Raw genomic sequence first — 60948 nt, 5'->3', positions numbered from 1 at the left:
AACCTGGCCCAACTGGCGCCATGCACAGGAAGGCTCCAGGGAAATAAACAGCTCCATTATGTTTTTAACCCAAAAATGTTAAGAACTGGTGACAGGTGTGACGAATTATCTGACAACAGTGGCTTAGCCACCTAACATGTATTTATTTAAAATAATTATTGCAGAAAATAACTGCAGTCAGAGCTGCCGTCAATAAGATGTCTAGGGGAGGAAGTAGAATGTGTGAGGATGTAGTGCAAGTGTCCGTATGATGTTGAGAAAGATGAGTAAAAGTTTAAGAATGAGAGAAGGTGCCTGCGGGAGAACAATCAACCAAAGTGCCTTCTAAAGCAGAAATGTGTCTAACCCAGAGAGAGGGGCAGAGAGAGAGAGAGAAAAGAGAGAGAGAGAGAGAGAGATAGAGAGAGAGAGAGAGAGAGAGAGAAACAACCCTTTATAGCCTAAATCATCAATCCAAAGAGTGGTTAAGAACACGGATGCAGCATATCTTTGTTTTGGCTAAATAGTTTTTGTTAGTTTAGGCCTTTATCGGCCCACATCGGAAACAGTGCATTTAGAGAAAAAAACATGGACGAAAGGGTCATGCGATGCAAGTTTGGATGTATCAAGTGTTTTTTTTCAATAGTTTTGCTCTCTCTTTTGTCTGTTTCTCTTTCTGTTCCCCTCTCTCTCCCTCTCCCTCTCCCGTGACCACTATTGCAACATTAATACCCCATCTTGAACGGCTCCACCAAGTGAAAGACAGGTACAGAACAGGGAGTACTAATCAAAACCAATGGCACTCTCCTGTTCTGCCAAAATAGTCTCAAGGTAAGGCAACTGTTCGAGCCATAATCTGGCTGGGAACTAAAAAAATACAGTATGGCTTGAGGATATTGACACAACAAATACAGGAAAAGGGAAGGCGAGGTGGCCCACCCTTGAACCGAGTGCTATGAGGATTGCATAAAACAGCAATAGATCATTACAATAAATCTGCACGTGGGAATGGAGCAGTGAATTGCAAGACAGTGCCAGTACTGATGTAGGATATCAAGGAACTGATGGGAAGTGGTTAATATGCTATACAACAAATGCTGTATCAAAAGGTCCATGCATGTGTAAGCTTACACACCAGCAGAAAAAGCTATGTGTAGGAGACAGATATGATTGACAGCAGATTGTTTTACTGATTTCTTTTTTTTTATTTGCCATTTTGCCATTGCCACTGAACATTACATTTGTACGTCAGTGGTATGTCAGAGAAGTCACTGGTTGAAACTAAATGTGTAAAACTGCTAAAATAAAGGTAGGGTTCATGACAATGTAATAGCTTTATGGAAAGATTACTGATTTTCTGGGTGAGTGTGTGTGTGTGTGTGTGTGGATTGGCTTCTTAAATCAGTTTTATTCATGTAATATAATAGATATGTTATTATTGTTATTGTTTTGTGTTACTGTTATAGCTGTTTTGTTGTGAGGTTTATTCTAGCAAAAAATCTAACAAAAAACTGTAATATTATTTAATAATTTAATGTGTTATCATTGCAATGTATAAATACACAAATCCATACATACTGATACAATATCTCCAATCAGAATACAATGTTTAGTGTTAAGTGTTACAAAGTTGAATTTACATGGTGTACTCAAGAACTGGACAGAAACACCAGTGCCCCCTCCTGGACCCTTTTGGTCAGTGATTCCATTTGGGAGTGATCAATTAAAATCCTAGATCACATAAATTAAAGGGGAACTATGCAGGTTTTTTAGCTTAATTTACCTTAACTTAACAGCTTTGGAGTCATTAGAATGGTTATATGACTTTTTTCGGGTTGAATGGTGGCCGTCTTGCTTTCCCCTAGTGACTGAGGTAGAGTGAGGTTCGTCCCTTAGCTGAGTGCAGTATTATACCCTACGTGCTAATCAAGGGAACCTCATTTAGCTGTGAGGGTGATTCCCACCTGAGTACACTCAGTAATGGAGGGGGAGTGGGTAGGGACTAGTTTCAGAGAGGCCCTAGGTGTGCTTTCAGCTGCCCTAAAGGATGGAGCACACATTTGAAGGTGCCTCCTTCCTCAGAACCGTGATGGGAACAGACCAGCGTCGGACTGGCCGAAAATCCGTGGGCCGGAACACATCGTACCCGGCCGCCTCCACCGTGGTCCTTCTCTGGGCACGGTGCAGAAGGATGCGGTAGGTGCCCGTGATGGGGTTGCGCGCGTCCGTCCCCAGGCAGTTATTTAGCAGCTGCGCCCGCCCGATGCCCATCTCCTCCATCGCTACCTTCACCTCGCTCTCCTCCGCGCTCAGTGCCCTCGCGGGGTCAGCCAGGTGAGCGGGCGTGAGGCAGACCGGAGAGTACGGCTGTGTATACTCCACACCCTTCAGCCACGCGCTGGACATCATCTGGGCCATAGAGAAGCGCTCGGCCGCGACGCTCCTCAGCAAGCCGCGGATGATGTGCTGGCAGCCTTCGGGGACGTACGAGGGGATCATGTAGGAGCCCTGCAAGATGCAGTGCTTCAGGCGGCCCAGGTTAGTAGCACAGAACGGCAGGGTGGCGGTTACCATGAAGTACAGCAGAACGCCCAGGGCCCACATGTCTACGTAGCGGCCATTGTAGGACTTGTCCCTGAAGAGCTCCGGGGCTGAGTAGGGCGGCGAGCCGCAGAAGGTTTTCAGGATAGCGTTGGGCTGGCTCGCAGTGCTGAAGCCAAAGTCCCCCACTTTGATGCAGTGGCTGGTGGAGTAGAAGATGTTCTCCGCCTTCAGGTCCCTGTGCACAATGTTGCTGTCATGCTGTGGGACAGGACACAAAGAAAGGATGGTGTTAAGGAAGGAAGGACGGAAGGAAGGAGAAAGATGAAGGGAATTTATAGAGCCAAAGTTTGCCAAATAATGGTATGGAAATAATAACTGAATCAAAATAGTCTGAAGATAAAAGGAAAGCCTTCTGGAAAAGGACAGTGGAGTCAAATTAAAACTATCAACATGTATCTTGATATTTAGGCTACAGGCAGAGGGCCCGTACAATTATTACTAGGCTGCATGACTTTTAGTATGCATATATATATATACGAATATATATATTATGCACTAAAAATAAGTTTTAGAAACCAGGGACTGTGTTCACATAGCATTTCATCTAAGCATTAAGAGTACTCTTAGAACTAAAAGTTTTCTCTTAAAACCTATTCACAAAGCTGCTGAGACCAGCGGAAGGAAAACCAGCTTGGATGTCAATTCTGTGTGCTTACCATGTGCTTAACTGCAGCCAGGATCTGTGAGAAGACCATCTTGCTCTCCAAATCAGGGAGACGCCCCCTAGTGACGATGCGGGAGAAGAGCTCTCCTCCACCTGCATACTCCATCACCAGGTAGAGCCGGTGCAGGGTCTCCACCACCTCATACAGACGCACTATGTTGGGATGAGACAGTTTCTCCATGCACGACACCTCGGAGGAGAACATCCGCTGCGACCGCTTGTCCAGGCGTGTTTTGTCCAGTACTTTGATAGCTACCCTCTCTTGGTGCCATAAAAGAATGTGCAGCACAAAGATGAGAGAACGCAAAGAGGAGTCACAGTAACCAGAGTGAGAAGAGGAGAATGAAAGTGAGGAGAAAGGAGAAAGAATGAACAATTAGAATTGAAATAAGAAGTTCATGTGTAACTAGGGTTACATGAACATCTTACACATATTACACGTTACGCATACACAACATTGCAATTACAAAATTAATTAACTACAGCAAAATACATGAATGAATAATACAATATATAATACATGCAATATTTACTAATAGAACCTAAAGACACTTATCTAACATGACATGTAAGACATGACCTCATGGATGAAGCAAGTCATTCCCTTCTTCACCTTGCTTTCCTGTCTGGGTCTACAGGGCCATTGCCTGGTGAGCTCTCTGGGGATTAGCAGCTGCTCAGTAGCCAGTCGGCTCCTGCCCTCCAGGCTCTGACCCAGTTAGGAGGCCCACAGACTTACTGAGCAGTGTGCGAGACAAGAGCCACGTGTGTGTGTGTGTGTGTGTGTGTGTGCTGCTGACGACGTAAGACAGGAGGGGAGACCTGCTTCAACTCACTAGCATGTCCTCCCAGAGCACAGCGTAGCGTAACATGCCCGGGGAAGACCTCTGGGATGTGCCATGTGTCTGATGTACACAGGGCATGCAGTCCTTTCAGGAGGCTAGCCATTGGTGACTTCAATAGAAATTGATATTTTTGTTATATTAAGCTATGGTTTTCAGTTAAATAAGATGGTGATTGCAACATACAGTCAATTTCTTGTATTATGCCCGTTGCATAACTGAATATATTGTTGAATGTTACATTCATGTAGATTACAAATATGTAAGAAATGTAAGAAAATATGTAAATTACAACAGTATTTGAAGAAATATGTAAGAACTCTGTGTAAAAAGCAAAGTACCGGTATGCCATTTAATTAGACAAAAAGTACACAAGCCATCCCTGGTGCAAGAGCACCTTACCTTTTGTCAGGTCGTGCACCCCCATCTTGACCTTGGAGAAGTTCCCGCTGCCAATCTCCCCTCGTAACTCATAGAATCCCACCCTGCGGCCGAACGCCAAGTCGTTCATCACCTTGTCCATGTGGGACAGGTTGTTAACAGCCTGGGTGAAAGATGTCTGCTTAGGCTGCACCTCTGTGGCCTCATGGACACTTTCGGAGGCCTCATGTTTCCCATCAATCTTTGCGCTCTTCTCTGCCTCGGTCGCTTTGACTTCAGCCGTCCAGGCAATGTGGGGGGTGGGCTCTTTCGGGCGAGAGGGCATTGTGTGTCTGTTGGCTCTTGCGTCCTATAGCCTAGAGAGCTGACTGTGACTCCAAATTCCGCTTTAATGTTCACAAAGACATATAAATGCACCTAAGAAACGTCTGGTTGTGGTTTCTCCTCAAAATGTTTTCTCTCCGTCCAAGAGTGAACAGGGCTCATCTGCCATTTCTTCAGTGGAGTATTAAAGAGTGTAGAGTTGCTCCTGCACTTGCCCCGACACAGATAGCCCACACAGTTCCAGAAATTAAAGGAAGTAGAACCAGTATCATTAGTGCAGTCAGAGATCCTTATCTGACAGTTAAAAGTGATCCAAGACACTCTTCTAACGCTGGGTTTGTCTCCTTTGCCGTCTATGCCAGTTTGTCAGTCTGGGTCTGCCAAGATTTTTCTGTCCCACAATTCCTCCACAGATGCGGACGGTTGTGCCTCTCTGATAGGGATGGATGTTTCCCCCCTTAGTCTAGTGCCAGTTGATCTGTCAGTATCTGCCAGGTATTCTTCTGTCCACTGGTCTTGCTCTGTCCTTCTGTTCCTCTACAGCCTGTTGCAACTTAGCGACAGGGACTTCAAGTCAAGTTCCTCTCCCTCACACTCACACGCGCGCAACTACACTCCCTGTCTCTGTGAGTCTTCCTCTTACACCCTGGCGCTCAGAGTGACTTTACTCTTGTCCACGTGCCGCGCTGTGGTCTCAGAGCGCACTAATCCTCCAGACGGGACTGATGCTCTGCCCTGCCCTGCCAGACAGGAGGCTTTGAGATGACTGCCTGCTGCAGCTGCACTTTCTCCAGAGGTATCTGTACGCTCTTTGGCCACTCACTGGCCTCTAGGTGAAGGACAGACTAATGACATAAGCCTTGTCTTTCAAAATAGTCTGGGTCATTGCAGAAAAGATTAAATAAAATAAAAAAACAATTACACAATGAGGATTAATCATGTGTATAAGATTGTTCTTTGTTGGAAGTTTACATTAGTGTAAGTGAAGGCATTAGTACTGTGCTTCAAACACAGTTATGTCATCGTATTATATATACTGTGATAGTTGTGGGTCTTTCAAGAGGGGTCTAAAGGCATATCTGTTCAACATGCACTTAGTTTATTAAGCCTTTCTCATGCATTATGGTTTGTATATTATAGTATTCATTTATTTTCATTAGGTTATTGATTGAATTGACATTATTGTTCATTATTGCTATTCTCCTTAATGTAATCTTACCAACTTTTTAAATTGTTTGAAACTGTTAAATTTAACTTTGTATTGTTGTTATTTGTATGTCGCTTTAGACAACAGGGTTTGCTAAATACCATAACTATAACCATATACTGTATAACTATAACACACAAGTCCATTATCCTATAATTACATTAACTTCTGTGAACACAGCAATGACTCGTTCACTTACCACTATGATTGTGTTATAATGATAATCATAATCATATTCGTAAACACTTGTGTACCTTATTCAACACTGTACACACTTGTTTATGCCTCCAATGCCATAATCAAGTTTGCAGATGACACCACAGTGGTGGGCCTGATCAAACAGCATATAGGGATGAGGTTCAGCACCTAGCTATGTGGTGCAAAAACAATAACCTGGCATTCAATACCCAGAAGACCAAGGAGATCATTGTGGATTTCAGGAGAGCCAAGAACAGGGCACATATCCCTCTCCACATCAGCGGTGCTGAGGTGGAACGTGTGTCTAGCTTTAAGTTCCTTGGGGTACACATCAATGAAAATCTTTCTTGGTCTCTCAACTCCTCCTGTCTGGTGAAGAAGGCGCATCAGCGCCTTCACTTTCTACGAACCCTGAAGAAAGCACACCTATGTCCTAGGATTCTAACAGACTTCTACTGTTGTACCATTGAGAGCATACTCATAGCTTCTTTCCAGAGGCTGTAACACTGCTGAACAAAACTACACCTCCTGTCTAGCATTTGCACTTTAGCTGTTACTAGTTTACCTGTTTATGTTTTACTACTGCACTGTTTACCTGTTTACATTGACTGTATTGCACTGTCACTGTAAACTGTTTACCTGTTTACATTTACTCCTACACTGTCTCACCTATGACCTTGCACTGCTAACACCCCATACCGTACATTATATATGTGTATATGACCCAGGTCAAGATGAAGGACAAGAGGGACAGGTACTGTGAACCAGACACTTACAAGCCAGACCAGACTAAACAAATGCGTAGACGGACAGTGGTCTCATTAGTTCATAAGTAACACACACACACACACACACACATGCAGACAGTGGTCTCATAAGTAACACACACACACACACACACACACACACACACACATGCAGACTGTGATCTGTCTGATCAGTCTGGCCTGGTAGTGATAACGTGAGCAGCATTTACTCATCCAGCTGATTCATATATAATCCTCTGAGCAGCACACCTGAGTGAGTGTGTGTGTGTGTGTGTATGTGTGTGTGTGTGTGTGTGTATAAGTGTGCTGTGTGTGTGTGTGTGTGTGTGAGAGAGAGAGAGATAAAGAGAGAGAGAGAGACAGAGACTGAAAGGATGTATCAAGTACAATTGTTCAGGGGTTGGCTATTATGTGCTAACAGAAAATAATAAAATAAAAGGTCTAGTTTGTGTCAAATAATTTTGGGGTGCCATTAGTTGCACTGTAAATAACATTGCTTCGTGATGAATGATAATTTCTTAGGAAGACTACTTTAAGTCCCGATTAGCTGTGAGTTGTTTGTGATTGAAACCCCTTCCTTCTGGTATCAGTGTATTCAGCGCATGAGTTTGTGTGATGTGCTCCTGAAGGTGTAACCCAACTTCAATCAATGAAGTAAGCCAAGGTGAAAATGGGTGAGGATGAAGGGTAGACTTCAAAGAACTGTCAGTTTCTGCAGTAGAATTCACATATTAAAAAGTGTAAATCCCTCAAGATGTTGACAGTCAGAAGCTTGCCAACTCCTTTGCTCAGTTTTCAGAGCTGGAGAGAATTTCTCTTTGCCTGGCCATGGCCTCATCACAATTCTATGTAACAATAAATAAAAAAATGTTTTTGTCGTGTTTTTCTTCCCTGCTCAACGTATTGTGAAAGAACACACTTGGATCCCAAACTGAAAAGCAAACGAGTCGGATCACGCAGGGTTCCTGCTGTCTGCAAATAAGCTGTCCTGTTCAGAGATGGTTTATTATGTTTTCGAAAATGTATTGGGTTTGGTTTCGGTAAGTACAAATTTGATGTGGAATGACTCCGCATGTTGAGACCACAACATGCTCTGAATACGGTCCAAGTTGGGTGTGTTTCCTCATCCTAGAAACCACAGCAAAATTGGACTATGGTCAAATCAAGCAGTACCATAATAAAAAGTAAGCATGTACGAGACAAAATGATAAGGTGTGGTAGAATGCTTGTGTGTGTGTGTGTGTGTGTGTGTGGGATGTGTGTGTGTGTGTGGGGGCATCAGTGAGTTTCTTCACCTCTTTCTTTTTCTTTCTCTGTTGTTTCACTCCGAGGAGTCTTTATCAGCAACCTGTAATGTGAGTGCTTATCTGTAATTATGACAGCTAAATTGCTGTTATATCAGTGTGGCCTCTGAGGCTTATCCCCTCCTGATTCTCCAGAGTGTGTGGATGGGGCAGTGGCCTGGCCCTTGAGCCTGTGGCTGCTGGGACTCCATTTGGTCACAGCGCTGAATAAACACATGGGTGATTGCGTGACCAAACCCACCCACCCCCCACCCCTGAACCCATCTCGAGGTGGTGCAGGCCCCTTGCTGATCTTGTTTACACGGCCGGGACCATTTTTGTTTTAAGTGGAGGTGCTAAACACCTATCCCCCTGAGATAAAAGATGATTAATGCCTTTCAGTGAGTGGTGCTTATGGGTCTCAAAGCTCTTTAAGCACTTAATTAGGCAGATCTCAGGCACATGTATCAGTTTAGATCCCCCAGCACCAAAGGGGAACAAGGTGAAAACTCCAAGGTGAAAACTCCAGGAGCTTTCCAGAGGGACTGCCTTTGATGTGGCCCTCCGCCTTAAACACCGTCCCCGAGGTGGCTTTTCAAGCATGGAAATTTGATTAGGTCCTGTCCTTTTTCTTGCTCCTCTCCCCTGAAACTCCACACCATCAGCCAGTGACAACTGCAGTCAGAACAACAGGCCAATATAAATATCCCTGGCCAGTGACACACAGGGGTCAGAGTGGATCCACAGAGTCAGGAGAGGCTACTGCAGAGAAGAGAGGTAGCACTATGGATATGCCAACCCTGTGTCTCTTCATTATTCTCTACACTCTCCGTCAAGTTTGTAAGTACTGGGTCTTTTCAAGCTTTCCTTTATTTAATCATTTATATACTTAGCATTTATTTTTCTGGAGAATATTAGCATAAGATCCCCAAAATGTTTCACTGCAGTCCTCTGTCAAACATAGTGATGCCTGTTTAACTAGGATAGGGCGCTCAAGCCAAGGTTGAATGGAGTGCCTGAGCATAATTATTGTCAATACAAAATATTAGCAAATGAAACAGTGGTGAATCTACTGTTACATATATAATATTATTACAACTTTTATTACTATTTTTAAAAAATGGATCTGATTATTTTATTATTTTATTATATATATACTGTATATATTATATATATAAAAATAGGCCTTAATGTTGGTCTATTTGTTTACATTAGTGTTCTGTTTTGAAGAATCAGTCCTGTTTGGCACACACAGATTTGCTGCCATGTTGTAATGCAGTTGTAGTGTAGCGTTGTAGTGCAGAAGTGCCCTAATTGCCTGCTGCTGTTGTTCTTGTCGCCCCCTCAGTAGGTGCTGTGTTAGCTGAGCATATGGAGCCCAGGAACCTGTTCACAGAGAGGGCCTGCTGCAGGCGCCAGAGCCATCTTGTTTACATCGGCCAAGGTAAGAGGCTGGCCTTAGTCTTTGGAAGCCCCATTCGTGGCCTTAGTCTGTGGTGCCCTCACAAGAGAATCTCACAAGAATCTTCACATGACACTGACACACATGTTCTACCAAGAACCTGGTGTGGCCATATCATGTGGCCTTACATCTTTGAAGGAACATTATTATATTTCATCCATTCTAATGATGCTCTATGTCAGTACTATTTTCTTGAACACACCATTTCTATGACTTTCTATGTTTAATGTGGTTAGTGGAGAGCTGATCATAGAAGTTAAAACCTTAAAAATATTGCCGATATGATGAATAAAATTACTCCCGGTAGAAACAGCTGTTTTGTTTTTTTACAGATATTTCAGGAAGTCCAGTTAATGTTGACGTGGGCAAATGCAGAAGCCATTGCGGGGGACCTATAAAAGCTTCACCATCACATGACACAGCCACACGTGTTAATCCCAGGCATTCCTCAATGCTGGATTACCTCAGGAACAAAAAGGTAAGGCACTCTGGAACTGCTCCAGCAATAACATCAACAACCACAAGAGGACGCTGTTGTACATGGTCTTATGGTCAAGCCTGGAATAGTCAATATTGGAAAGCTTTGTGTAGCTGTAGATTACATATAGAAATACAGGTAATATAGAATCTACAATATAGTATATTAATATAATAAAGTAATATAGAAATCATAGTTTTACTCCTGGATAACATTGTTGACTATTCAGGGCCAATAAATATAAGCTAACCTCAATCTTTGTGCTTGTTCAGCTTTATCAGGTTAAATCAAATGAGGATACGTCTCCACATACTAAAGATGCCTCCAGCAAAGTTCCCTCATGTGGAGCAGATTTAACGTGTGAACCAACCGGCCTGAGAGTGGACAAGGTGATGCTTTTTGATGGCCTCCGAGAGGTTGAGACCATCGAGGAATGCCACTGCGAGACAAAACTGTCCCAGTGTATGCGGGTTCCCGCACTAAAGACCTTCAACTTCGAAACACCCTATGAGACTGTCGTTGATGTGGGGAAGTGTGCAGGCTCCAAGGCTGAACGAGGTGTGTTTTGTGAAACCTATCATAAATTTACGCAAATAAAACGAAACAAATATATATATGATTTTTCCACTACCCTATGAAATTGACATGTCAAATAATGATTGTTGAAGCATAACAAGAAAAGGTTCATAATATAAACGGATAGGCGGTGAGATATAGGCCTATTTCAGCCCATGCCATTTTAAACGTGGGCCCTATATTTCGTGACATTAACATCAATGCTTCCATTTTCCTACAGAGGGCTTCTCCTGTGTCCCCACTAAATTTGACGCTGCGCTGGTGGAGAACCCAAACAAAGTTGAGCTGGTGCAGACCGTAGAGACCTGTGAGATGAAGGAAGGGTGCTACAGAATCCCATACATTGAGTACCACTATGAGCTGGCCTATGACCCCGATGGAGTCAAGAGTGAGAAACTCAAGGTAAACTACTCGGACTTCTCCATCTAACTGATCTGGATTAAGTAGTGAGGGATCAATTGCAGATTGAGGCTGACATTCAGGTTTTGGTGGGGAAAGCCCTGAAATGACTATACCTGCTCTGAATTCACATGTTTAATTAACATTTTCACCAATGACCCGGGATCAGGAAATGGGAGTTTGTCATTGGCGTGAGGTGACAGACATAGCTAATAAGTCATCTACATTTGTCAGTCTTCTCACCTGGGCCCAGGATAATCCATTTCCTCCAAATTCAACTCACTTGGTGGGGGTGCTGGGGATGATGGAGTTCTTTACTTATCCAGATTTGTCACTGCAGGACATCAATAAGCACAACTTGTACATAGCTGAAATAAATGATATATGCCAGTGTTATTTTACAGGAAATAAAAATAGCATTAATGCGGTATAGTAGTAATTATAGGAGAGACATTTTTCATTGAGGAAGTTCAAATAGTGTAAAATTCTGAAACAGTCCAAATATCTGTTATACATCAAATACATCTTTTGCATCTTTTGTCATTCAATACTCCTAGACTTACCAACTTACTAATACTAAGACTTACTAATAATGAATGCTTACTAGACTTACCATAATAATGAATGACATTCTTGAGGTGAAATATTGCTTATGCATATTGCTTCTCCGTTCTCGCAGGCATTTTGTCAGTTGTTCACATTGAGGCCCTGAAAATGTAGACAAATGCTACAAACAAATAAGGAAAATGTATTTACTGTGCTACAATTATCTAGTTTCTTGTAGCTACAGAGGCATTTAATGTTACATTATTGCACATAAAGTGTACTTACAAAAGTAGTAGCATTGATAAATAATTGTGGCCATTACCATTGTTCCTATCTATCTAAAATGTACTTTTATTTTTATTTTTAAACAAATTGTGCCACTACACTAACCAAACTCACTCCTGTGGGTAAAACTTTTAGTTTGTTTAGTTTGTCACTGTCTAACACCCCTCTCCCAAAACGTGTGAAGAACAGAGTGCCCAAATGGTGCCTGCAGGTGTCAAATCAAAGCACTTAATATGCTTAACGGCCTGCCCCCTACCCCATCCCCAGTTTCAAAGGTGCGGGGGTGGATGTTTGCAAGTGGCAGTGAGCTGATGGCCGAATCTCTTGTCTTGCTAATGTTCCACAGGAAATTGATGTGGGCAGGTGTCTGGGGAGCTGTGCCACAGGAAACCGATGTCTTCTCAGGTAAGCGCCAGCACAGCTGGGACAACTGCAACCCCCTCCACCACACCACACCACACTCTCCACCACACCATACCACACCACACTCTCCAGCACTCCTCCTTCTCCACTCCTCCTTCACCCATCCCAGAACTGTTTGCTTTGACACCTCAGAACCCTGGCCAGTATCAAGAGGAATCTGAGGAATCATGTCTGGTTTAATTTCCAACTAACACTGCTGATCTCCACAAATATTCTAATTAATTTCATTTAGATTCAGCATTCTTAAAAGCTTTTGTGATCAGCATAGGTTTAATTCTACACTGACTCTGTGCTCGTGTATTGATCTTCATGTATAGTGAAGCATAAGAAGAACAGCATGGGAAAGGCATGGAGCTGACAGGGTTCTGAGTATTATGGTCCAACACATCTGATCCCAAAAGCTGATCTAACAGCACATCTGATGCCAAAAACTCATAAATGTGTCCAGAAATGGGGTCTAACATTTAATTGTTTGATTTTTATTATCTGTAGTAGTATGAAGGTTTGTATGTCCTTCTAAAACTCAACTGAATTTCCTTAAGCCATAAGCAAAACAAAGGCCAAAAACCATTTGTAGACATTGAAGCAGGTCATTATTATTTGCTAACTTATGTAACCTATTTGTATCCACATTGAAGCAAGTCATTATTATTTGCTAACTTATGTAACCTATTTGTATCCACATTGAAGCAGGTCAGTATTATTTGCTAACTTATCTATTTTTATCCACATTGTAGGAGTGCTGCTAACCCAGAAGAGTGTTTGCTGTGGGCAGAAGGTCCAGGGAATGCATGTGTTCCTCAAGGTTATGAGAGCAACACATTCCTGAACCAGCACGGCCAACTCCGCACTGTTCTCTCCATAACGTCCTGCTTATGCCAATCCTAAACATGGTGACCCTGCTACCACACACACACACGCACACACATACAGCTCAATCTTGATCTCGGTCTCTGTAGTGAGTGAGTGATCCCTGGGCCAGAGCCATTTGCACTACTCAGTGTTGCATACATCCTTGTAATATATGTAAAATATGTATTAATTAATTTTGTAAATAAAATGTATGTGAGCCTTCTTAGTGTGTGGTTTGGGTTATTAATGTTCATCCTGTACAACATTAGGAAGATCAGACATTATCTGACACAAGATGCCACACAATTTCTTGTTCAGGCCATGGTCATTTCCAAACTGGACTACTGCAATTCATCGTTAGCTGGCCTGCCTGCTTATGTAGCCATTATAGTTGATTCAGAATGCTGCAGCATGACTGGTCTTTAATCAGCCAAAAAGGACACAAGTAACTTCTCTCTTAGTTATTCTCCATTGGCTTCCTGCAACAGCCAGAATTAAATTAAAATCCTTCACACTGGTCTATAGGACACTTACTGGATCTGCAACTGCTATTTCAATTCCATGATCCAGCTCTACATCCCCAATCACCCACTGCTGTCCTCTGATGAGCGTCTGCTGTGTCGACTAGTCATTAACACTAAGAGGTCAAATTCAAGACTTTTTTTCCTCAGTGGTTGCTCGTTGGTGGAATGGGTTGCTAGTGTTCTGTGTTCCTGTGATAGTTTTGGGTCTTTCAAGAGGGGTCTAAAGACTTATCTGTTCAGCTTACACTTCATTTATTAATTCTAATATGGTTTTGTTGTGGTCTGCATATTTATGGGTTTTGTTTATTTTCATTATTTTGATATTTAATATTGGATTTATATTATTTGTATTATTACTATGTTGCTTAAGGCAGACTTACCACGTTTTTACGAGCTGTTTACCATTCATTTTAACTATTGTAATGTTCATATTCTGTAAGTCGCTTTGGGCAAAAGTGTCTGCTAAACACTAAAATAAACTTTCCTTTCCTAATATCTTACAGTATGTTCACATGGCACAGTATTGCTAGATGTGTATCTGGATACATCGCTTATAGGAATCTGTCATCATCCCACAACTGAAACACTTGAAGTGCTCCTTGAAACGAGTTTAGTTTGCACCAATGAAAATAAAAAAATAAAAAGAAGAAAAACTAGAGAGACTGAAGCACCATATGGCAATGCTCTCTTCTTGGTGTAGGCCTAAGCAATACAAAACTGGAATGATTTGATGACCCCCTTTAACTTTGCAAGTGGTTGCAGACACGTGTTTGTAATTACAGAAAGTAAACGTCTGCTTTTCATGTAGGCTACTCCCTAGATCCACCTCTGACCGTATCTTTTGATTTGTTTACTTGCAATGACTTGTTGCATGTGTCAGACAAGCGACAGAAAGCCATCTACTTGTTAGCGGCCTTGGTGTTCTTTGAAACTCGTATTCTCTTATATGGTGCAATAGCCCAGGCTATACGGACAGCCACCCAGAATAAACACACGATGTTGGAGCGGAACAATAAACGAAACTGGGGCCACCACCCCAAAAAAGTAAGCATATGGTATTTTGGATAGGTGAAATTAACATCACTGTAGTTGCACTGCATTATACGGCATTTTAAGTCTATAACAAGTAACACATTTTAGAGGATTTATGAGTTAGGTTACATGCAGGCATGGGACAAAAAAAAACGTTAAGCGCAAAGGTGGGAGACAAAAATCCTCCATTACGCACAGTAAACACGCATTTTCCCGGTGTCAATTGGAATCGATTATGTGGATCAATTAGGATGCATAGAGATGATAGAGGCTATTGTTGGATATCTTCACTAAATTACTCCAAGAGGAAAACAAACGTTAACACGTAGGCTACATACACAAACAGCCCTAAACGTGCTAGGTTATCCGGTGACTTTATCTTCTGGGATTGTTTTCATGAAATATTCAAACACAACATGATCCGTTAAATTATTACGGTCATTTACATTTCGTAAATACAATCGATGGAGCAAACTTCTTGGAACGATTTTTCATTCTCTCATGGCAGTGTTTGACCAGGTGCGAGCAAATTAAACTAGGTGCAACAAAGTATGCGGTCTTTATTGTCTTGTTTATAGAAGTAATAGACGTTCCTGTATAACACTATCCCCATTTGTCTAAATTAATTGATCCATTTCTTAGAACGTTAACCTCCTGTGGTGGGTAAACTTCCTTGCTGTCTCCCGAACAGAGCACAGGCCGTTCATAGTTTACCCACTGTGCTCACATCATGGCGGTGAACATCTGTGTTAAAAAACTGAAAAAGGTCCTCTTTATTAAAAAATAACACTTTACTTGTGCCCTGAAGACATGCACCTGAACACATTTCTAGACACGGGTTTCTAAATATAGACAAGGTAATTTCCTCCTTAATTTCTGTAGGCTGACTGACGCGGCTCACCCGAGTAATCAATTTCACACCTTGTTAACAACGCCATTAGTTTGCCTTTACATTCGCTGATTGTTGATTTACATTTGCGACTAAATGGCATATTGTAAGGCTGTTGTCCGAGAACATACACACACATCCTCGTCATATCATATAAAACGCTGCTCTGCTCCGTCAGAGTCAGTTGGGTTTGAAGGTTTAACCAGACTACATGCTTGCTCCAGAAAAGTGGACGCGCCAGTAAAGAATTCCAGGATGTTACCTGTTGTACTCATCGTCATCTCCCTTGTGAGAGTTCTCATCGCCAGGCCCTCCATGGACTACTTGGAAAATCACTTTAATTTGGCGAACGAGCCTAAAGAGGTTCGCTCTAAGGCTATCAAGCAACTTTTGGAAGTGTTTGGGATGGAGGACCCTCCTCTAACCAGAGGCCACAAACAACCACCACAGTACATGTTGGACTTGTACAACACGGTGGCGGATGTGGACGGGGTCACCAAGGACCCACATCTTCTCGAGGGAAACACGGTTCGCAGTTTCTTCGACAAACGTAAGACAATACAATTGTTACTTTTTTTGTAGTCTACAGCTTGTGCGCCACCTTATCCCCAAAACAGTTTCCTAACCCTTCTTAATGGTCACCTAACTAAACTTCTGTTCCCCTTTACAGTACGCAGTGAACAAGTTGAATACATGTTTAATTTATCAACGGTGGCTAAGAGCGAAAAGATCCTCACTGCAGAACTTCATCTTTTCAAACTAAGACCTCAAGTGTCAGTGACTTTCAACAGGCATCATTACTGCCAGGTAAAAAAAAATAATAAGTGTCAATTCCATTGTACATGGAAACAACATAACTGTTTGCCTATGTAGCATTCTTAACCACCATAACCTCACATGAATCTCTTAACACAGGTCAGTGTCTACCAGCTTCTGGATGGTGACAAAATGAATGTCTCTCAGGGAAAGAAGCTGCTGTCCTCACGTCTCATTCCTGTGCACTCCAATGGATGGGAGGTGTTTACCATCACCCAAGCAGTGAGTCCAGTTTTTGCATTAAATCAGTAATAATGGTGTGGTGTGTGTGTATGTGTTCACAGCACAAAACATTTTATACATAGACATTTGAATTGTACAGAGTGGAGTTGTTAAATCCTTTCGTTCTCCACAGGTCCGCTCCTGGATGTCAGATAAAAGCAGCAACTTGGGGCTGTTGGTGACTGTGAAAACCCTAGCAGGCAGCCAGATGGACAACAGCATACTGAAGTTTGCCTCTGGACGTAACCACCACCATAGCAAGCAGCCCATGCTGGTCTTATTCACCGATGACGGACGACGCACTGCCAGTCCTGAGAGCAACACCAAGGGTACATCAGGCTAAACCACCGGTTTATTTTTTGTGTGTGGTTGACGTGATATACGCAGTTTTTATGTCGGGTCAATATATATAAAAATGGAGGGGTGATTGCTAGGCACAGGTCTATTGAGAGGATGTAGAAATAGTGAGATGCAGAATGCTGAACAATAAGAACACTTATTGTGTTACTGCAGATGCACTACAAGTTAGTGTGGGGCATGAAGTTTCTTGTAAAACCAGGGCATTTTAGACCAATGTCTGTCTTCAGCTGTGCACTTTGTGAAACATCTGTTCTGAATGTATGCATTAAATGAATGTATTTTCTTTACCTTCAGATGGGGAAGCTTCTGTGCCCCTCACAGTGCCCATGCTGCCCATGCTCGGGGCAGGCAGGCGCAGCGCCCGCTCTCTGGACTACGACGAGAATGGTGATAGGATGTCTTGCCAACGCCAGCCGCTCTATGTGGACTTCGAGGAGATTGGCTGGTCTGGCTGGATCGTGTCGCCACGCGGCTACAACGCCTACCACTGCAAGGGCTCCTGTCCCTTCCCGCTGGGCCAGAACATGCGGCCCACCAACCACGCCACTGTCCAGTCCATCATCAACGCCCTGAAGCTCACCAAGGGCATCGACACACCCTGCTGTGTGCCAGACAAGCTCTACTCCATCAACCTGCTCTACTTCGATGACGATGAGAATGTGGTGCTGAAGCAGTATGACGACATGGTGGCCGGGAGCTGTGGCTGCCACTGAGACTGCCTGTGTGAACTCTCTCTCCCTCTGGGCTGCCTTCAACACGCCACTCTCTAGACCTGGTTCTTATTGCGCTGCGCAACACTGACAGGATTGCAGCTCTCTGTAAAAGACACTCCATCATCTCTCACCATGCAGGCCCATTTTAAAAGTCACCGGGCACCATTATTGTGCAATAGGCGCTCGGCTCTACTGGAAGCCAGTTGCACTATGAGATCATGAAGTTGTGTCCTAATGGGCTAAAGTGCAGAAAAGAGTCCCAGTATTTCTCTGTTGTGATCAGTAGTTGTCATGTTGTTAAGGTGATGCTTACAAAGCTGTCATAACTGATGAGTTTACAAGGCCTTCGTGAAGTTGTAAAATATGTACATAGACATAAATGTTTAATATATGGCGGGGTATGCGTCAACCTGTAAAGGATGTAATTTTGTATATAGCATGTTGTGAACTATTATAAAGCTTTAATAAATTGTAAAATGACAAAAGGAGTGTGTGTAACACAATATCATACAAATACACTGAAAATGCTGTACATCAACATTCAAAAAACCTGCAATACATTTACACTTCTTGTACACATTTGTGACATAATGAGACAATGACCAATATTAAAAAAATCTTGCAGCAGAATAAACCTTAAAAGACACAAGAAGGGAATTAGTATGAACATTTTCTGTCAATTTACATGAAATGCTTCAGTGTTAGAAAAAAAAAAAACATTTGCAAATTCTAATGACAAAGCACATCACACTTCAGAAAACACAACAGTTGCTGCTTAAAATAATGTCCTTAATGCATACTTAAGCAGTACATAAGAGGTCTGTGTCCTTACAAAGAAGCCTCTCTGCTGTGAACTCTGTGCACTGTAGCTCTGGTCTCAGATGGGCCAGACATCCCGCCTCCCTCTGCGTCCCGGTGGTCAGCAGTGGCGTTGTCACGGCTCTGCAGCTCCTTATAAGACAGATGCGCCACAATGCCAACACCCAGGGAATCACCCAACACATTGGTCACGGTCCGCAGACGGTCCCTGGTCAGAAACACAAATATGATGCAGATGCTATAGTGGCCGTTTAGGTTAAATAGCCTAAGTAGGCCTAAATGTATTGCACAAATCAATGGACACAGAGCAACGCCGGTGAGGGGGAGAGAGAGAGAGAGAGAGAGAGAAAGAAAGAAAGAAAGAAAGTGTGAGTACTTTTTGCAGTAATTGACCCTTCCCCTTTTAGTTCACTTTATAAGTATAGTATAAGTATATATATTCTTTTGATCCTGTGAGGGAAATGGTCTCGGCATTTATCCCAATCCATGAATTAGTGAAACACACTCAGCACACAGTGTACACACAGTGAGGTGAAGCACACACTAATCCCGGCGCAGTGAGCTGCCTGCAACAACAGCAGCACTCAAGGAGCAGTGAGGGGTTAGGCGTCTTGCTCAAGGGCACTTCAGCCGTGCCTACTGGTCGGGGTTCGAGCCGGCAACCCTCCGGTAACAAGTCCAAAGTGCTCACCACACTAGCCACGGCTGTCCCCAATACCCCAAAACAGTTTCTATTGACTGACAGAGAGAGAGAGAGAGAGAGAGAACAATAAGGCAGACGTACAGCAGCCAATCAACAGCAATGATCACTGAGATGAGTTCTGTGGGCAGACCGACTGACGTCAGTACTATCACCATGGTTACAAGGCCAGCCTGGGGTATACCTGCTGCACCGATACTGGCTGCTGTTGCAGTAATGCTGTGGAAGAGAATATCAGAATGTTATACAAAAATGCATGTGACGTGTAATCCATCAATCTCCACTAAATGCCATTGCATTATATACAAATAATATAGGTCCTGTGAAATCTATTACTTTGGAAAAGCTGAATTTCTGATCAATCAACTCAATGATCACCTTATGGTGATGACTTGCACAAAGGTGAGCTCTATGTCAGCCACCTGAGCGATGAAGATGGCTGCCACCGCCTCATACAGAGCTGTGCCGTCCATGTTCACTGTGGCCCCAACAGGAAGCATGAAGCGGCTCACGCGCTTGTCCACCCCGTTGTTCTCCTCTAGGCAGCGAAAGGTGATTGGAAGAGAGGCAGAACTACAGGAAAAGTTAAAAGGGAAACATTTACAAACACACACACATACAGAGGGAGAGGGCAGAGAAAGAGAGAAGGAATCGTTCAAATATGTTGTCTTAGTATTAAGTTAGAAATGGCCAAGTCGTATAGAAAACCCTGGAATCTCTAGTGCCCTCTGGTGGACACCTAAGGGGGTGGTCACACATTTCACCAGGTTCAACTTCAAAACCCTCAGTTATTTCAGGAAACGCTTAAAGCGATGGTTCGGAGTAATTTTACCCTAGGGTCCTTTGCACCATGACCCCGAGCCAAACACCCTCCCAGAACCTTTTTTCCCTTGGTCGAACCCTGGTTGAGTAGCGCTGTCAGAAACTAATGACGTTCTGCAGTCGTAATGGATCCAACTTTTATCTCGTAAATTACCCCACTAATAATGCCCTGAATGGTACGAAACTTCTACAGTAGTACAACTATGACCTTTAGTCCAATAACGAGGCATTAGAAAGTTTGTAAGTTTGCACCAGGAGTTTTAAGGAGTTTATTTAAATAACACTTGCCTCTGTATCTGCTACTATACCGCTGCGTCGACTGCTGCGTCGACGTTTCTTCCGTGAGCATTGACCCCGCTAGAGCCTGGTGTGGGCACCAACAAGCCATTGGTGGTCTTATAACTAGTTTTGTACTGTATAAATCAACAAAATGGCTTTTGTGAGATGCATGTTTGAGCTGATTGGTTACATCGGGGGTAAATCACTAGCTACACTAGCTACTCCGAACCATCGCTTTAATCATTAAGTCCTTTTAGGCTAGTACCCCTCTCGGCGGCCATCTTGCAACACACGTTGGGCAGTTAATGGGGAGACAGACAGGAAGGGGCAGGATATGTGTAGAGACTACTGCCATATTGGCGTTACAAACTAACCCCATCCATTTTTATGGAGGATTCTTTGAGTGTCTCCTCATTGTAAAGTCTCTGACCTAGTGCTCCTCTCTCACCTGGATGACGTGCCCAGGGCAGTGAGCAGCGCCTGCAGCAGGCCTGCCATGAACAGGTAAGGGTTCTTCCAGGTGACCAGGAAGTAGAGCAGAGGCAGCAGCAGCAGGCTGTGGATCAGGAGACCGAGGACCACACAAAGCATATACCACAGCAGCTGACTGCCCATCTGCCCCAGGTCCTCCATCTCACGGATCTTCCCAGCAATCAGGAACAAAATGCCCACAGGAGCATACCTGAGGAGAGGAGAAAGATTTGACCTGTTTATCTCACCTGGTGGTAATTTAAAACATGTGGCTTTAACTTGTTCACGTTTAGAGCACACGTACACAATATGCAACTTTTACTTGTTCAGAATCAGATAGTAATAAAATTAAAGTTTAACTTGTTCAAGTACAATGCACAGATTGAGGCAGTCCATTTAGTGTAATGATGTGGACCCTGAGCACATCTGTATCAACCAATCTTCATTAATGGTTTGGTTAGTAAAAGTGTCGTCATGGTGACAAGAGAATGAGATGAGAGAGAGACTGTTACAAATGTTCAAAAGGTCTCTATGTAGACTATGTCCACCTGCCTGTCTGCCTGTCTGTCTGTCAGTCACTGTACAGTATATATCTATCATTCTTAAAACGTAATGTCACAATTATCCTCACCAGATCACAATGCCCACCAGTTGCATAATGGCGTCATTCAGGCAGTTGAAGAACTTGCGCAGTGGCCGGCCCTGCTCCCCCATCCTGCCCAGCACGGAGCCAAAGGCTATGGAGAACACCACCAGGCCCAGAGCATTGACCCCACTGCTAGAGCCTGGTGTGGGCACCAACAAGCCATTGGTGGTCTTATAACTAGTTTTGTACTGTATAAATCAACAAAATGGCTTTTGTGAGATGCATGTTTGAGCTGATTAGTTACATCGGGGATAAATCACTAGCTACTGAGTTGAATGTTGTTACCTGTTGGAAGCAAGCCTCCAGAAGATTGGATGGGAACATATTTCTAGGAGACAAAGTTTCAAACGACATCATCTCAGGCAGCTTATAGTTATATACCTTATAGAATATCAGTATGTAATTCATTCTATTTGCTTTCAACACAGACAGAGGAGTTGGATGCAATGGAAAGGTTTGCAAACCTGATGAGATCCAGAAATGTGTCTGTGGCCTGCAGAGACTTATTATAGCCTCCACCACCACCAGGGGGCGTCTGACCTGCTCTGCCTCTTTTCCCTGGCTGGAGAGTCAGCACTAAAATGATGCCAGTGAAGACAGCTATGATGGTGGTCAGCATGTAATATATGAGGGCCTGCACTCCCATCCTGCCTGCATTATTGTCCAGTGAGGAGATTCCTGTAGGAAAAAAAAAAAACTTTACCGGTAGCTCAAGATGGTCATTATAAAATCATGGCGTGTTCAGGGATGTGGCTTAGTGGAGGCTAAACGCAAGTAAATACAGTTTATCCACCTCTGAAATGTCCGAAATAGAGTTTGTCCACCTCTTATTAGAATTCACTCACCTGTCAAAAGAGTTTATTCACCAATTGCAACTTTTAACATTCAAAAATCACACTGTATTATCCACATTCACAATATGTACACTCATCAACACTCTATGAACCATTTAATACCACTGGTATGGTTATACAAATTTGATTATAACCTCCACCATCATCAAACATGTTCTGAATGCTTTTTTAAAAAATCTGATAGCGCATGGTGCAGTCCACCTGACCTTACTGTGATTATGACATTATGAGCCACTGGGCCCATGGGCACAGATGTAAAAAGGGCCTTGGAAAGGTAACTCAGCTAAGCTATTTTATATCATTTTTTGTCACATTCAGCAATCATCTCCTCATGACCGCTGGCTGCCCATTCCATGAGTACAGTGTAAAAAAGCAGGTCTATATAGGCAGTCCAGGCTCCAAAAGCTGGAAACAAACAAAGTGAGGGCAGCCTATACCCCCAACCAAAAACGAGTGAATAATCGCTGGGAATACTGATGGGATGGGGTGAGTTACCTCTCTGCAGTGGCGCAAAAAGTGGGTATGCGCTATATATTTATATAGGGGCGCAGAACCATGGGGGCGCCAAAGCGATGGTAAAAATAATAATAATAATAATAATAATAATAATAATAATAATGTATTTGGTGTATTCTATGTGTAGCTACTGTTGTACGTTTCTAAATAATTTCTGCATTTCCTCAATGATAAATAACATTTTAGAGGACTAACAGGCTAGAGTAGGCGCCCTATCTCATAAGATTCTATCATAGAATTTTGACATAGAAGAGGGAGTGGGGGCGCCGTGAGCGCTGAGTGAGCAGGTACGAGTAGTGAGTTTTCGTCTATGGAAAAAGATGGAGAAAGCAAAAATGCTGTCGGGGGCTAAAATAGAAAAAGAAAGGGAAAATGAGATGGCATGTCAAGGGATGCGACAGTAGTTAAATAAGTGGATGGTGAAAAGCAACAGGTAGGCTTTAAAGTGTGACGTCTGTGCTTGGAAGCACACGTTTCATGTTCATGTTATTCATGTTACCAGACTAACTAGCGTTTGCTAAGCATATGCCGATTGAAACAGCCTATATTCCATTCAGATAGCTAGGTGGCTACCATGCTCATACTCCACTTTTAATGGCAAACTGCAAACAGAAATGTCACACTAGCAACAACTCATTACATGATTCCATTTCCTAACAATGAAGACTCCTTGTAATAACTTAATATTGTGCTGTCAATGTGGCGCAAAAGGCTAGAGTTGGATCAGCCTTATCCTTTGTGAGCATTGAGCAACAGCTGGCAAAAGGACGTTATGAGAACCGTTTAGACTCTCTTAAAGTGACAATGCGACATTTAACAATAGGCTACTTCAAGTTCAAATCGGCAGAATTTCTTAAAAAATAATAATATTTAATACATTATTGGCCTTTTGATTTACTTTAGTTGTTTGTGTTTTTTGGGGGGGTGGAGTAGGGGGGGCGCCAATTTGTTGTTGCATACCCCTCAAAAAATGGGTAGCTGCGCCCCTGCCTCTCTGGTGTGTTTCATTTGGTCCTTGGTTAAAATACAATGTATGTTGTTTTCATAGAGGTTGTTTTAAATATAAACAAACACGACTTCCTGTGCAATTTGTTTGTCAGTGCTGTTTTGACCTGTAGCTTGACCAGCATCTGTAGCTTAATACTAAAACACTATCCATACCTGTGATAAGGCTTGATACTATCAGAGGCAACACCAGCATCTGCAACATCCTCATGAGAATCTCTCCAGGGAATGATATCATGTCTTGACTGTCTTGATGTCTTGGAGACCAGGATCGCAACATATAGCCAAGTATCACTCCTGCAAGAGGTCAGTGACAGCAGTTGGAACTGAAGCAGTGTACAGTGTATCATAACAAGACTGAAGTTAGATGAAGAATAACAGAAATGAAGTCACCCACCTGCAAAGACGGCAGCTACTGTCAGAATAACAAATGCATTTTGTTGTAGAAAAGTTTGCATGGAGACTAAGGAATTTCGTCGTCTGACTTTATTTTCTGTCTTGTGAAGTCCATTGAGCTGAAGGGATTTTTCTGTTTCCATATTCTGAAAAAAGAAAAATGTTCTGGAGATCAGAGATGTTTTTCTTTAAAAAGAAAATTTACTATGGTATTGTTTATACAACACGGTCAGAATCCTATAATTTCCATATAGGTTGAATATTTTCAAGGGTGAAATACTGCATTTCATTTTGTCCTGAATGGGAATATTTCCAAACTATACAATGATCCCATCTCCCACAGTCTTGTTGCTTTGTTTCATGATCAGACATAGGCTACTGACTGAGTGCTTGGAAACAGTCCTGGATGCTGTCAAAAATGTCTACTACTTCATCCGTGGGATTGGATCTCAGGCAAAGAGGCTGAAAATCTTAAATCATTTGGATAGTTTAAAAGCTGACATATGTCTCCTACAAGAAACTCATCTCTCAGAATTAGACTACACCCGCATCAAATCAAGACAATTCAATCACATTTTCTCATCTCATTACAATACAAAACAAAGGGGAGTTTGCATTCTGATTAACAAAAGAATCTCATTCATCCATAACGCCACTATCACAGACCCAGAAGGACGTTTTGTCATCATAAACATCTCAATTCACAATACCCCTGTAACAATTGTTAATGTTTATGGCCCTAATACAGACAACCCAGTTTTCTTTCAGAACCTCTTCACCTCCATCTCAACTCTATCGGGCTGTCCCATCATAATTGCAGGCGACTTTAATACAGTGTTAGACCCCACATTTGACAGATCTGATCACTCTAAAAGCAAACGAATCTGGCAATCCACAAAAACAATAAAACAGTTCATGAGCGATTCTGGCCTTGGCGATTGTTGGCGGCTTCAGCACCCAGACTCCAAATGCTACTCTTTTTTCTCTCCGGTCCACCACTCCTATTCCCGTATTGATTATTTTCTAACCAGCAACTCTATAATGAAAAATATCTCTGATTCAACTATTCATCCCATAGTCATTAGCGATCATGCCCCAGTTACAATTAAATGGAACATAACGAACCAACAGCGACCAATTAGCAAATGGCGTTTTAATACATCCCTCTTACAAGACCCAAATTTCATCAGTTTTGTTGGGAGAGAGTGGGCATTCTTTCTAGAAATGAACGGCTCCACTGAATCATCTCCTTCCCTTCTGTGGGAAACAGGAAAAGCAGTACTCAGAGGAAGAATCATCTCATATTCAGTATAAAAAAAAAAAAAGAAGGAAAAAGAACAGGAAGTAGAACTCAACAATAAAATTAAACAGTTAGAAGAAACCAATGCAAGCAACCCAACTGAAGAAACACAGGCAAAACTTAGGAAACATAAATTCAAACTCAATGAAATACTCAATAAACACACTCAATTTATGATTCACCGCCTAAGGCAGGAAAACTTCCACCATAGCAATAAATCAGGTAAATACTTAGCAAATCAAATCCAACGTAACAAAGAAAAATCAACAATCCCGGTCATAAAGAACTCAGCAGGGAAGCTAACCAGCTCACCTGAAGAAATAAATCATGTTTTTACCAGTTTTACAATAAACTATATTCTTCAGAAATAAACCCCAACCAGGAATTCATAGACTCTTTCCTAAACAGCATCGAATTACCACAACTCAATGAGACCGAAATAAAAAACCTAGAATCACCTATAACTCAACAAGAACTGTTTGATGCTCTGAAACAGATGCCCGATAATAAAGCACCAGGTCCGGATGGCTTTCCTGCTGAGTTCTACAAACAATTTTGGACCATCTTAGCTCCACTTTTCATCAGAATGATTAATGAATCAAAACAGAAAGGACGTCTTCCAACTAGTTCCACCACAGCCTCAATTTCACTGCTCCTCAAGCCCAATAAGGACCCAACATTGCCATCCAGCTACCGACCAATTTCTCTCCTCAATGTGGACAATAAGATAATCGCAAAAATGCTAGCACACAGATTAGCAGAGGTCACCCCATCCATTATCCACCCAGACCAAACAGGCTTCATTAAAGGTAGAATTTCATCCACCAACACCCGCAGACTGTTAAATATAATGTATCACTCTACAAATTTTCAAGATAATACCATCATAGCAACTCTGGACGCAGAAAAAGCTTTTGATAGGGTGAACTGGAATTTCCTGTTTTCCACATTAGGGAGGTTTGGCTTCGGGGAGTCGTTCATTAACTGGATTAAACTTCTATATACCTCTCCTTCAGCCACAGTAATCACCAATGGACTAACATCACAAAGTTTCACTCTTCACCGGGGAACTAGACAGGGGTGCCCACTCTCCCCCTCACTATTTACAATCTTCATTGAACCCCTAGCAGCTGCCATCCGTCAGAACCCCCTCATCAAAGGTGTCCAGACTCCATATATGCATCACAAAATCAGCCTTTATGCTGACGACATTCTTCTCTTTCTTCAAGACCCCACAACATCAGTAGAAGAAACCATCAAACTCATTGACACATTCTCTAAAATTTCTGAATACTCAATCAATTGGAATAAATCTGCAGTTCTCCCATTACATCCCAACAGCTGGGATGTGACAGCCAACTCTTCACCTATCCCACTCTGCACTAACTATATCACTTACTTAGGGATAAAAGTCTCCCCCAGGCTGTCAGACTTATTTAGCCTAAATTATTCCCCTCTACTCACTTCAATAGATGATGACCTTCAACGCTGGAAGAACCTCCCATTATCCATCATGGGCAGAATCTCAGTAATCAAAATGACAATACTGCCCAAAATAAACTATCTATTCTCTATGATTCCAACCCAGCCCACCACCCTCTGGTTTAAGTCTCTCGATTCATTAATCACTAAATTCTACTGGAAAGATAAGACCCCAAGGATCAAACTCGCCACTCTCCAAAAACCAAAAGCAATGGGAGGACTAGAGGCCCCACACTTCCAGCACTATGCCCTGGCCAACCAGCTCCACTTCATCCACAAATGGCTACACCCCACCCCCTCAGACAACACCTGGTTAGACCTAGAACAAACAATCTGTAAAGAAATTAAAATCTCAGATCTCCCTTTCTGCAGTCAGTCGGTCAAAAACATCCATCCTTCAAAGCCCCAACAATTTCAGCTACTCTGACAGCCTGGTGGAGATTCTACCACATCACTGATTCACCTATAGCACCATCAATTCGCACCCGATTTGGAATAACCCAGATTTCACCGTCAATAAAAAAACACTTAACTTTCACACATGGATGGGAAAGGGCATCACTCACCTTCAACACATTCTTCAAGACAATAATCTGGCCTCATTTTCCTGTTTGGTCCAGAAGCACGGCATCGAGAGTAAACACTTCTTACAATACCTGCAAATTAAATCATCTATCCTAGGAAAAATTAACATCCAGACAGCTAACCTTGACATTCCCCACCAATCTCAGAGCTGCTTAATATTCCCTCTCCCAAAAAAAAATACTCTCCCAAATTTACAAAATTATATCTTGTTCAGAAAAACAATTGGCCTGCCATATCACAAATGGGAATCAGACTTATCAATTACTCCGGTGCCGACTTCTGGACCAAAATGTGCAAAAACATCTACCTCATGACAAAGAATAGTAATCTACAACTAATACAATACAAGGTTCTTCACAGATTCCACTTCACTGCACATAAATTGGCAAAATGGGGTTTGGCTCGGATCTTTGCACTCACTGCACACAAAATAACCCAGATACATACATTCATGCGGTTTGGCATTGCACTCCAATCAACCACTTCTGGGTGAGTGTCACAAAATCTCTCTCTTCCATCTTTGGCTGTCACATCCCAGCATCCCTTCCTTATGCATACTTGGTGATACATCCACAGTCAATTTAAGCAACTCCGGCAATAAAACACTGCTGGTAGCTGACTATCGCCAAGAAAACAATCCTCATGAACTGGAAATCTAAGAAAAAGCTCACATCACTCATTGGAAAAACTTGTTAACAGACTATATATCATTAGAAAACCTATCAACTACAAACTTAATCAATACTCAGGATACAACCTCTCCTTGGTACCCCTTTATCACCTACTTACAGTCCTGACCCTCTTTGCCTGAGTTCCATCTCCACACGATCATAACACACTTCATCAACAGATACACATATCATCGAACACTAGGCAGGGGAGGGTAGCTGGAACTATTATTATTATTATTATTATTATTATTATTATTATTAGTAGTAGTAGTAGTAGTAGTAATATAAATAGCATCCCCTTCTTTCCCTCCCCCTTTTATTTACATTCTCTGATAACTTTACTAATTTCACTCTTTCTCTCTGCCTCTCCCATCGTTATTCTGCCGGGGCCCCATTGGATGGCTTGGGAGACTCGGTCCTGGCGGGTCGCTGTGTGGTTTTGGCATTGGTTGGGTCCTGTGGGTTATCTATTGGCCCTGGGCCCCCGGTGTGCACCCTCCTCATACGCTCATGCACACGCCTTGTCCTGGAAGCACACAGCACGCTTTACTCTCTTTTAATCGCACTACATGTTAGGTGACATACATAAACAAAAACTACAAAACAGGCTAGGGTAAGAGTGGAGTGCAGGTAGATGCCTCATCAGGTGTCTATCTGCATGCCTCACTTATTTTAATGCACACATTGTTGAGGCATACATCTTACACAGGGTAAGTGTGGTGTGCATGGGGAAATCCTGACAGATATTCACCATGCATGCCCACTTCTTTTAATGCTACATTCTAGATAGACCCCTCAACCTAGCCATTCACATACTGTACATATTTAGGTCAAGAGTGGCGTGTTGGGTGAAGGTCTGGGGGCGAGGTGTGGTTGGTCGTGGTAGTGGGGGATGTGTGCATATGCTGGGGCCTGAGGCGATGGGTGGCACGCAGGTCCTCCCCTCTGTCAGCTCGTCGCAGTATAACTGCAGGGGCTGGGTGGAACTGTGGCCATTAATGGGTGCCCAGGTTGGCAATCAGTCAGGCAATCAACCAGGCAATCAGTTATTCCTATTATTATACTTATCATTAATAGAATAATTACAACTCCTCTCCTCTGAAACCCTCCCTCTCTCCCTCTCTATGTTCCAGCTTCTCTCCTCCTGGCCCAACAGCAAACCAGCCTTATACATATGCGCACACACACACACACACACACATACATCCTCACATACTCACTACCCCTCACCCCCATCCCATCCCCCCCCATCCCAACACCACCTCATTCACACTCTTAGAGCTACCATCCGCACCCCCCATCCCCCCTTCTTTTCATTCCGGTCATCAATTTCATCCCTGATAATCATATCTGTAATCATCCTGGACGCAAATCATCCTTAGCCTTTCTGTTATTAATATTATGTTGTGTTATGTTTGTGGAAGCCAAGTCAATGTGATGTCTTGTTAAGTTACAGTATGTGTTTATGTAATGTACGTCTGTTTGTCGTATGTAGTATTCATGTGCATGTCGTAGTGTTGCATTTTCTGTAATGTCAATGATGTTTGTTGTCTACTACTATCAAATTTGCTATAATCGTAATCAAATGATGTTTGTCAAATGCTCAAAAAAAAGAAATATTACAATATTACAACATTTAAGAACTGATTAATTAAGTTACCTTGACTGCTGAGGTCTACCGTTCTTTATACTTCTGAGTAAATCCTGCTATAGTGTGAAGTGTTGAGTGAAGTGAAAGGCGTGAAATAACATGTGGAGTAAGGACACATGTCAACACCTCGCATCCAGTGTTTGGGGTGTGGATGGATCTATCATAGTGTGGCCAACCACAGATTACGAGCTCAAAGTAACGGCTGTTTTCCTCAGAGTTTACAAACTGAAGCCATGTCCAAGGCTACTGAATAATAATAAAACCACACATACACAACTATAAGATAATTAGCACATGTGTCAGTTATTCTGATCTCAAGTCAAGTTCCCTGATATAAATGGTTTAAAAGTATTTAGACTTTTGTGAAACTGTCAGTGTTTGTGACTGTTGGTTCCTTATCATCACTGCTCACCACTGTCTCAAATATGGGCAGCACATGCCAATAGATAAGCCCTTTCTGTGTTGTGTGTGTGTGTGTGTGTGTGTGTGTGTGTGTGTGTGTGTGTGTGTGTGTGTGCGCACCTCAAATTATATTCAAAATATACAAAGCTACAGAAAAGAGTCAAAGAGTCATTAATATTTTTCCATATTAGTATTAAGTATTTAGTATTGCCATCAGTGGCAAGTCATCAGTATACTTGCTAAAATTGTGAAACACATCCTTGGATTTTGAGTTCATCACTGATAAAGTAAAAATGGAAATTTTCACTAACCACTAATTCATTACCAGTCTGTGAAAATATATGTTTTATATGAATGTGTATTAATATAGTGGACATACACATGCAATACTGATAACTGATAACATGACAACAGCAAAATGTAAGATTATCACAAAAGATAATAAGTTCAACAGCAAAAGTACAGTACAATTTTACAGTTACAATAAAATGACTTTCTGATGGTCCATTAAAGGAGGGTGCACTGCACACTAGCTCAGACATGGGCACCCCAAATGATGCTGCATGAGCTCTAAGTTCCATAAGAAGCTGAACCTGTTGAGGTGTCTGCTGGGTAACTCGACTCCTGTGTGCGGGGCAGTGCAGTGCACTGGGGTGTCACGTCGACCACACCAGCCCTGGGACGGATGCTGGCCGGCTGCCCATCTTCTCTTTCTAAAAGGGCTGCTATGAAATGCTGAAATGCTCCCCATTATGATGGAGAACCAAAGGGCCAACAGACACCTGATACCCCCCCACCACACACACACACACACACACACAACCCCACCCCACCTCCTCCTCACTGTCTTTTCATATCAGACACAGCCGGATGGGCACAGACGCACTCCGTGCTGGATGGATCTGGGATGGCAGTGAGGGAAACCCCCTCTGCTCAGAAATGGGGAACAAGCAGACCATCTTCACCCCACAGCAGCTAGATGCATACCAGGTGCGTGCCACAAACCTTCTCTGTAATGCTTTACGTGTAATGTCTGCAGAGGGTAACGTACGATGGTGCTTCATAAAATTCTTTGTTAGACCCGAAACTCTCAACTCATTCTTTTATTCAAGCAAATGTATTTCACAAGTCGAGATGAGTCTGAGTGGCTTTAGGAGTTCTGTGTTTAAAGACAGTGTAACATGCATAACATGCAACACAGATCATAAATGATAAATGTATGACAAAAGTATTATAAATTAGTATGATCAATTAATGCACAGATGTTGCTTGAATCCACCTTGTTCATGCTGAAGACAGACAGATGTATGTTGTTGTAACTATGTTATATGTCAGTTGGAATGAGTCATGAATATGCACGTTTATAGTATGCATTTCATTCTGTAGGACTGCACGTTCTTTACCAGGAAGGAAATTTTGAGGTAGGTGGACACCTATTTGTTGCTTATTCCAAAGGGGTAAGGCACAAAGACATGTAACTTGCATTTAAGGCACAAATCCCAAGACTGAAACACAGCAATCCACTTTCATCTCTGGTTTGTTGTGTTCTGCCTCAGTGAATCTCCAAGTAAGGTGAAAGTCATGCTATGCACGATCAAGCACAGCTGCTACAGGAGTGCAGGAGAGATGGAGAGATAAGCTGTTTAAATGACATGAGAAATAGCTACTCATAGTGTGACCTCACAGGGCCCTAAAGATCTATTTTCATATGATGAGGAAGCAAGCCATTCATGTTATTCGACTGTGGAATTCTGTGCGCCTATTCTGAAATGAAACGTTGTCGCCTTGAAATCTGAAAATACAACTTATTGTGACAATTTCATGTGCACTCATATGCTTCAGTTAGACTGTCCTTGTTGAGCATATTTGATATTGTGCAAGTTGTCTGATCACTGCCCAAATGTTGGATAATCAAATATAGTAATTTTGCATTTCATGAGGTAGATTTAGCTTAGTATAACTGCATGCTTTCATTTCTCATTTGAGATAAGATAAGAAAAGTATTAGTAAATGTGACCATCACAGCACTGAACTGTGCAAGTAACTTAAACACACACACATATAAGAAATACATATACAGAAAAGGTCACATCAATCATCAATTACATGACATGTAGCTATTTCACCTGCAGGATGTACAGCTGTATCCTAGACCTTAAAGCTCTGTTTTTAAGCTGTTCGTACAAATTGAGCTGTAAGGAACTGAGGTGTTGATACACCCTCTTTAAAATGCACTATTCGAAGTGTCCTTATCCTCTAAATTAAAATAAAAAAAATAAAAAAATCAATATTATTATGTTATTTTTCTGTGTACTAGATTGTTTGATTTATTGGCCAATGTACATACTGACTTATTACTTCCCAATGTTTTTGGCACAAAATATAATATTTGCTATGATGTGGGTTATATGGTATGTTTATATAGTTTCATAATTATGAAATTATATCTTCTTCGTCCGCCTGCCAGGCTGTACCAACGTTACCGTGACCTGGCCCCACAGCTAGTGCCGCTCGACTACACCAGCCAACCAGATGTGAAGCTGCCTTATTTGCTGATCGGCAGCATGCCAGAGCTGAAGGTGCCCTCCGCGTCTGGCCCAACACCGGCCTTGGCTTCAGTGGACGCTGCTGCATGGTCCACTCTCTATTTCCTTCCTTCCTTCATTCTCTGTCTGTCTGTCTCTCTCCCTCCTTCTCTCTCTTTCCCTCCCTCTCACTCATTCACTCACTCACCACCCTGTACTCTGTTGTTCATGCATTATTCATCCCATACTAATTGTCAGTAGTCTTGGAGAGTTTACGTGTCACCAGATCCTTTCAGACTCTATGAAAGCAGAGGGCCTCCCCTGCGTCCCCAGCTCTTTGAAATAGCGGAGGAGAGAAACAGAGAGGGGTCACAGTCAGGAGTGATGGCAGACACCATTAGTGGTGTTTAATGGCAGCTAAACAACCCTCTATGCCGAGACGAAGAAATTCTGCAATGGATCTCACATTATGCTGAGCCTCAAATCCATCTTAGATCGAAGATTAGCCTGTTGTGAACTGCCAAAGTTCAATAATATGGGTTCTGCCAACATACCAGCAGGGATTACTTTAACAGTTCTGTGAATAAGAAAATGTTCTGAGCTTGAGCTTTCAACTCCAGAAACCATATTAGGCCTACTTTGCTTGCGATCTGATTGATCCTCTATGTGAATTGGGTTGTATGGATAGTATGTGTGTTACTCTCTGAATGACATTTCCGTGTCTTTTTTGCAGGATAATCCTTTCCGGCAAAGAATAGCTGAGGTGTTCTCCGAAGATGGCGAGGGAAACATGAGTCTAGACGACTTCTTAGACATGTTTTCAGTTCTGAGTGAAATGGCACCCAGAGAGCTGAAAGCCTACTATGCCTTTAAGATCTATGGTTAGTAGCACTCCACTCCAAAAGTTACTAAAATCTCCAAATCTCAGACATTCATTTTATTTTTTTAAATTTTCACAAAACAATTACACCATTACAATCTCTATTTCATTCCTTTGCTCCAGTGTTGTAAGTTACTTCTGTATGAAAAATAAACACCTAATTATGACAGAAACATGACATCATCAGGAATTAGTTATACACTTAAGATACATCTGGAGTTCACTATGAAATGTGGAGTTGTGGTATTGATATGCTGCAGGCTCTTGAACTCATAACCAGGCCCAGAGACATGTGACCGACTTGCTGTCAGCAGTCATTATGTCTGTCTGATGATGCAGGATAACTAATGGAGACTGAAGCAATGTCTTTGAGCAAGCAAACAAAAAGCCTGTTCAATTATTCAGCAGTCCACTATAGCCATGGTCTGCTTGTGAAAGGAGCATGTGCTGGAGTCGCTCTAATTAAATGATGAGGAGCGCAGAAGACGTTCCACAGGCCTGCACCGTGCTCCTGGGTCATGGGTGAAGCAAAGTTTTCATACATTATTCAGACGTATTGAAGAGGTAGTTTAAGATAGCTTAAGGAGCACGTTGGGATGACAGGGTCAAGGTCAGTTAGTTGTTCTATCCTTGAGGGTGCCCTAGAAGTTGCTGGTGAAAGCGCTAAAGCTTGACATTCTTGACATCAATGCTGGACTTGATGTGGCGTTCTGCGGAAAGGGTTTACTAAGGTTACCTGTAGACTGAGTCAGAAGGAGCCCTTGAAGTGCAGTCATTTATATTATATATTATATATATATATATAGTTACTAAGAACATGAAAAACAAAACTACTTAATACCACTGTGCTTTTATTAAATAAAATCTATGAGGTAAACATGGATATGTATACATACAATATTGTCTGTTTGCTAAAGATTTCAACAATGATGACTTCATCTGTAAATCGGACCTGGAGAAGACGCTGAATAAGCTGACCCGCAACGAGCTGACAGAGGATGAGGTGAGGATGGTCTGTGAAAAGGTCATGGATGAGGCTGACCTGGACAATGATGGGCGTCTGTCGCTAGAGGACTTTCAACAAATGATTGTCCGCGCTCCAGAATTTCTTAGGTAATATGTGTGTGTGTGTGTGTGTGTGTGTAGTGTGAGATTCTGGCAAAATCTCCCGCAGTGGCAATGTGCGGATTGACTTAGTCCGATGACAGAGCAACCAGATACGGTAAATAAACAGAAAACACACAGAGAAAAACTAAAGGGGGTGGTGGTAATGTAAAAGAACTTGGCTGGCATGCAGTAGTCAGAAAAGCTGTGGGTTCTATTTCCGGTTGCACAACGTTGTGCTCTTGACCAAGGCACCCCAAGTTACTCAGAGACTTGCCCCTGTGATAATCAACACTGTATGTAAATTGCTTCAGATTAAGGGGTCAGCCAAATGAAAAAATAAGAAAAGGGACATACAGAGCAAGTCTCTGAATATGGCCAAAGCATAGATTTGTGGCATTTTTTTTTCTGCTGACCTGCTGATATACAAAATTACAGCCTTTCATGTTTCCTTAAAAAGAAAGTGACAGTCATCCTTTAAAACTTAATCAGTTGGTAGGGCACTGCAGGAATCCCCTTTGTAAAACAGTAACTTGTTTTTCTCCTCAGCACTTTCCATATAAGGATATAAAAGCCACTAACAATCCATCTGGATAGAACAGCAGACTGGAAATACAGAACGACTCCACAATGGCTTTACAGCGCATGACGGAGACTGGATGCCCAGAGCAACAAGCCTGACACTCCTGAGTGACACTCAACATAAAGCTCTTTGACTTTACTTCATCTTAGGCAGGTCTCAGTGGACATGGAGACTGCGTAAGACTCAGCTGACCTGTGTGGTAAATAAGAGCCCTGCAGGGTGACCGGGCCTGGTTAAAGGCAATCCTGCAACACTAGTAGCTTGTGGTGAGCGTGGGACAGATGTCTCTGTTACACCATGTTGTGAAGGGACACATGGGGCCAGAGAGACAGAGCTGGGTGCTGGAGTGTATTAAAAGGTCACCATGTCACCTGCCTAGATCATTGCATTTAACACACCCACCCAACTATTGTGGATACTTCTGTAAAATCAAGACATTTATGAGACAATTTTTTTTTTTTAAAAGTCTTATTTTAATAAATCAAAAGTACAGATATCTACAAAACTGTAGATCAATTCCATATGATTTTAGAAAGTACAGTACAATTTTTTAACGTAGATCTCTTTTTAGAGTGTTATTTACAATTTGTTTTTTTGTTTTTTTCAAAAGGTAATTTATTTTAAATTCTCTCCCCAAATACCTCTCAAATAAACAGATACATGAAAACAGCCTTCCATAAAAAATAAAAATAAAAAAAGGGGAATGGATATGATGAGACAGCAATGCCAAAGCAAAACAAAAAACAAAACGAATGAGTGAGCGAGAGGGAAGGGGACCTGAAAGCACACTGGGAGAGGAATCGATGACAGAAGTTGAGTGACTAGACTCACAGAAATGCAGGTAGGAACACTGATCTGTGAGCAGCCACCAACGGCAGACATGTGGCCTTCCTCAGCTTCCCTCACAGCTCAGTAAGGGCAAGCTCAACACTGTTTTGTGCCAAATTTCACACCCGAGCCAGACAGATGAATAGAATTCAACTTAAATTACAAAAAAAAGCATTGCACATGAAGAGATGGGGGGACCACAACAAAAATCATACAGGAATGTGCTCAGTGTGAAGCAACTGCTTTTGACATTTCAAAAAAAAAAAAAAAAAAATCATAACCAAGTAGGTTGTTAAAGGTTGTCAATATGAACCTTCATGATGCATAGTTTCAAAATGAAAACAGATCAAGTATTAGCAATTAAGACAAAGGGTTCGGCTGTGAACGCATGCAGGTCTGAGCTCAGCGAACACTCAACAGAGTGGCAGAAAAAAGGGCATCAAGCCCGTATTATAATAATATTAATAACAATAATAATAATAATAATTATAATAATAATTATAATAGGGGACACTTTTGATCCAAGGTACCAATGGATAGGGAGAAAAAAAAGAAGTGATCATTTGATCTCTTTGGAAAAAAGGAATTGATGAATTGAAAGGGGAAGCCAGCAATTTGGTTTAAATAGGCAAACTGCTCAACACCCAAGAAAAAAAAAAAATCAAAATGGAAGAGAAAGTTACCGTAACTTTTAATCTCCTGAAAAACACCACAAGCTTCTCCTTGTTTCAACATACAGAACACTGTTTTTTTTTTGTTTGTTTCTAACGGAATGCTTTAACCACCAGAGCGTCCCCAGTGTACTTGTCTGACCTCCAATGCAGTATGCTGGCTCACAAACCGACTTCCAAAGAGTAGATGGCAGTCACAATTGGCCATGTTGGTATGCTGTCAATTAAGGGAAAAAGCAAGCTCAAAACTGACAAGCTTCTACAATGGGCTGGTGAGGCTGCTTATGGCCAAAGTCTGGCAGCCAGGCAGGTGTGTGGTTATTTAAAGACTGAAAGGTGCTGGTGTAATGTTATGGTGAAATATGTTAGCTGCACTCCTTGGGGTTTCTGTGAAAATCCACAGCCCCTATCGGACCTTTGCGGTTTAAGATCTCCTTCCTATTCAAAAGCACACCAAGTCTGAGCGTCTCCACCCAATCGGAAGGCTCACTTCTACAAAACTGTGTGCAAAGGGAAAGTAGAGAGCAGACAGAAAAGACGCCCCTGGAAGGCCAAGAGCGCGTGAGCCAGCTAACCAGAATGAGTGCAGCACCTAAGGCTGACATAGGGAAGTGCCCGTGACCGAAAGGAAAACCAGAGGGGGCCGAACAGCCTCCACTCTGCTCTGCTCTGCTGGGGTGAGTCATCCCACACAGAGGAAGCTAGTGGCAGCACAGCTCTTAAGGGCTGAGGTTAGTGCTATCTTGATCTCACACACACACACACACAGCACAGCTCTAAGGGCTAAGACACAGCAGCACAGTTCTAAGGCCGGAGACTAGCCCGCTCCCCTCACTGCACAGTAGCAGAGGTTTCTAGAAGCTCAAGAGCTTTGCGCCGTCAACTTTGGCAAGCTGATGGAAGCCAAGGCATTTCAAACCGGCTGTGAATTGTGCAACATCTCTTGTGATGTAGATTGCTTCATAAAGACTAAAGGTGTTGCGGGCAGATTTTTCAGACTGCACAGGGCAGGCTTGTGGCCTTTTTTAAATTTTATACATGACTTTTAAGATAAAAAATACAAGTCAAATGAAACTTATCGAAATATTAAGTAATCAGGTCTATATTAGGTCTCAATATATGTTTTCTCTCTCCAATAATGACAAAAGGAACAGATTAATTGCATTATACAAAAACACTACCTCTCCGCACAGACTACTCACGACACAAAAGGTCACTCCTAAAGTGCAACGGACCATGGGCGACTGGACGAGTTTCCCCTCCCAGTGAAGCACAGCTGGAGGCAGCCCAAGATGTTCTTTCTACAGAGATGTTATTTGTGAGTTTGGATCTTGATGCTACCCGTTAGGGCCAAATGTATATAGTTACCAAATGTGTATTGTTACCAAGGGAGAGTGGGGAGTGGGGGGCATTCTGCTACAATCCCTCAGATTTTTCTGAGACAAGTCCTGAGTTTTTTTGGATCAGATGATAGCAATGAGTCCAGTGAGTTGTGCACATGCTTACAGTATACCATCCACAGTGGACCGTCTGCGGTAGGGGATTTGAGAGGTGAATTGCCATGTGATGAAAATAATGACAAAACAAAAACAAAACAGGCCCAGACTGGCAATATGAAACATATTAAAAAGAAAAGAGAAAGAAAAAAAGAAAATCAATAAGCCTAACTTGAAATAACAAGTTGTGCACAGATTCTGCATAAGAAAATCTCAATAGCATGAACAGGTAAACAAAGATGGCAAGGTGAACTATCTGCATAAATATGCCGTTGCAGACCCAATGTCCAGAGGGTGATTATGGGAGAAAGACTTTTTTATGGGTAATTCAAAAAAAAAAATACACCAAAAAAAGGTTTCTGAAGAGAAAAAAAAATCTAACACACAAGAGAGGAACGATGCCCAGAGAACAAGTGGACCACTACCAGCTTCCTATTTTCAAAAGTTAGGTCAAGTGATTGTCACGGAATGCATGGGGATTTAGAAAAACAGAAACACAAAACAACAGAATGGAATGGAGAATAGAAGGTTCTTAAGCAGTGCTCCGAAACACTCAGCAAATTGCGCTCTACAGTCTGATCCAGGAAGAACAACTCTCAAACCAATCTGCTTTCTCCGGAACGAGATCGGGGCTGACTGGGACTGAGGGGGCTGTGGTAAGAGTTTGGCAGCGACATGCTCAGATGAGAGTGCTCCAAGACAGGGCTGTTGGACAAACAGGAGCGGTGGGCCTCTTCTTCCTGAAGTGTGGACGTACGCAGAGAGAGAGAGAGCGCACGGCCCTTCAGACCGGCACAAGCCGGCTCAGCTCTTCACCTCGACCAGGTACAGCCAATCGGAAGCGCGGCAATATTGGCAAAGGATCATAAGCCTGGAAGAGGATGCCATCACCGGTGTGTGTCTTATGGAAGAATATGGACAGAGAGCAAACTACGTCCATCGGCCAACTGGTAGGAGAAGGAAAGTGGGGCAGGGAGGGGGGGCAAACGAAGAGAGAGAAGCAACAGAGATTAAAAGACAGAGAGATCCAGAGAAAGAGAGGGAGGGATGGAGGGAAAGGGTTGGTCTGGGGAGTGCTGAGAGCAAGAGCACAGTCCAGTGGCGTCCAGCTCGTACAGGTGGACGGTAAGGCGGACAGGCAGGTGCAGCCTCACAGGAGCACACAGCGGAAGAAGCTGGTTTTTTTCTGCTGCTGCTCCGTAGTGATCTTCACACCGTGGTTGCTGCCCTGCGGACTGTTGCCCTCCTGCAGAGGAAGAAGGAGACATAGAGGACAAGCTTAGTCTGCCAGCTTCTAAACACACAAAACACTTTTTCTTCCTTCAGATATCACATGGAAAAAGGAGAACCTTACCAATTTCGTGTCCATTTTTGCTTTGATGTCTCTGGCAAGTGTTAGAAATGCCTAAATATGGAAGACAACACAGTCTCCAATCAGACAGGGCTCACTACATCCAACAGCACCACAATATTACTGAACATACTGTTACTGAAAACATTAACTGTTCTTTTTTGGTGTTTTAACTCACATTTTCGACATTTATATTGGCCTTTGCACTTGTCTCCATGAACTTGATGCCATATTCCAGAGCCAGCTACATTAAAAGAGAAGGAAGAAACTTGTTGAACTCGTACAGTGAGTGCATAGGGCAGCACCCAGTCTAATACAGAACAAAAGATTAAAACAATGCCACAGATCTAATTTAGGATGGCGATCCATTCAATTACACCATATCTTCTCATTTTCATAAATGCATCTATGATGACACAACCTCTGCAATCTACACAGACTGTAGTTTTCAAAAACATCAGATTTCCCCTTTCTCAAATCTTTTGTTAGATTGCAATCTTTTGTTGGCTACCCAAACAAGTCCCCAAACTCTTATGTGGGCAGTGATAACTATCTCTACCCAACAATACAAACGTTCAATACAAACCTTCTCGCCTCTGTCTTTGGAAACCTGTCGTTTCTCATTGATGTCACACTTGTTGCCAAGAATCATCTTCTCAACATCCGCCGATGCATGCTAGGTACAAAACATAAACATCACATCAGTTTTAACTGTATGCCTTAATACACTATTACACTAATACACAATAACATAGCACTACTATAGACAATTTTCCCAACAAAGTTGGAAAGGTATAGTTGTCATTGAATGTGATCGTTGAAGTAAACATTGGTGTGTTTTATATTTAATACTGCTGTGGCACATTAGAAAACCCTAGCATAACATCAACAACAAAACAATGCCATGGCAGCCTATGACACTAACTTCTTCAATGTTCCTTATCCAGTTCTTTATGTTGTCAAAGGATTTTTCATTGGTGATGTCATACACCAACATAATGCCCTGGAAAAAAAGAGAACCACATCAGTTTCAATTCACTGTTGTCATCATGCATTGATAAAATAAAATTCATCAATCCTGGGTATCAAAATAAGAAAAACTATATGTACACAACATAGCCCTGCCTCAACACCCCTCTTAATTTGTACAACAACATGTGTCACTGGCATGTCTTTGGTCTGAACAGTATGAATGCGACTTAAACTTACCATGGCTCCTCTGTAGTACGCTGTCGTGATCGTTCTGAATCTCTCCTGACCTGCCGTGTCCCTGCAAAGCACACGCAATGAGGCATTTAACAGTGTGCAGTACCACTGAGGGGGTTGAATCTCACAGTACTACAAAGTAGTGCTGTGAAAATGCCAACAGTGCAGAGCCATAGGTCAACTTACCATATCTGCAGCTTAATCTTCTTGCCATCTAGTTCTATTGTCCTAATCTTGAAATCAATACCTGTGAAATAGATGTTCGTTACCAGAGAAGAGGACGTAGAGTACAATAGTGAAAGCAGCACAAGTTGGCTGTGAGGATTTTTGATGGCAAGACTCAATGCTACGTTACCTATTGTTGAAGTCATGCGACGACAAAGAGTATAAATGCTGGCTAACAAATGAAATGACAAATGGGGAAAAGACAGCTATCGCCAGAATATAGATTGGTCTAAGTCATTGCTGAAGTAAAAGCCACCAGTTACATCGTCAGTTTTCAGGCTATGTCTCGCACAGGAAATCATTTGAAGCTTACCATTTCGCTAATCTAACTGGAATGCCGCTAGCCAGCTAACTAAACTGTAAGTTAGCGTTAACGCTTAGTGACCAAAACCCACACAGCGATTCCCGATACAGGACGAGAATTGACTAGTGTAAGCAACTACGGTGATTGTAGTAAGTACCTATGTTGTTAGCAACGTGCATATCTCGTGCCAAGCTGCATATGTTAATTAGCTGGGTTGATACCTTACCGGTGAGCATTGGGCTAAGTCATTGTCAAGTTAGCTAGCTAACGTGAATCAAACTCACACGGGAGCTAACAATTTGGTTGAGCGGAAGCAGATACTACATATGATATGAACACAACATATGAACTCTAACATGCACACAAAAGTAATGCACAGTGTTAAAACACAGACACATATTCACATCAAACTTTCTGGGTTAGTTGTGGTCAGTGTTTTGTTAGCTAAGAAAATAATTACCTATCATGCTATGTCAGCTATGCTACTGTCAATAAGCTATTACTCAGCTAATGTTAGCCATCAACAAGACCATCGTCATAACCCGTTTAGCTAACGCTGGTGGTCTAAATCCCAGAACAAAGGCGGAAGAAATCATTTTAAATGACAATAGGGATATGCACATCTCAGTTACACATGCATTGGTACATATCGTGCTGTCGGGCCAATTAAAATTAGTTAGGTTCACACAAGCTACCTGATAGGTTTAGCTATTAGGCTAGCAGATGACAGTGGCTACTTAGCTAGCAACCATAGCTGAGCCCTCGGGTAACGTTAACAATCGAAACACTTAAACGTGAGCCTCTACTTTATATAAGCAAATGATAAATACCTATTGTAGAGATAAAGGTGGAGTTGAATGCATCCTCTGAAAATCTGAACAATACGCATGTTTTTCCGACTCCGGAATCTCCGATTAACAGTAGTTTGAACAAATAATCGTAGGTCTTCGCCATACTTGATATTGCGGAAATCCCGCCCGGCAATAGCTCTGCGCCGCGTAGACACTGGTGTATGTGACTAGCACCTCTATGAACACGCCCCCCTCAAAGTTGCTGGCTGTGCATGATGAATGGTTGGCCAATTTTCCAACAAGGGTAGTCTACAGAAGATTTCTATTCTTTACAATGAATTACACAATCGTCAGTCTGTAGGCTATGTATGTCTCAAAGTCTCACCGACCTGAGTAGGGACACGGCACTATCACTACATTTTCTGTTCCAATATTGTGACAGTCGCCTTCAATATTTATCAGCATCATTGAGGCATGCTCAAAGCACAGGGCTAGGCCTACATAACTGGTTAGGCTTAGCCTACTTGTAGGCTTGGCTGATGCTTCAGTGCCTTGAGCATTTGACCTCGTCATAAACTGGTTCCCTGTCTGACCTAACGTCACACTTTTGTCATGGCAGTCTGTAAACACATCTCCAAAATGTATAAAACTTTATTACAACTTCTTCAGAGATACAAAACAAATTAAGATAGACATAGGCTAAGGGAAGGTAAGCCCTACAAAATAAACAAGTTTGGGTGTGTGTGGGGGGAGGGAAGAACACTGAGGGAAAACGGTCAAAATCTTTGGTTTTGTGTTTTACAAGCATTACTTATTTTTTATAAAAGTATTTTAGAATGATAAATTCTTAGCACCATCAAGCTATAGACTATAGCCTACAACAGTCTAGAGTAATAATATATATTTTCTTGAAGATTGTCACATTTTGAAACTGGCATAGGCTGCAGCCTTCACATTAGACAAAATATTTTTGAATACAACAGAGAGGGGTGCTCTTGGCATGGCATGTAGGCTACGGTTCTGTACACAGGTCTTCTGGAGATGATTTGTTATTATCCTACCAGAAATAAATAAAGTTCTGTCTGTGTTACTTATTATTAAAATGTTACCTTGAAATGTAGTTTGTCCATGTGAAATAACACATTGTAATGTAAAGTCTAGGCCTGGATTATACAAACAAATAGTGAGTCATTTGCAAACTTTTTCAATAAGACTTGGCCTCACTGTGGATTCACTGATATATAATTCTTCAACAACAACAACAAAATATAACCAAATAAAAAGTGGTTAACAGGAATGTGCACAGACACAAACTAGTGATAGCAAAAAGCTGGACAATTTGAAAATAGTTGCTGGAATGTTTTTTGACAAAATAGAGACAGGGAGACGGAGTGAGACAAAGCCAGCTTTAAAAAGCTTAGAGAGTTCTAAGCTGAAACTGTGGAATGTTGATGATTCAATCTCCTTGGTCCCTCCAGGTGTTTACAAGCTGTTCAGCTCCTGTAGTGTCTGGTCCAACATTTGTTGCATCTCCAGGTTCTCCTCTTTTGCATTAGATAGGTTTTCTGTTATGAAGGTTTGGTACTGTTAAACAGACTGCATTCTGCATGACATCTGATACTGACAGAAATCTTTAGGGGGAGGGGATTCTACCCCGAATTAAGCAATTTATGACAATATAATGTCTAAATAAGTATTACAAATGTCTAAATGTTTTCAGACTAATATCCAGCCAAACTTAAACATAAACATAATTTGTGATATTTATACAAAATCAATATAGGCTAGTGTTTGCAACTGACAGTGACATTCAAACAATAGTATACTGATATGATAATGTCATATCTGTGTTATTCCCCTTTTGATCACACCACTGGATGTGAACATTTCGCAATCTAATTGTATTCCAATATTCATGTAAAGGTGCTCTAAGCGATGCTGGGTAACGTCACTTCTATTGACTTTCAAACAAAACAGAGAGTTAGCTCGCTACTTCCTCCCCCTCTCTCCCGTGCTGCTCCCGTGCAATTAAAACTCTCCTAAACGCGCATCTCATCTGTGATTTGCTGGAACAGTTTGTTATGTTTTAGTGGGCTAGGTTTGCCCAGTTTTTTTTTTTTTTGGCGTTTTAGGAGCCTGGGCTGTCCACAGAGATCACATGTTTTACAGTGTATTCAGGACACAGACAGCTAGTGGTTGGTTAGGTGATGCTTGCAGTAAGTGATATAAAATGTTTTAGCCTAAAAAACGCTCGGCATCACTTAGAGCACCTTTAAAAACCAACACTCTCACACAAGTAATGTAAACCTATTATAACATTAACTTCAATGCCTCGACAAAAAGAGCAACTGGTAAGAAATTCTATTTCTGTACAAAAATATTTGAAATGATAGTTTCATAAAATCAAAGCAAGTGAAACATGCCATGAGTCAGAAAAGCAAACAGAGAGCTTTATTTGAATTTTATTTTGGTAAGAGCAGTGAGAAAACAGAGAGAGAGAGGGTGGTAAAGGGAAACAGGAATTCAGGTGGCAGAGAAGAATGGCCTGGAAGCCACCAGGCAAAGCATTTCAGACTACAGCAGGACCATTTACAAGGATGTCATGTCATTAAGGGCATGATCCAGCTCCTCACTGATGGCCTTATATTTCAGCTTCTGGGCGTACAGCTCATCTAGGAGGAGGAGGTCAAAGGTCGATAGGTGAAGGAGGACAGGGCAAAGCAGAGTCAGCAGCGCAGAGGAAACAGGAACAGGAAACAGATGAAAGAAAAAAGGAAAGAAAGAAAGAAAGAAAAAAGAAAGAGAAAATAACTCAGGAGAGATGCTAAAGTCACGGGTTACCAAACAAAGAGGAAAATAAGAGTAGTGCCGTTTCAGACTGACAGGAAATACTAAGGCCTGAAGTCAGGGAAAGAAAAGAACAGCTAAGGACTGATCCTAGAAGGATGCAACCACTGAGCCACTATGGAGATGAAAGAAGAAATTGAAAATAAATACACTATGTCCAAATCGTGCAATGTTGTGATGCATATTTTACCTTATGGTGTTGCTCTAGGGCCCCCAATGTATCATATAAAAATAAGATCACACACAAGCCCACAGGACTACCCGGCCAACAGTACTCAAGGAAGACTTCTGGTATCAAAGAATGGTGCACCAACCCCATTCCGGACAAATGTAGCACTGGAACACATAAGCCACCAGGGATACAGCAATAAGAGAATGTTCATACCCTCTAGATCATCGATGGTCTTTTCCAGTTTGGTCACCGTCCTCTCTGCAAACTCGGCCCGTGTCTCTGCCTGTGACATCCAGGTAACAGGTAAGGTTACTTTCCCAAATATTCACAAGACTTCTCATGTAGGGCTTTTCAAACAATGTGGTGCCTCAGTTTACCTCTTTCAGCTTGTCAGTGAGCATCTTGATCTCCTCTTCATATTTGTCCTCTTTCTCTGAGTACTGAAATAATTTTTTTTAAAATGTTTTGTGCCTTTTGATATTGATGGGGAATCACGCATGCACACTATCTGAATATGTTTTCTTGATTTAGATAAAGGATTAAAGACAGCATATGTTTACACAAACCATACACATACTGTTTTGACTTACCTTCTCAGACTGGGCTTCTAAAGACTTGAGGTTGTTAGTGACATTTTTCAATTCCTCTTCCAAATCTCCGCATTTACTGAGAAGAACAAGTTGTAAGTGCATCTATTTCTCTATCACCCAACTTCATAAAACCATTATAAGGCCTGCTTCCATAATTTGCAATATCATACAGTATGACTTAGGCCTACATCTAATTGAATTTTACCATTAGCTTGTTACACTAACCATTTGAGTTAGTTAGAGTACTTTGTTACTATATGTGTGAAACCACGGCTCTGACCAGTTCACCTAATAAAAGGTGGCAGGACTGGGCAGGATGGATGTGTGTGACACTTACAGTTCTGACACCTCGGCCCTCTCCTCAGCTCTCTCCAGCTCACCCTCCAGGATGACCAGCTTGCGGGCCACCTGAGACACACAGACACAGTTTCCTCAAAATATAGCTCACTTTCACAATGTGACACGCAGCATAGACTGTCATATAAAGACTGGAGAGAGACAGCAACATAGCCATATACTCACTGCTGAAATACAGGCAGCTGACTATAATATACAGTAAGTAAGACAGGTCTTCAGACTGGATTATGAATATCTGATCACAAACAAATACTTGTTTGAGTGATTAAGATATACAATATGTGAGTTATTCTGACTTAAAAAAATAAAACAAATATATGAATCAAGCACATTAATGTCAAGATTAATTTAACAGTTTAAATGTTAAATGAATATGTCACTCCACAACATTAGGAGAAGTATCTGTGCATATTTTGGAGATCAAACTGTCTACCCTGCCAGTGCCAGAGGTATTTAAGTCAACTGCTCCGTGCACATTTATATGGCGAATCATTTTCAGATTGTGCCCCGTGCACATATGTATGGCGAATCATTTGTCGCTTAACATTCATTTTATTTGAATTTCATTGTGCGACATTTCGCCCTGCCAATGGTTATTTTGCCTGTGATTGCCGAATTACATGAGCATGAGCCTGAGCCTACATGGTCTTGCTATTTGCCTTATATGTGAATGGGGCTTTAGTCCTGTGGGCACCTCCCTCTCTCTCCTCTCACCTCCTCATATTTGCGGTCGGCCTCCTCAGCAATGTGCTTGGCCTCCTTCAGCTGCAACTCCTGAATCTCCATCTTCTCCTCATCTTTCATTGCACGGTTCTCAATAACCTTCATACCTCTGATGGGACAGAACACACACACACACACACACACACACACAGACACAATTTTCTGTGAATGCAGCTAACTCCTGTCAGAAGAATGTCTTGTCAACACACACTCACAGTCTATTGTGTAATGAGCATGCTTTTAATTCCAAGTGCACAAAAGGTTTTGACAAATGTTAAAAGCAAACTTTGTGCTTTGAGAGGGAGTTATTTATCATTATCGCAGTGTATGAGCATGTAAAAGAGCTTGGATAGGTCAATCCATGGGATTCTTCCCCAAGTGTTTACCTCTCGCTCTCGTCAGCGGCCTTCTCTGCCTCCTCCAGCTTTTGCAGCGCTGTGGCCAGTCTCTCCTGGGCCCGGTCCAGCTCCTCCTCCACCAGCTGAATCCTGCGGTTCAGGCCTGCCACGTCCCCTTCAGCCTTGAGCGCAAGGGACAAGGAACAAGGGATAAGGGACAACGCCAACGTTTTGGGTCAGAGTGGTGGAGTAGCCGTGGCTTTAAGGCCTTTCACAGAGATAGTATGGTATGCAACTGACCACCTAGTCCTTAATAAGGATTTACCTGACAACACGCAGCAAAACAGCAAGGCCAGAGAAAAGACCATCCCTGCATGTTCCCCCTTCTTATTCTATTCATCTATAACACTTGACTTCATATACTACTACACTATCACAAAAAAGTAGCACTGTGATGGCTTAAGGAACTATTTCCAATAATGGTCCTATATTTATTGAGTCTGTCCAATCTGTCTGCACAATCACCATGGTGAGATCAACTCTGGTGTGTAGTGGACCGAGGCCAGGATCTGTGCCAAGACATCTCGTCTGAGTCTCCCAGATGTGGAAAATCATCACTCTTTTGCCAAATTGAAGATGCTACTGTGACTGCACACTGATAAATATTTTAAACATCTTCTTTTATGTTTATCTGAAGAAAATGGTGATATTAATTAACCTCAACCCCAGGAAGATACATGAAGTCTCTCTCTCTCATTCATACACACACACACACTCCATAGATGCACTGGTCTCATCTTCAGTGTCAGAGTGATGAAATATCTTTCCATACTGGTCAATACTTCAATACTAGATAAAGGTGTTCATAAGAGAGAGGTTGTTATTGCTTATTCACACCATATGAGCATATCAAAGGCCTCACAGGAGTAGGGGCAGGGTACTCTTGAACATTCATCTAAGGTTAATATCCCAGTGTGGGAACCCCTCATGTATGAAGTAAATAAACCACTAGACCCCTAGATACCGTCTCTGTGGACCTGGAGTAAACAAATAGGGCTGTTCCCCACGAGTGCACATCCTCTCTCTCTCTGTCTCTCTCTCTCTGTCTCTCTCTGTCAGCCTTTATTGTTGGGTTCAGAGGGCTGGACACGCCCCCTACTTACTCACCACATTCTACAGCTGCCTGGGCCAGACGCCATATATGGTAAAACAGATGCTGGAGAACGCGCGCGAGACTGTCACAAAGTTCCGCAGGCTGTTTCACAGAACGAAACTATCTGTTACAACGTGATTAAATGGGGCTTGCATGCACCACCGAGACCGCTTTAAATCACTTAGAATGGGCATTCGCTTAAAACCCGTGTTTACTTGGGTTTGGTTTCTCAACACCAACAATGCTAGCACTGTGTTAAAAGCTTTTCTTGGAAGTTGAAGAGTTAATATCAGATAGATAGCTGTCACATTTGGTTACCACAGTACATTCACACTTGTGAGGGTGAATTGATCTTTGACCCCTGTAGGCATATAAAGCACTGACATGTTAGTGTTAGTATACTATTGGGCCTTTGTAAAGGCACACAATCCACAGCCATGGACCTCTGGATATATGTTTGCAGTTTATGCAGGAATATAAAAAGCCCCTTGAGTCTCCTGGTAGGGGGTTAGTTGAAAATAAGACCAAAACCTTTGAGCATGTGTCTGCTGAAAGGTCTGTATTTTAATATTTTAGAACATTCAATAGAGTTCAGAAAGGCAGTCAGACCCAAGCATGGTTTAAACTATGTCATGCTTAATAGTGAGAGATCTAAGTCTACTTTTGAAATAGCAGGATGTGAGTAATTGGAAATTCCATGTATTACTGTGACAGGTCCCTAGACCCCGGCCTGCCAACATAGGGCGTGCCGATGTCTCTGTGGGTTCATTCCGAAGTGCAGCTGAGCTTTAATTAGGACTCTTCTGATCAATCAGAAGAGCGTTAACATGAAGAAACTATAGCCAGTTTTGTGTACATGTTTACTGCATATTCTTTACCCTAATGGATAGATCATGTTATGTTCCAGCTACATTAAGGAGACCATTTTCAGGGAGTGGAGCACATGTTTTTTCTCACATTCTGTTTTTTTTCCACGAGTGCAGAGGTTGAGGGCCAGGTTCTTGACACAAAGTTGCATACAGGTAAACAATTAACACTACAAGCCACTAAGCTCATTAGGTCTGACAATAACTTTCATTTCTGAGCGAGAGAGAGAGAGAGAATACCCATAGTTAGGCTATGTGTAGGTTCACTTATGAGTGAATGGAGTTTAACTGTGTCCTCACAGACAGGATGGCCACACATAACCCTGGGGAATTGGTCAGTGAGCTGCATGGGAAATAAGGGTTAGGACTACTTCCTTTTCTTGGGACTAAACTAGTAGGCCTACAACTAACATAGGTCTCAAGACTGCCATTCCATAACACCTATAGAATCTTAAACCTCCTCTACTGAGCACTCATCCCTTCCCACTCTAAACTGGCACTCAACCGGTAGGCCTACAACACACAGGCCAGACCGCGAAATCACATTCCCTAAAGCAGCAAAATGTCCACCAAAAGATGTGAAGGTAAAGCCTCTGTTTAGCCCCTGTCTTGGGTCAAATGATTGTGAGGTTCCCATAACACCTAACCGTAGGACCTTACACCTTCTCCATTGAGCACCTCTCTCTTTCCACCGTTGACCATTGACATTGTATTGGTATAGGAAGGTATTTTCATTCTGATGAAAAGATAGCTTCGGTCTTGAAACCGGGAAATGGTTGTGGTCATATTAGGTGCATTTAGGAGTACTCAAAGGACAGGCAGATGGCAGGAAGTGAAACAGAAAAGGTCTTCTGGCAGGAAATAGCATCTCCCTGGGAACCACAGGATGTGACGTAGAACGCAAATTACACTAAGTGGATATTCATTCATTTTACACACGTTTGTGTCTTCAACTTTGGATAATGTCAGATCAAGTTCTTGATGGCATTAAAAGATCACTGAAAGTGGTTAGACTAATGCAATAATTTATAAAATGATTATCAATACTTAATAGACCACTGGGTGATTATTAGGATCTATTGGCAGATTTTAGATAATCAGCCTCTATTACAAGAATGTTTCCTGTGGCTTTACCTCAAATAACTGGCCCTATAGTGAAATAGGCCTACTGACTACAATGACCCATATTTGCAATAGGCTATTATGCTCACAAGTTACCTGATGATACACTGCAAAGACAACCTCCTTACCTCACAGTCACCCACACACCCCCACACCTACATATTTGCTTTGCAAGGGAGGCCTTGGAACACCTCAATTGCAACATCTAACTGAGCTGACGAACGCATATTGGATAGCCCAGACACACACCTTACCAAAAAATAGCCTTTCTTGGTGAAAACTGACTTTTAAAAATACATCTAGTACATAAGAATATAACGAAAATGACCACACTAAGAAAAAAACAAGAGTTGATGCGTGCTTATAAAATCACGGAGAGCAGAGGACCAATAGCAGTGGAGAAGTGGATGCAAGCCAGCAGGAACGGAGGGAAGAGAAGGAAAGAATATAGGGAAAAGAAGAACCGAGGTAGGCTCGAAAAAAGTCAGCCCTCACTTTTTCACGCTGGTCCCGTTCATTGTCCAGTTCTCTCTGCAAAAGTTGGGCACGGTCTTCTGCATCGTCAGCTTGCTGCTGCAGACTCTGGATTTTTCTTTTAACCGCGTCCAGTGAATTCACACCTGTCATTGTTATACTGATTTGATAATACTAAGTTTATACAAGAAATAGAAAATGTTTTTGGTGAAAATCGACCAGCAAAATCCCCAAGAACAACTTCAGTCAGAATATATCGACGGTGTAGCCTAAGCCTGGTCTTTGCCTTTCCAGACGTTTCTTACGACACTATTCGAAACGAGGTGCTACACTGTTATTCCCTCTAGCAGCAATTTTCCATTTGCCATTCAATCTTTTGAAAGAGTGGCGGCTGCATTAGTGAAGCGCTGAGAGAATGAGGAAGCCTGGAAAAGGGGTAGGAGTCTACAAGAAAGTTATGGCTAAATCCTCCAATCCTGGGAAGAAGTTGGTTTCAGATGACATCACGGACAGGAGGGGGATGGGGTTCCTGTTTGATTTTTTCCCTAGTTGGCGTTTGGATTCTCTTAGTAATTTACTGAACATATTTGGAGTGAAAGGGATGATCTAGAGAGATAGAGCGTTTTACAAGCCACTTGGCATACGAGGTTGGGCTCATGGGTGGCATCACTAGACTAAGGACACTGAATACGCTGAACAAACATATGAAGTCACGTAGGCTACAAATAGGATCCACCTAAAAGATTCATCTGTACTATTTGAATAGAAAAACTCCTCCCGTTATTGTCTGTGAGGATCATTGTTGCACCTTGTTAAAAAAAAGAAAAAAAAAAACACACCCAGCATACCACCAAATGTCCGACTTGTGGAATGTTAATTCATCTTTTTTGTTGACATCCCAATGTAGCCATGGGGCGACGACACGCACCTATCGTGCCCTCTGCTGCATCTCTCTCTCTCTCTCTCTCTCTCTCTCTGCTCTACTTTGTAAACTGTTATTGGCACTGGATGACATAACCAGTGGCTGTATAAGACTGCCAAGAGTATAATCACTAGTCATATTGACTCAACCTTGCCATCAGGAGTTCAGGATACAGCAGCTTTGTTTGGCACACTAATGGCTGGCAAGGGTGCAGACTTAGATAGATGGAAACCTACTCTGCAATAATTTTTGAGTAGGCCTACTGTGTGTGTGTGTGTGTGTGTGGGGGGTATGTCTGATGTCTGTGCAGCAAGCAAGAAAACTGGAGAGTGATCTGATAATGAGCATCATCAGTCACAGTAATGCACGGTCTGTATGTGACGAAAGTAAGCATGAGCTGCTCTTGGGCGTAAGCACGGGAAGTGCTTTGATAAACAACATGTAGGCACTGTCTTACATCCGTCATAGAGCCTGCCAAGATAATTCAATTAAAACTGTTCCTCTCTGTGGAGAGTGGGTTAGTCTCCCATGGTCTTTAGCCCTTGGAACATGTTCTCTCTTCCCTTCTAAGAGAGGAACAGACTCAGGTAAAGGCTTATCAGAAGTAGTTTGCTCACCGTGGACTTGCCATGCATTGGTAGACAAAAATAATGTTTTTTTTTAATTTATTTATGTTATTTATTATTATTATTATTTATCACATTTATATTTGCTGTTTCTATGCCAGCGTAGAAAAACAAACAAATCACAGCACAGTGTTAGAACAGGTCAGCAGGTAAGCGTATCCCCTTGGGTGCTGTGTGCGTATTTATAAACATTGTAGGGAGGCTAATGTAAGTGTAGACTCAGGAGTATTCCAAATACTTCTCCAACATAACCCCCCACCCCAACCTCCCAGCAGAAGTACACTCTTTCTCTTTCTCTCTCTCTCTCTCTCTCTCTCTCTCTCTCCCGTGCCGGGTTCTGGACACACATCTGTTGGTGTGCGCTGTTTGCTTTAGCTGCATTCCTGTCATTCCAGTGTGGTTGCTAAGGCATGGTGGGGCGGGGCCCACGGCTGGGGCTGGGGCTGGATGCAGCCTTCAGGCAGCTCCCAGATCAGCTCCAACTCTTATCCCACACACAGGAACAAACAAACAGTATGCCCTCAGAGGCTGATCTGGAGTCAGTTACTGCATCAGACAGAAGTGTGTGTGTGTGTGTGTGTGTGTGTGTGTGTGCACAATGTGTGATCTCTCAGAACTGCTACAGTATATGAAACCCTTCTGTTTAAGTTACATTTATATTTAGTTCCAGTGTTCTCAAACTGGAATGAAAATGTGATTTCCCCCCTCTCTGTTCACCAGCATGGCTATGATCAAAGGCCTTTCATGCCGAGTAATTAACCTGCCAGACTCCACATTCCCCAGGCAGCCAGCTGCAACTGTACTGGGTTTAAAGGGTCTCACCAAAAACAAAGCTGCGTGTAATATTCTTTGTGGTCAATTCCAACACTATACAACTGCTTTGAACAGAGAAAAAATCTCTAGTTCTCTAGCAATAGATGATTTAAGGTAATTGCTGATCCATGCTCCACATGATAACTGGATACCAACTGGAATTAATTTATGACACAAAACAGAAGGAACACAAGAAATGTTAGAGAAATGAATCCAACAGTACACTCTCAAAATGAAAGAATGAATGAATGAATGAACTTGTGTTGTTTTTTAATACATCTCGATGTCCAGATAGGGACAACACAATGTATGCTATTTCTAACACATTGCTTTTGTTATCCTGTGTACACTCTTACAACAAATGTGTTGACAATAACACAACATGTTGTTTTTTATCACATCTCTATGTCCAGGTAGGGACAACACAGTTTATGTTGTTTCTAACACATTTGTTTTAAGAAGGTAGAATAAAATATTTGCACCTTAGATGTTTTATATTGTGATAAGCCTCATTTGAATGAAAACAATCCTCTTGAAGATGTTTCTGTTTATTTTGTCATTTCTGTTGTGAGAAGGCGCTACAGTGTAGACCATCAGGCCAGCCACAGACAGACAGTCACAGACAGTCTTCCCGTGACTGGGACTGGGATACTCACATCAGTGGCCGCCTTCTCGGAGAGTTCCAGCTTCTCCTGGGCGTCCTTCAGCGCCTCTGAGAACTTGTCCAGCTCATCCTCCGTTCCCTTCATCTTCTTCTGCAGGCTGGCCAACTCCTCCTCAAGCTAAGAGACAACATCAGAGTGAATCCATTAGAAGAGGCATATATAAAGGTATTGTATGATCCTGGTGCTGTGTGGGTTGTGAGTGGTGATAGAAACTATTGATTAAAGGGAAATAGATCATGCATGGGTCCAAATTTAAATGATGGACAAAGAGCAAAATGTCTTATGTAAGCACTAAATCTATTGTGTGGCATGTTGGAGCATTGAACTGATCAACTGATATTTAGTTTTTTTTAGGATTGTTAGGATTTAGGATTGTTGTGTTTTATTATATTAGCTTGTTAGACTTTAGACTTTACACTTTGCCCACCATTTAAATTCCTAAAGTGAAGAAATGTGATCGGTATATCTTTACGAATTACGTAAACACAGTGACAACAGTTAAGTAGACATTTTACTCATGTGTTAGGGGCAGCCGTGGCCTACTGGTTAGCGCACCGGACTTGTAACCGGAGGGTTGCCGGTTCCAGTAGGCACGGCTGAAGTGCCCTTGCTGGCAGCTCACTGTGCCGGGATTAGTGTGTGCTTCACCTCACTGTGTGTTCACTGTGTGCTGAGTGTGTTTCAGAGACCAAATTTCCCTCATGGGATCAAAAGAGTATATATACTTATATTTATACTTATACGTATACCTGACTCAATGTTTGTTATCATCTTACATGACAACTTTGTTATCATGCCCTGCCACAGTTAATGCAATGGAATTAGAATAAAAATGTAAAACAATTTTTTAAGTAAGTACGTATGTATACTCTTTTGATCCCGTGAGGGAAATTTGGTCTCTGCATTTATCCCAATCCGTGAATTAGTGAAACACATTCAGCACACAGTGAACACACAGTGAGGTGAAGCACACACTAATCCCGGCGCAGTGAGCTGCCTGCAACAACAGCGGCGCTCGGGGAGCAGTGAGGGGTTAGGTGCCTTGCTCAAGGGCACTTCAGCCGTGCCTTCTGGTCGGGGTTCGAACCCCGAAACCCTCCGGTTACAAGTCCGAAGCGCTAACCAGTAGGCCGCGGTGCCCCAAATATTTCACGGTATTTCACTGATACCATTGACGTGGTGAAGATAAAATATATTGTGTCTAATCTGTTTGAATGACGAATGAGTGATTGTACAGATTTTGATTCAGCTACCCCAAAAATGAACCTTACTTGAGTGCCATGTACTGCAACCAGATGGTTGCATATATCTGTAAGATTATTTCAATGACACTCATTGCCTGTCTCCACCTAATGAGCTCATGCAAACATCACCAAGGTTTTCTTTAAAGGTAAGTTCAACCAAGCTGATATGATTCTAAAGGGACAACATCTGATTATCCCCTTGGATGCTAAAAGCCACTGTTCCATCATCTGCTACCATGTTAGGAACCACTCTGGTCTTGTTGAGTCCAGTTAGATGACCCTTAACATTTTTTTCTCTTTCTTAGGCTCCTCTTTGTCTATATAATATTGACATGTCTGACTGCATACCTGCTATACTCCTGGCATCAGTGTGTGTGAATCTGTTGAGCATAGACTCTAAGATACTTTTTTGGAGATCTGTCTGACTTGTAAGTGATTGAAATCAGGACTAAAAACCAAGCCCATACTTTGTACTCGATCCCATAGAATTCTCACAATATGAGCCTTCTAAATAAGGGCATGTAAGGAGAGAGAAAGGGAGTGGAGGAAAAACAGAGAGAGCGAGTGATAAGTAGTGGAGCTGTGGAATGTTCTAGAATTTGGAATGCTGAGTGACGCCACAGTGCACCCCAGAGCCCTTTAACTAACACCAAAGTGAGGCCTGGACTGGCAGCAGCTGACATGGCTGGGGTTTTATTCCGGGTGAGCTCCACCCTCTGGACACCACATCGGTGCAGCGCGGCCGATGCCAGCACCACACAGGGATGAACCATGCTGACGCCCCCAACGCTGTCTCATCTCCATCAGCGACTTCAACTATAGGGATCTCTCAGTGGAGAGGCTGATGCTGGACACAGGACGCCAGAGGAGCATGCTTCGCATTCTGCCTGACTCTTGCCAAAAGCTTAAAGTGTTTACAGTGTGCGTGCTGGTGACTGACTTGACTCTTCAGTCAACTCGGTTGAGGATCCTGGCTGGCCAATTAGCATTGTTTAAGCGGTTGTAATCAGAATCCCATAAACAGATAAGAGAGAGGTCTGGTGCAACTACAGAAATATACAGTCAGCAGATACTGAAGCATGTGTTTACTTGTTGGAACACAGATGCTCTACATTCTGTCTCTAAGCTTATAAGCCTTTTACTAATGTGTTTCATAAGTGAACTCCTCCCAATATTACAAACTTACCACAACTCCCCAAGTTTTCCAATCATGACATAAAGACCTAAAACACTGTTAAAGATGTTTGTGAAAAGTGACTAACACTCCTTACTTAAAATATAACAATGTGTACTGCCTTAAAAGCATTACAGTTCAGATTCCCTCATCACTTGGTGAATTAAGATTCTCACCTCCTCTCCTCACTCTGTAGACTTGAGTCCTTCATTGCCTGTGCAGTCATGCAGACATCTCCACCCTGGACCACACCGACCCCTCTCTCCCATCCCTCCATCCTCACCTGCTTGCACTTGTCCTCGGCTGCCTTCTGCTCCGACTCTGCCTGGTCCGCCCGGTCGATGGCGTTCTCCTTATCCAGCTTCAGCATCTGCATCTTCTTCTTGATGGCTTCCATTTTTGCCGCTTTGTGTAATCGCGCTCAACAAAGGAGAGGAAAAAGAGTGGAGGCACAGAAAAAGCACGAGAGAAAGTCTCAGAGGTAGAGGGGTAGAGGAGCCTGGGCGCTGCAGTTGGAGGTACTGCCTTCTCGGACTAAAGAGCAGAGAGTGAAATTGCACAGCCTTTTTTCCTGTCAAACAGAAGGGCCAGTACAGCCACAAGGAGCGAGGAAGAGAGAGAGAGAGTGAAGGAGAGAGAGACAGAGCAAAAGAGTCGAGTATGCAGACTGATATGCGATGCTGCTTTCAGTGGTTTAAAGCTCGAGGTTGTGGAGACAGCCAAGGTCCCCAATGACCCCCCACCCCTGTACCCAGTTCACTCCCCCCTAACCCAGTCTCCACCACTACCACCACAGACCACCCCTAGAACATACAGTAACCCCCCTCCCAAAACCCTTAGCTGGGCCAGCACCCCTGTGAGTGGACCTTCACTCAGCTCCTTATTTGGGTTGTGATGGTTTGTTTATAGTGGGTTGAGGAGAGCCGGGAGAGAAGGGAAAAGGTCTTGATGCTGTATTTAACCTGCAAGGACCACCTGGAATGAAAATGTCAAGTGGATTTTAACCAGGCAGTTGGGAGAAAATGGTGCAGCTGTATTATAAAACATTGAATAACCCTGTGATCAGACCACAGCTGTAAAAAACGAGTGTAAATGCAGCTGTGTCTGCAGCCCCTGCCTCTTGAAGAACTTCATGATGGTGGAGCAACAGTTCGTTCCACAGCAGATATTTCATGGTTTCCTTCAATCACAGTCCTAGCATGGAGGAATGCAGAAATTAATGGTAATAACAGGATTGGTTAAAGCTTTAAGAGGGTAAAAAGTTTTCCCTTCTTCCTCTGGGGGGGAGAGCCCATGGAAAAAAGGATCCTCCTGAGCCAAGCAGAAACGGTCAGAAATGTGAACCTCGTGTTCAATCAGCTTTACCCCTCTGAACTCACTGTGAAGAATTGCACAGATCCTCTGATTCTTTGTGTCTATCGTCTCTCAAGGTCCAGTGGCTATATTGAGTTGAATACTTGTACTTTGTTAATAATTCAGCAGTGTCTGTTAAACCTGCATATGAAATGCCTATAGGTATTTCCCACACATGCTTTAATTCCACTGGGAATATAATGTCTGCAATAGGCAACTGTGCTCATGCATTTGCCATTCATACTTTACTTTAAAAGTTCTGCTGATGACTGCCATAGGCAAATGGGTTTCCCCTTGGGTAGAAGAGTTCTCATAACAGCTGCTCTGCTTCTTAGGTACCCACAAAGACTGACATCATTAACAGGAAATGGAAGATGCTGATACAATATGAACATGAGGTGTTGTAGTATAACAGCATACACACACACTGTAACAGCATTTAATTGTCCATATGCCAGAACTGATATTTATTTCATGATTAAATGGTCACAGAATTAACTGCTTTTAAGACAGTGTTACCATTAAAGACAACTGGATTTTTGGGGCTTTTGTGAACAGTCAAAGAATTCTTGGTGTGGGAAATTAAACTGACTCAGGGAAGGCATCAGAAGCAGCAACAGCAGCAGCAGTAACAGGGTTGAGGTTGTTCGGGGAGACCTTCCCCGTGGTGGTGGTGGTGGTGGTGATGGTGGTGGTCTCTCTTCCCTTCCTCAGCCTCCCTGTTCTGTGTTCACCAGCGCAGCAGCTGCAGCTTCTAAAAATACAGAAGGCATAATGTAATGAAAGATCCAAGGCAATAGCAAACCCAGAGGATAATCACCAAAAGAATGTTGCTTTCACAAGCAGCGAAGAACCTTTCAAAGGCCTTATGCTAGATTAGAGTGGTATCCTACTACAACACTTCTCACTCGCCCAGTTAGGTTACTACATTGTTCACAACAGTCAAGGAGCTTTGCTGCAGTATGGGCAACACTAGGCTAAACACTCTCAGTCTGTCAGTCTTATCTGACAAGAGTACAATACCCATTCAAGTGGTCTTGTTTGGTGGCTGTGGCCAGTTGCTGTTTAAGTGTTAATTTAGTGGACCTGGTCTCAGCTAAAAACAAATATGCCACAGTGAGTTTTGAGCTTACAAATTGCATATCACACATCAGCACTAGATTTTCGTAATTTGTGTTTGTGGTCGTAAGACATCGAGGCCCACATATTGGCTCTTAAGTTACATTCCAGTGATGTTCACAACTCCACAAGTATGGACCATGTGTTTTTGTGATGAGGTGTCATCAGACTGCATAACTGGAGGCGCTGTGGTTTAGCAGCAATTTACGTCATACAAGTGACAAGCTCAGATGTCCAGAGCTACCACTTTAGATGGACTGCACACGATCCTGGACAAGCACATGAACCTCTGTCTTGTTAGCCGTCAAGAGAACACAGATGACCCACGAAATCGAGATCAGAGATGAGCTTTCTTCGCACATGATTTACAGAAGTGGTGTGACCCTAATAACTCACTTGCAGCAGACAGTGGCAGATTGCATTTGGCCTAATGTTGAAAGAGCATCTAAGGTGCAAAGCTGCAGGATTTCACCCCAGCCCCAACACACACACACACACACACACACACACACACACACACACACACACAAACACACACACACACACACACACACACACACACACACACACACACTCACTCACATGTATACACACATACACACACAGAGGTGCTTGCCAAGAGGATTTCAGTGTCTGCTGAGATGAGGAATGTCTTAACATCCAGCAGCGCATTGTGGAAAAATAGGTCCTTTATTGGTGTGTCTTTAAGGTAATAACAAACAGTATGCCAGCAGTGGTGGCCCTGTTATGCTTTTACTTAAGTCCAAAGGCCAGAGAGAGTAGACAAAAGGGCTTTGGTGGAGATGGCCTGTTTATAATCCCATTCCCTCTGTGTCAGATTCCTCTATAGGGATACGGTGTTAGCAAGACTGTTTATGGCCCACAGATTACTGAACTTTTATGATAGTTAAACTTTATAACATGATAATAGCTGCTCATTGAGACAGCTCAGTGTTTTTTGCTGACTCGATTGAAAACAGAAAGTTGCAGTTGTTTATATATACATCAGTTTCTTTTTTAAAATAGAAAGGTAACCTTAATCTATATCTATATATTCCTAATATAAAGACCATAATCTCCTTAATCTATATCTATATATCACTGATATAAAGACCACAATCTGCTCAATCTATATATATTCCTAATATAAAGACCATAATCTGCTACATCCTGCCACTGACCATGTATGTACAGTAGATCTCCATTGGGCCCATCATGCTGTTCAAGGTAAATAATGAATGCTAAAGGATGGTGTTCAACTGTGAGCCACATTTATAATATTGCTATAATACCTTCGTTATTAACAGTCGATACTTTGCCTGCATCAAATTGCTCATTCCCATTTAGTGCGCATCTATAGGCTTAACATGATTTCTAAGCGACTTGTAGGCTCATATCTGACTTCACTAGACTATGAATGCATTTATTTACTGTATGTTGTAAGACTTGTAAAATAAATGAATGACACTGGCACTACGCACAAATTCTTACACTTCCCTAATCACTTCTGACTAGTTCTCTCGCATCAGTCACTGACAGTAGCTAGAATGCATCAAGAAAACACATAGCAAAATCACTGTTCAGTCCACCAAGTCATGATAAGCTATTGGCGCTGCGCAGCACCAGTTGTGATATTTATCCTACTAAGTGTAATCGTAGGTAATGCCATGTATGAAAACTAGTATTGTTAGGCAATACTATAAGTGTCAAGTCCAGGGCAGCTGAGGTGTGGCGATGACATCATCGATACGCAAGTATGCGGTTTCGCCATCTAAACGAACTCGCAATGGCTACGGTTTCGAATTTTTCCACCCTGGGACCAGGTTTCAAAAAAGTGCGGTTTCGGGCAGTGCGCTTACAGGATTCATTTGGACGCTCGGCCAAGGCGATGCAAAACGTGCGTTTAAACCAAAAAGAGTCTCCGTGTGGACGGCCTCTAAGTCATTACCTTCTGGCAATAAACGTCATGCTCTGTGTGAGATCTCAGTCTTTTGTGAGATT

General features: G+C 42.4%; 7 protein-coding genes across 11 annotated transcripts; 3 read left to right on the top strand and 4 right to left on the bottom strand.

Moving 5' to 3' along the window:
• Positions 1 to 1215: 1215 nt before the first annotated feature.
• On the bottom strand, positions 1216 to 5463 carry LOC125302385 (serine/threonine-protein kinase NIM1). The gene is made up of 3 exons (XM_048255543.1): positions 4492 to 5463; positions 3240 to 3508; positions 1216 to 2781 (listed from the first exon to the last, which is right to left on the bottom strand). The coding sequence occupies exons 1-3, from the start codon at positions 4793 to 4795 to the stop codon at positions 2020 to 2022; spliced, it is 1335 nt and encodes a 444-aa protein (XP_048111500.1). The 5' UTR covers positions 4796 to 5463; the 3' UTR covers positions 1216 to 2019.
• Positions 5464 to 8914: 3451 nt separating this feature from the next.
• pnhd (pinhead) lies at positions 8915 to 13492 on the top strand. Its single transcript, XM_048261746.1, has 7 exons — positions 8915 to 9089; positions 9598 to 9693; positions 10044 to 10189; positions 10462 to 10747; positions 10986 to 11167; positions 12342 to 12400; positions 13156 to 13492. Exons 1-7 carry the CDS (start codon positions 9035 to 9037, stop codon positions 13304 to 13306), a joined length of 975 nt encoding a protein of 324 aa, XP_048117703.1. The 5' UTR covers positions 8915 to 9034; the 3' UTR covers positions 13307 to 13492.
• Positions 13493 to 15970: 2478 nt separating this feature from the next.
• LOC125301280 (anti-dorsalizing morphogenic protein) lies at positions 15971 to 17826 on the top strand. The gene is made up of 5 exons (XM_048253756.1): positions 15971 to 16265; positions 16386 to 16522; positions 16631 to 16753; positions 16887 to 17082; positions 17417 to 17826. The coding sequence occupies exons 1-5, from the start codon at positions 15971 to 15973 to the stop codon at positions 17824 to 17826; spliced, it is 1161 nt and encodes a 386-aa protein (XP_048109713.1).
• Positions 17827 to 18286: 460 nt separating this feature from the next.
• Positions 18287 to 30069, bottom strand: LOC125306875 (excitatory amino acid transporter 1-like). Its single transcript, XM_048262451.1, has 10 exons — positions 30033 to 30069; positions 24336 to 24480; positions 24095 to 24235; positions 22028 to 22241; positions 21849 to 21891; positions 21549 to 21751; positions 20895 to 21128; positions 19724 to 19918; positions 19430 to 19564; positions 18287 to 18853 (listed from the first exon to the last, which is right to left on the bottom strand). The coding sequence occupies exons 2-10, from the start codon at positions 24475 to 24477 to the stop codon at positions 18655 to 18657; spliced, it is 1506 nt and encodes a 501-aa protein (XP_048118408.1). The 5' UTR covers positions 24478 to 24480; positions 30033 to 30069; the 3' UTR covers positions 18287 to 18654.
• Positions 30070 to 31364: 1295 nt separating this feature from the next.
• cib3 (calcium and integrin binding family member 3) lies at positions 31365 to 35505 on the top strand. 2 transcript variants are annotated; one of them, XM_048262518.1, is made up of 6 exons: positions 31365 to 31415; positions 31812 to 31846; positions 32893 to 33004; positions 33684 to 33831; positions 34748 to 34943; positions 35484 to 35505. In XM_048262518.1, exons 1-6 carry the CDS (start codon positions 31365 to 31367, stop codon positions 35503 to 35505), a joined length of 564 nt encoding a protein of 187 aa, XP_048118475.1. The 2 variants fall into 2 exon arrangements, with proteins under 2 accessions (XP_048118475.1, XP_048118484.1); XM_048262527.1 differs by lacking the exons at positions 31812 to 31846; positions 32893 to 33004.
• A 1515-nt stretch (positions 35506 to 37020) lies between these two features.
• Positions 37021 to 42616, bottom strand: rab8a (RAB8A, member RAS oncogene family). Its single transcript, XM_048262505.1, has 8 exons — positions 42429 to 42616; positions 41256 to 41316; positions 41073 to 41133; positions 40789 to 40866; positions 40450 to 40539; positions 40042 to 40107; positions 39867 to 39917; positions 37021 to 39758 (listed from the first exon to the last, which is right to left on the bottom strand). The coding sequence occupies exons 1-8, from the start codon at positions 42550 to 42552 to the stop codon at positions 39663 to 39665; spliced, it is 627 nt and encodes a 208-aa protein (XP_048118462.1). The 5' UTR covers positions 42553 to 42616; the 3' UTR covers positions 37021 to 39662.
• Positions 42617 to 43022: 406 nt separating this feature from the next.
• On the bottom strand, positions 43023 to 57174 carry LOC125306880 (tropomyosin alpha-1 chain-like). Of its 4 annotated transcripts, none has more exons than XM_048262473.1 (9): positions 56759 to 57173; positions 54049 to 54174; positions 47465 to 47598; positions 47070 to 47187; positions 46336 to 46406; positions 45999 to 46074; positions 45786 to 45848; positions 45622 to 45691; positions 43023 to 43954 (listed from the first exon to the last, which is right to left on the bottom strand). In XM_048262473.1, the coding sequence occupies exons 1-9, from the start codon at positions 56870 to 56872 to the stop codon at positions 43872 to 43874; spliced, it is 855 nt and encodes a 284-aa protein (XP_048118430.1). In that variant the 5' UTR covers positions 56873 to 57173; the 3' UTR covers positions 43023 to 43871. The 4 variants fall into 4 exon arrangements, with proteins under 4 accessions (XP_048118430.1, XP_048118440.1, XP_048118422.1 ...); XM_048262465.1 differs by lacking the exon at positions 43023 to 43954 and adding an exon at positions 44819 to 45061 and having other exon boundaries at positions 56759 to 57174; XM_048262483.1 differs by lacking the exons at positions 54049 to 54174; positions 56759 to 57173 and adding an exon at positions 51053 to 51469.
• Between the last annotated feature and the right edge of the window lie 3774 nt (positions 57175 to 60948).

The sequence above is a fragment of the Alosa alosa genome, chromosome 1 (assembly GCF_017589495.1).
Source record: "Alosa alosa isolate M-15738 ecotype Scorff River chromosome 1, AALO_Geno_1.1, whole genome shotgun sequence".
NCBI lineage: Eukaryota > Metazoa > Chordata > Actinopteri > Clupeiformes > Clupeidae > Alosa > Alosa alosa.
The sequence above is the reverse complement of the archived record's forward strand: the minus strand, read 5'-3'. Positions and strand labels throughout refer to the sequence as shown.

What these genes read in the sequence shown, in the direction of transcription:
- LOC125302385 (XM_048255543.1), bottom strand. Translation starts at nt 4,795, where the DNA reads ATGCCCTCTCGCCCGAAAGAGCCCACCCCCCACATTGCCTGGACGGCT. An exon ending in GGTGCACGACCTGACAAAAG is followed by an intron (nt 3,509 to 4,491) that starts GTAAGGTGCTCT and finishes TATGGCACCAAG; the next exon opens with AGAGGGTAGCTATCAAAGTA. An exon ending in TGGCTGCAGTTAAGCACATG is followed by an intron (nt 2,782 to 3,239) that starts GTAAGCACACAG and finishes CCTGTCCCACAG; the next exon opens with CATGACAGCAACATTGTGCA.
- pnhd (XM_048261746.1), top strand. Translation starts at nt 9,035, where the DNA reads ATGGATATGCCAACCCTGTGTCTCTTCATTATTCTCTACACTCTCCGT. An exon ending in CTACACTCTCCGTCAAGTTT is followed by an intron (nt 9,090 to 9,597) that starts GTAAGTACTGGG and finishes TCGCCCCCTCAG; the next exon opens with TAGGTGCTGTGTTAGCTGAG. An exon ending in TCTTGTTTACATCGGCCAAG is followed by an intron (nt 9,694 to 10,043) that starts GTAAGAGGCTGG and finishes GTTTTTTTACAG; the next exon opens with ATATTTCAGGAAGTCCAGTT.
- LOC125301280 (XM_048253756.1), top strand. Translation starts at nt 15,971, where the DNA reads ATGTTACCTGTTGTACTCATCGTCATCTCCCTTGTGAGAGTTCTCATC. An exon ending in TGTTTACCATCACCCAAGCA is followed by an intron (nt 16,754 to 16,886) that starts GTGAGTCCAGTT and finishes CGTTCTCCACAG; the next exon opens with GTCCGCTCCTGGATGTCAGA. An exon ending in TCCTGAGAGCAACACCAAGG is followed by an intron (nt 17,083 to 17,416) that starts GTACATCAGGCT and finishes CAGATGGGGAAG; the next exon opens with CTTCTGTGCCCCTCACAGTG.
- LOC125306875 (XM_048262451.1), bottom strand. Translation starts at nt 24,477, where the DNA reads ATGGAAACAGAAAAATCCCTTCAGCTCAATGGACTTCACAAGACAGAA. An exon ending in TGGAGGCTTGCTTCCAACAG is followed by an intron (nt 21,752 to 21,848) that starts GTAACAACATTC and finishes TGATTTATACAG; the next exon opens with TACAAAACTAGTTATAAGAC. An exon ending in ATTGCTGTTGATTGGCTGCT is followed by an intron (nt 18,854 to 19,429) that starts GTACGTCTGCCT and finishes GTTTCTGACCAG; the next exon opens with GGACCGTCTGCGGACCGTGA.
- cib3 (XM_048262518.1), top strand. Translation starts at nt 31,365, where the DNA reads ATGGGGAACAAGCAGACCATCTTCACCCCACAGCAGCTAGATGCATAC. An exon ending in AGCAGCTAGATGCATACCAG is followed by an intron (nt 31,416 to 31,811) that starts GTGCGTGCCACA and finishes TTCATTCTGTAG; the next exon opens with GACTGCACGTTCTTTACCAG. An exon ending in CTATGCCTTTAAGATCTATG is followed by an intron (nt 33,832 to 34,747) that starts GTTAGTAGCACT and finishes TGTTTGCTAAAG; the next exon opens with ATTTCAACAATGATGACTTC.
- rab8a (XM_048262505.1), bottom strand. Translation starts at nt 42,552, where the DNA reads ATGGCGAAGACCTACGATTATTTGTTCAAACTACTGTTAATCGGAGAT. An exon ending in CACCTTTATCTCTACAATAG is followed by an intron (nt 41,317 to 42,428) that starts GTATTTATCATT and finishes TCTATTTCACAG; the next exon opens with GTATTGATTTCAAGATTAGG. An exon ending in GGATAAGGAACATTGAAGAA is followed by an intron (nt 40,540 to 40,788) that starts GTTAGTGTCATA and finishes TTTTGTACCTAG; the next exon opens with CATGCATCGGCGGATGTTGA.
- LOC125306880 (XM_048262465.1), bottom strand. Translation starts at nt 56,872, where the DNA reads ATGGAAGCCATCAAGAAGAAGATGCAGATGCTGAAGCTGGATAAGGAG. An exon ending in CCGAGGACAAGTGCAAGCAG is followed by an intron (nt 54,175 to 56,758) that starts GTGAGGATGGAG and finishes GTTGTCTCTTAG; the next exon opens with CTTGAGGAGGAGTTGGCCAG. An exon ending in CCGACCGCAAATATGAGGAG is followed by an intron (nt 46,407 to 47,069) that starts GTGAGAGGAGAG and finishes TGTGTGTCTCAG; the next exon opens with GTGGCCCGCAAGCTGGTCAT.